At 34.2% G+C, this 72,089-nt stretch overlaps 1 long non-coding RNA gene and 1 pseudogene across 1 annotated transcript; both read left to right on the forward strand.

Moving 5' to 3' along the window:
* The first annotated feature begins 21,762 nt into the window (after nt 1-21,762).
* On the forward strand, nt 21,763-23,541 carry LOC120144738 (annotated as a pseudogene).
* An 87-nt stretch (nt 23,542-23,628) lies between these two features.
* On the forward strand, nt 23,629-24,709 carry LOC120149268. Its single transcript, XR_005518465.1, has 3 exons — nt 23,629-23,715; nt 23,809-24,093; nt 24,180-24,709. It is a non-coding gene; the product is annotated as an uncharacterized LOC120149268 (long non-coding RNA).
* The last annotated feature ends 47,380 nt before the right edge of the window (nt 24,710-72,089 follow it).

Raw genomic sequence — 72,089 nt, forward strand, 5'->3', positions numbered from 1 at the left:
ATTAGAGAAGCAGAAATTTTTTAATGAAGAAGGAAATAAAACAAAAGGAAGAAGTTTTTTTAAGTGGTATCAAATTGGTATTTTATTTAAATTTCAGGCTCAATTTTTTTTTTTGTTAACATATCATGTCATCAATCTAACGGGAGTTGATGGCTCAATGACCAATATAACAAATATATAATATAAAAGGCTGAAATGATACTTTAAAGTTTGGTGATCAAAGTAATAATTAACTAAAACAAAAGTGAACTCATTGTAGTTTACCCTTTTAAAATTTTTTAAGAATTTTTTATATTTTAAAAATTTTAATATTTTTTAAGACTTATATAAGCTCGTGAACTTTCGAAAAAAACAAAAATTTTCTATCATAGTATAAGCAATCGTTCGGACATGAATTATCATGCAGTACAACAATGATGAGAGATAAATATCGTTAGCCAAAAGACTTTGTATCATTTGGTCAAATTTGGATTATATTGATAATATCTTTTATCGTTTATTATATGTTAGAATCAAATCCATGAAGGCCCCAATTAATTTCCTTTTAACTTTCAAGAAAGTGAAAAGGAAAAATCTTTGAAAACCTAAAGAGGTTATCAGAAGAGAAAAATAGGAGCAGTTAATAGGACACAAAGTAAGAGATTAAAGAAAACAAAAGGCAGATTGAGTGGCAGCTCGCTAAGTGCATTGGTTTGGTACTTGTAAAAGAGTTAGCAGAGTAAAATCCAATTTCACTATTATTTCTTTTCCGTTTTGATTCCTTAGAGCTATTCTTTTTGACAAAAAGATAAAAATAAGAAAGTTACTTTTTAATTTGATGAAGACTATATTTGTTGAAAAGTCAAGCATGAAAAGTCAAGCAAATAGGCCAAAACTTTCAATAATTTTGGTGGGTGATTTCGGTGGAAATTTTTTGGTGCATGTGCAATCAAAAATTAGTTGTTTTTGTTGAAAAAAATGACAATGAGAAAATTGCAATTAGTCCCTAGACTTTAGGATATTTACAATATTAATCCTTAAGCTTCAACTATAAATACACTAACACATTTAGCTTCAAAATCATCCCAAATCATTTCTTTCTCCCAATACTAGAGAGCTTTCTTGTGAGTTGTGAGTGTTTTTATACACCTGTAAATTTTCTCTTTAGTAAAAGATCTGCAGCAGTCTGGAGACATAGGCAAAATTGGCTGAACTTCGTTTTCAATTTCGGGTATTATTTTTCCACTTTTATTTTCGCATTCTCACTAATCTGGTTATAGGAAAATTACTCGTTTATTTCCCAACAACTGGTATCAAGAGCTTTTGGTGTTGAATTTTTTCGATTTTTCTGCGATGTTACTATTCACATAAATAGTGAATTTTGTGAATAGTAAAATTTAGTCGGCGATACGAATTTATCGACGGAGGTGTTCTAATACACGGTGGTTCGCAGGAATTGTTAGAAACGATCCAAAGAAGCCAGATTCGAGTGGGAGCGTGGCTTTGAGAAACGAAGAGGATGAGCTCAAGAGGGAGTTGCTCATATGAAAGGGAGCAATGAGTGGGGTGCGCTCAAGACCTTCTTAGAAGGACTTAGACTAGGGGCGATGCTCGGGGGAGAGCATGGTGATGCCCAGAGACTTTCGGAGGCCATAGCTGTAGACGGGAAGCTAACTGAGCTTGCAAGTGACAAGCCAAGTAGCGATGTGTCGTCCAGGCCCATGCCCAGAAATAGTGGCAATAGTGGGGGAGACTGGGAAAAGATACAACGGAGAGATGGTAGAGAAAGAGCTTTTGGTGTTGAATTTTTTCAGTTTTTTTTTCTGTGAGGTTACTATTCATGTGAATAGTGAATTTAAATAGTAAAATTGGTCGGCAACGAATTTGTCGACGGAGGTGTTATAATACACGATGGTTCGCAAGAATTATCAGAACGGTCCAAAAGAAGCCAAATTCTAGTGGGAGCAATGGCTTTGAGAAACGAAGTGGATGAGCTCAAGAGGGAGCTGCCCATATGCAAGGTAGCAATGAGTGAATGAGGGCGCTCAAGACCTTCTTGGAGGGACTTAGACTAGGGGCGATGCTCGGGGGAGAGCAAGGTGATTCCCAGAGACTTTTGGAGGCCATAGCTGTATCCAGAAAGCTGACTGAGCTTGTAAGTGACATGCCAAGTAGCGTGTCGTCCAGGCCATGCCCAGAGATAGTAGCAATAGTAGGGGAGACCGGGAAAAGGTACACTGGAGAGATGGTAGAGAAAGAGCTTTTGGTGTTGTTTTTTTAGGTTACTATTCACATGAATAGTGAATTTTGTGAATAGTAAAATTTGGTCGGTGATACGAATTTGTCGACGGAGGTGTTCTAATATACGTGGTTCGCAGGAATTGTCAAAAACGATCCAAAAGAAGCCAAATTTGAGTGGGAGCAATGGCTTTGAGAAACGAAGTGGATGAGCTCAAGAGGGAGCTGCTCATATGCAAGGGAGCAATGAGTGAATGAGGTGCGCTCAAGACCTTCTTGGAATGACTTAGACCAGGGGCGATGCTCAGGGGAGAGCAAGGTGATGCCCAGACTTTTGGAGGCCATAATTGTAGCCGAAAGCTGTCTAAGCTTGCAAGTGACAAGCCAAGTAGCGATGTGTCATCCAGGCCCATGCCCAGAGATAGTGGTAATAGTGGGGGAGACCGGGAAAAGGTGCAGCGGAGAGATGTTAGAGAAAGGTCTTCTAGTGGCCAATGTGAGCCATCGACTGCTCATAGCCAAGGAATGCCATCGGGAAAGAATGACAAGGCTAAGTCCGGGGCGAAGAAGAAGTTGAGTAAGGAAAAATTGAAGTGCTACTTCTGTGATTGTCCTCATTTGATTAGAGGATGTCCGAGAAGCGTCGTCTTATAGCCATCATGAAGAGGGTGGAAGAAGGAGAAGTAGCAGGAATTGGCGTCGTCTTATGAGGCAATGCTGTTGATGTTGAAGTAGCCGGACCCGGAAGAAAGCTCGAGATTGCGAGTATCTAAGCAATCAAGACAGAGGAAAGACTTGGTGAGACTACATATTCCAAAGTAGCTGAATCTAGGAGCAAGAGTGGTGCGACTACAAGTTCTCAAGTAGTCAACCCAAGATCGAAACGTGACAACTGTGGGTGTAAAAGCAGTCGAGCACAAGGGGACTCGGTGCGATACAAGAGATAAAGTCGTCAAGCCGAGGGTGCAGAGTGAGCAAGTTCGCTCACAGTATGCCAGGATGGAGGCGTGGTCCAAGTTGAGGTGTCTCAGGCATAAAGGGACACTTAAAGAGTATGTGAGCCAATTCAAAAGACTTATGCTCAAAGTCCCAAGTTTAACTGAAGAAGATGAATTCTTCACCTTCATGTTGGGATTAAAGCCATGAGCGAAGAGAGTGTTGGAGCGAAGGGAAGTCAAGGAGTTGTCTAAAGCCTTGACAAACGCTGAGCCCATCAAAGAATTTAGAGTAAAGAATAACAAGACTTCCAAAACAAAGCCGAAAGCCGAGGGTAGCGACAAGAGATTCTGTGATAAAGGCAAGTCAAGGACGAATGTTATTCCTTGAGTGGCAGAGAAATTCCACTCAATGATGAACCAGATGGTGAGTCTGGGGAAGATGCGTGTAGTCTTGGCACAAGTTTGAGTTTCAAATATGCTAAGCCGAGGGTAAGAGTCGAGCAAACGAGGGGGCGCAAACTTAAGATGCCAAAACTATTACAAAATTTCCCGAGGGGAGCCGAGTCATCCAATGTGATGAGCCTAAGATTAAGTTGTCCAAAGAGAGGATGAACCCAGGATCGAAGAGCGTTGAGAGTGGCTCAATAAGGTTTCATTTCTGCCAAGGAGAGTAGAAGCCAAGTGCAAGAAGAGTTATCCGTGTCCAAGGAGTTGCTGAGCATGTTCATGTAGAGAATGGCTTCAGAGACCATCTTAAGAGAAAGTTCGAAGCAGGGGCTTGTCTAGGATGTTCAAGTGAGGAACAATCCTTCAAAGACTAGTGGAGCTCAAAATCCGGCAGACATGTTAACAAAGACGGTGACTACGAACAAACTAAAGTTGTGTTCAGCTTCAGTTGGCATGCTAGACTAACAAGACCAAAAATGCTGCTGCATTGATCGAGTTGTGAAGACAAATTAAAATCGATCTTCAAGTGAGAGATTGTTGAAAAGTCAAGCATGAATTGTCAAGCAAGTAGGCCAAAACTTTCAATAATTTTGGTGGGTGATTTCGGCGGAAATCTTTCAGTGCATGTGCAACCGAAAATTGGTTGTTTTTGTTGAAAAAATGGCAAGGGGAAAATTGTAATTAGTCTCTAGACTTAGGGTATTTATAATATAGTCCTTAAGCTTCAACTATAAATACCCTAACTCATTTAGCTTCAAAATCATCCCAAATCATTTCTTCTCCCAATACTAAAGAGCTTTCTTGTGAGTTGTGAGTGTTTTGTAAACACTGTAATTTCTCTCTTTAGTAAAAGATCTGCAGTAGTCCAGAGACATAGGTAAAATTGGTTGAACTCCGTTATCAATTTCGGGTATTATTTTTTCGCTTTATTTCGAATTCTCACTAATCTGGTTATAGGAAAATTACTCGTTTATTTCCCAATATTATCTCCACCATTACAGCACCCTACACTTTGTGTTCTTTTTATTACTTTGATCAATCCATAAATTCATAATTAATAGTATTTTTAAACATTTAGTTACTCCTTCAAATTGATTCAAAAATTATGGAATAAGACATGCACATGATAGAATTAAACGTGGTTCGATTTGCCTACCTCTATGTGTGAGATGAACAATAATCCACTATAAACATAGATAACAGAATAATATAAATACATGATATTGCATGTACCCTAAAACCCGATATCCCAAAACAATCTTCCACATCCCTACAAAATTATCTTTGTAACATAAACTCAAAAGTTGCAAAGATCCAAAAAATGATTATATTTCTCCAAAATAATTCTCTCTACATATTCTGAAAGCTAGATATTATCTATTATAGAGCCAAATACTTGGTCACCGAGACATTATCTTTATAAGATTCTTGCCTATAATAAATATTTACTTTATTAAATAAACTTAATTACCAAGAAATCTTCAACCACAAGAATTACAATAAAATTCAACTTAATTACTGATTATAATTTAGGTCAAAATATAACACATATGTTTTAAACTCATCAATTTTTCGTTAAAAAAATGATGGTTGTTTGAGCTAGAGTTAACTTGCTGACTGATATAGAATAAAATTATATTTTAATGATATATAGTGGCATCGTTGTTGCTTCAAGCACTGGCCCAACGGTTTGATGTTTCAGGCACTAGTTAGATGACATAATATAAATGGAGATTCGATCCATAAAATACAACTCAAATGGTTCTAGAATAAGGTTTTATCATATCACAATCACATGTTAACTTCCAACTCAGATGATCGGTAATTTTAACGAAAAAGGACTGGTTTGGAACATATGAATAGTTAGGTGACGTTTTTGTAACTTTTAATAGTCAAAGAAATCAAACAAAATATTACTTTATACTTGGACCATTTGTGTACTTTACCCTTAAATTATCATTAAAATATGTAAATATTACAAAATAATTTTAACATTATAATATTTTAAAATATTAATAAGTATTTTCTTTTATTATTCAAATTTGGCCTAATTCAAGTTCACTCATAAATAATTCCATTTTTATGCCGATGATAAAACTATTCAAATAATTGACATATTAGACATCATGGGGATCATCACCATTATCACCAGCAACAAGATGAATTCATTTCTAAAGATATAACCAAGTAAGAAACTAATTTAGGGGACTAGCATTTGAGTGGGAAACATTGAAATGCAAATACAATTTCTACATCTAATTATATGGAAAAGACAAAACCACTAGTGTCTGGTATTATTATGGATGCTTTTCTAAACTTAATGTTTTGATAGAGACATAAATATGCCCACTAAACCTGGCATGCAAATGACAGAGAAATTAATTTGTAAATAAAATTCTTTTTAGTGGGTCTATTTGCACTCCTTCAAAAGCTCTTGTAAAAGATTCGAATATTTGTATCTATAAAATATGATTTTCAAATATTAAAAAAAGATTCTAAATAGATATTATTCTTATAGTCACTTCGTATTATAAAAAAAAATTCTAAATAGATATTATTCTTATAGTCACTTCGTATTATAAAAAAAAGGAGTTACATTCAAATGTCTCAATAAGCTTTTTATAACTATTCTAATTTAAATTTGTAATTCAAGTTTGATCATATAATTTTTTTAATTTTATTTATAATGTTAAATTTCCAACATTAAATGTTATTTAAAGTATTTAACATCGACATCCCATCCGATTAAGCCAATTGGTTAGTAAAAAATCCTGATGTTCATCTTTAAACATTGATTATCTAATTTTTATATTTATGATGTGGGTAATGTGATTGAGTTCGAGTATATGAATTATTTTAATTTTAAATAATGATTTTAAATTTATTGGGATCCTAGATTGAGTACTATAATGTAGATGTATAAACATTTAATATCAAATTATTATGAGTTTCTTTAACATATATACAATCTTGTACTTACTATCTAGTAAAAAAATTATTACCAAATTATTTACAAATATTTTAAGATAATGACTTTTATCATATAATAATCCTATTTTATTCTTTTATAATTATTACTAATATTCTATTTTGTAGAAATATTATTTGCTACATCGGCCACTACCAAATATTGAAACTTAAGTATAAATAGTGTAGGACATGAATATCAAGCCAGTTCTTTGGTGTAGAATTTGAGTATACGAACGCACATAATTTATTATAAATTAAAGATTTTAAGTTCATGATTGAGTTGTGATGCCATACACTAAAATTTTATTATATTGCACAATACCAGAGCCAGCTATAGGAAGAGCCCTATCTTTTCAACTTTATAAAATTGTTTCCACTTTCTAACTTAATTATAAGGGTCTCTATGTTTTTACATTTTATAAAATTGTCCCTATCTTATACCTTAATTACTCCCTCCGTCCCATAAAAACCGTGGATTATTGACTTTTTTGATCAATTTTTTAAAATTTGACCTAATTATTATTTATAATTTATAAATTGATAAAAATATGTAAAAATATATTTTAAAAACTTTCATCAAGTAGTTTTCAATATATAGTTTATAAAATTTAATTATTTAAAATAACAAGATCATGTTTATATTTTTTGACTTTTTAAAAGTCAATAAGGGAGAGTATTTACGGGACGGAGGGAGTATTAAAGTTTATAATTTTTTCCAATCTTATAAAATAATTCTCGTTTTCTACCCTTTATAATTGAGACTCCCTATTTATTTAATTTTATAAAATGACCCTATTTTCTACTTCATAACTGAGGGCTCCTAACTTTTTCAATCTATAAAATTCTCAAATTTTCATCACCCTCTCTATCTCTCGTTAATTCATTCACTTTGAATTAAATCTAATAACCTTTTTATCTTTTTCAAATCGCATTCTTCAATTTATCACTATCATTAACTCTTAGTATTCTTCAATGTTAATCTACGGTAAAAATAATATATTATTCTTCATTTTTTTTTATTTATTGTTTAAAATCAAACTTTATATCATACTCACATTCATTTTTTGTTCATTTAATTGTATTTAAGATGTTTTCTTAACAAAACAATAAAAATAATGTATTGACAAAATTAATCATTTTCTATGATGTATAATATATTAAATTATTGTTTAAATTAATAAAATATATTTTATTTATAGTGCTTATTTTAAGTTTTTTTTGTTCTATATTTAGATTGTTATTATGAGCACGAATCAAATTATCTCAGTAGTTAAAAAATGAATGTTATTCTTAAAAGTTCCGAGTTCGAGCATCAGGGACTGTAACATGGTGATTGAGCGTATTGTTAATTTGAGAGAATTTATAATATATACTACTTTTTAATCATTTTATAAAAAAATTACTTACTATGACAACTTTACACTGCAGATATGTCTTAAAGATGTATCTTCTGTTGTATGAAGCACATTGATGATATGTTCGTAGTATATTTGGCATTGATGAACAGTTAATCTTCATCATCTATCGAATTTCCATATGAGACAATTCACCTATTTCTAAATTTTAGAAATTAACTTCCTAACATAAAATTCTACAGTCTCAAAGATTCTTTACGATATAACTTAGTTCATTATTTCGATTGGTGATTGCTTTGATTCGTTGTTGAGACCCATATCTAACTGAAGATATTTTCCGCTTTGATCTGTAAGCTTCAACCATGAGTTTTATATCTTCAGCATTGATGAACGTTAATCTTTCATCATCTATCGAAGTTTCCATATGAGACTAATTCACCTATTTCTAAATTTTAGAAAATTAACTTCCTAACATAAATTCTACAGTCTCAAAGATTCTTTACGATAACTTAGTTCATTATTTCGATTGGTGATTGCTTTGATTAGTTGTTGAGACCCATATCTAACTGAAGATATTTTCCGCTTTGATCTGTAGCTTCAACCATGAGTTTATATCTTCATATTTTTTATCACGAATCTTATTGAGTTTTTCAAATAAAATAAACCTGTATTTATCCTCTTGTAACTTTGTTAGTCATGACGGATTTAAAAATTTAAAAATGAGAGTCTAAAGTTTTAATTATTTTTAAAAAAAAATTAATAGATATACCAAATCATCTATTTTTTTTCTTTTTTCCTTAATACATTAATAAATTTAACATTTTTCCCAATATAAGGATCCACTAGTGCATCCGCCCCTGTTTGCTAGTGGCATGCTATAAATTCATTGAAAGAACGGACAGTGAAATGGAAGCATCTCTCCTAAAGAGTAATCAACTTTCTTTTTTCCTTAATACATTTAACTAAATTTAACAATTTTTCCCAAATAATAAGGATCCACCTAGTGCATCCGCCCCTGTTTGCTAGTGGCATGCTATAAATTCATTGAAAGAACTGGACAGTGAAATGGAAGCATCTCTCCTAAAGAGTAATCAACAAATTGTATTTATAGGTCTTCATATAGGATAAAAACAAGGTCTGTAGGGTACATCTTCATAGAATTCCCTACACATGGGGAAAAACTTTTCTCCAACTAGATCGTTTACTTTTTTTATCCGAAATTGAAACTTGATTCCAATCAATTTGAGTTCAAACCTGAATAAAATGTTTTGAATTCAAAATGAATCTAAAATAATAGAATCAACCATATATGGTTATTTATTATAGTACTTACTTGATATTTATGAACAAAAGTGGCCTGTAAAGTCGTGAGCATGTTCTAGAAAGTTTTTGATAAGAATAGGTGTAAAATTTTATGTTGTGAAAATTAAAATTTTAGGATGAAAAAATAATAATTTATGAATAAAAATATAAAAAATTAAATTAAATTATACGAGAATTTGAAACATTTTGGAAATTGATTATCCAAGAAGCGCCTCTCAAATGAAATTATTGAACTCTGATTAACAGTAATAACTCCAATGCAAATCATGATTTGTCAGACCAAGTATGAAGCATTCAACTCCTAAAAGCAGTGACACAGGTTTGGTCCTGGAAGTGCACCGAACGACTTCTGCAACTTGTAAGAAGTAGCAGCCATTTCTTCATGATCTGATCCTCAACAGTATTAAACCAAAAACAATGCAATTGGCCCCTTACATCATACTCTCACCTACCAGCCAACTGAATCACAATGCTTGGAATATGCAACTTGTTGGTCCATTCATTTTATTGTCTAACACATCATAGCTATGCACATTAGCACGCAACGTTGCGGTCGTTATTTTGTGATTTTTAAGCATTGAAAGGTCACTAAATAATATTGGAATGCAGCATGATTAAAGTGTAAGAAATTGTTATACAATAGCCTAAATCACAGTGTTGAGCACTAATACACTACAATGTGATGATAGAAAATTAGAAATAATAATATTTTCAATTGTCCCAATGCAAATTCCAAGAGCCAAAGATCATCCTTCACTTTCAGCTTTAATGAAAGTGTAATCCACCATCAGAACAAAACAAAGTGATGATCAAGTGAGAATTGTAGCAGCCAAAGATTACAATTTATTTGTTTGTTCTCTTTTTATTTTTTTAGCTTTCTTTAATTGCTTTTTTAACTTTTTTACGATGATAATAATGATAAAAATGGTAATAATAATATTTTTTGATTAATCTAGGGTAAGTACAAGCAATATATGTTAAAAATAATTTTCAACCATTTGACATTGAACACTCACACTCCTGACATTCTTGGTGCTCGAAATTGGGACCTGAAAGAATAAAAATAATTACTTTACAACCAAGGTCGCTTAATTCATGTAAAATATTAATATAACATCAACAAATGATGATGATAATAACAATATATTTTATTAATAATAAAGATATGGGTCATATAAAAAGATATTAAGGGAAAAGGGGTACCTAAAGCCCAAATCTTTGTTGAGCTTTGCGGGTCAGATGGGCGGCTCTTCTTTTAACTGAGCTGCTCTTCCCTTCTTTTTCAGTTGGAACGGGCCGCGTAGACGAGTCTAATCAGTAGAGGGGGCATCTGGTCAAATTGGATCAAACTCACCCACTGGTTTACTTTCCTTTTTTTTTCCCTCTCTTTTTTAATTTATAATAATAACAATAAGGTAAATTACACATTTAACACTCTACCTATTTCCTTTTTTTATTTTTTTATAATAGAGGAAATAAAATAGATATTTTAGATAGTATGATGTAATATAATTCAAAGGTAATTAGCACTCTGCCTATCCTTAGCTCATCTAATTATCTTAAATCAATGTAAAAAATAATTTTACGTCGTATAATTGAATCTTACTTTATATATATTGACAAGAGAATGGAAGAGTTGTATAAGGAGGAATTCAAATCTTAATATGAATTAAAACTGAAGTAATATCTTTTGTCAGTATGCAATACTATTTTTATTTCATATAAAATTAATACGATGTAATATAATTCAAATTGAAGATTAAAAATTTACAACTGTGGCGTAAAAGTCTCTCGAAACGGGCGATGAAAACATTTCCCCTTGCTGGAAGAATTACATTGGCCAAATCAATTTTGTAGGTCATCCTAAATAATGTCTTTCAAATTGCATTGGTCCTTAAAGGAGTTTGTGAAGAAATGTGGAGAAATTGATCCTAAATTTTGTATGGGTTCTTCGACGGAAAAGAAACGAATAAGCTTAGTAAATTGGCATTTGATGAAGAAAGAGTAGTCGGAAGGGGGTTGCTTCAAAGACTTAACAATGCAAAATAAGACATTTCTTATGAAGATAGGATTCAAAATTTTAACCGACACGAACAACTTATAGGTAAAAGTGCTGAAGGCGAAATATAAATGGAATGCTCGTGTACATGAAAATCTGCAGATGTGGAACTGTTCTCGCCTTTGGATAGGAGTCAACACCATTTGGAATGAAATTCAGTGGAACATTATACATAACATTCGAGATGGTTGTGACACTAGCTTTTGGCATGATTCTTGGCTTGACAATGAGGGCCCTTTTTGCACGAGAAGAAAGGAGACAGCCGTACCCGATCATTCCTTAGTGGCAAGCTAGTGCTTAAACACAAATGATTCAAATTGAACAGCTATAAATCAAGTCTCCCAATTGAAGTAACTCTAAAAATTGATGTAGTTTTTCCACCTCATACGACATTGGGTGAATATAGAATAGGATGGAGGTGGAAAAACAATAGAACTTTCTCAACCAAATCAGCCTACAGCCACATTGCATCACCAAATAATATTAATCTTACGGGTGACTGGAATATTATATGGCATATAAGTTCCTCTAAGAATTCGGGTCTTTCTTTGGCTGGCGTTCCATGAAAATTATTAACCATGCAATGGTTGCTAAGAAAACACTAAAATGAGTGAAGAATAGAAAGAAGGCTGTATTAATCAACGTGAGTTTACAAGAGACCTAACTCAGTTTATATACAAGCTTAAGTACAATAAACTGTTGCTAACAAATTCATAACGCAAGCAGTTCAGCATCCCTAATTTGTTAAGATTGAGTAACAGACTTGAGCTGAGCCAGCAGTCTAATATTTTAGAATTTATTTAACATTCTCCCTACTCCTTTCTCTTTCAACTTCTTCAAATGAAACAACGCTCAACTTTTGACAAAACATGCAAAAGTACTCTTTGGTCAACGCTTTGGTTAACCCATCTGCTGATTTATGTTCAGAGGGCACAAAATCAATCTTCAGCTTGTTTTCTGCCACCTTCTCGCGAATAAAATGTATATGAAGCTCAACGTGTGTGGTCTGTGAGTGGTAAATTAGATTTATACTCATGGCAATTGCACTAGAGTTGTCACTTCAGACAACCGGTACCCCATGCAGCTCAACCTTCATGTCCTTCAGTACAACTTCCAACCATGTTACATCAGACGCCTCATCAGCCAAACTTCTATATTCTGCTTTTGTGGTCGATCGAGATATCATTCTTTGTTTCTTCGAGCACCCCATGACCAGGTTGCCTCCTAGATAAACACAGGTGCCAGATATCGATCTCTAATCATCTACACTTCCTCCCTGGTCAGCGTTTGCAAACGCAACCAGTCTAAAGGGTTCTGTCGTAATTGAAAATCTCAGGCCATAATCTAACCTGCCATTTACGTATCGTTTACACGCTTCACAGCAGCTAAGTGTTGTTCACACGGAGCATGCATAAACTGACCTAATTTATTGACACCATATGTAATGTCAGGTCTCTTGGGACAAGTATTTATACAACAATAATCCAACGACACTCCACTACTCCTTTGGATCAGCCAGTGCACTGCTAGCGTCCTTAGTCAGTTTAAGCGATTAAACCATTGGTGTAGGAATAGAAGAAGCACCACTCATATTGGTTTTAGCCAGTAACTCCTTGATATACTTCTTCTGGCAAAGAAAATTAGAGTTACCCATTCTCTTGACCTCAATACCCAAGAAAAAATTAAGTTGACCAAGGTCATTAAGTGAAAACTTTTCTCCAAAAAGTCTCACAACATTTTCAACCATGGTTTTCAGAACCGGACCGGTTAGCGAACCGGCCATGCTACCGGTTCACTGGTTCAACCGGTCGAACCGGTTCGACCGGTCGGAAGAACCGGACGACGTCATAATTATTTAAAAAATTAAATAAAAATACCAAAAATATTTAATAAAAAATAATTTTTTATATCACAAGTCATATTCAAAGCAAGTCATAACATATATAAGTTAAAAACCATAAAATCATGTGAAACAAAATGATTCAAATTAACTACAACATAATATTTAAGGTAAAACATATTAAATAATAAATATAATTATATAACTATAATTAAAAAATAAATTTGGGGCTAAAAAAATCATAACAAAATGATATTGTTTGGTTTAATTTAAAAAAAAAAAAAACAATCCCACATGACTAAGAAACATAGAAGAGCATCCCAAAAGTCTAAAGAGTAAAAATATGAGAACAAAACAATCCCACATGGCTAAGAATGTAACATCCTCCATGTCGGGTTAGTGATTAATTTGTAAAGTTTCAGCATTTGGTGATTTAAAGTAGAATGATGGAAAAGTTCAATGACTTATTTGAGTTATTTTGTGTAGGATTGCATTATAAAGAAGGAAGATTAGAATGACAAAATGGTCTTTTTTATAGCAATATAATTATTTGGGGTTAGTATTATATTAACCACGCGGAAGTATAGGAAATTAAAAACAAGCTTCCAGAGTCCTCTTCTTCTTCTTTCTTCTTCTTCATACGTGAGACCCAAGCTAAGGTAAGATTCTCTTGTTAGTGAATTTCTTGATGAATTTATGGTTGATTCATGACCATTAGGCAATAGTTAAGCTTAAAGGAAGTTTAAATTGTCTTAAAACCTCAAGATGAGAAGTATATGAAGAATTAAAGAAATGAAGTAGAAAAGTGAAATCTTAGATTAGAGTTCATAATAAGAATTGGAAGTGAGATTTGACTTGTCATCAAGTTAATTAAGGGATAAGAAGTGTTAGAATAGGAATTTGAACATGTTGCAAAACTAGTATAATTTTTGCAATTACATAGGAATGACTAGATTTGGAGTTAAAGAAGTGATTATGGAGTAGAAATAAGTTTAAGTATGTGTATTAAAGTTAGGAATATTAAAGGGAGTGAAATAAGAAGGTTTGAGCTGAAATAAGGTGATTTTCGAGCTCAAAATGGGATTTCTGGGCTAGGGGAATCGATACCTATTCAAGGGGAATCGATCCCCCCTCAAACTAATATGAATTTCCAGAATGCTAGAGGTTAATTTCAAGACTTAGGCATCTGATAATCATCTTGAAAATTTTGCTTATGTAGATATTGAGCCTAATCGAGTTCCGGAACCATCGACAAGTAGGATCAATCGAGGGAAAGACAAAGAAATCTAGGTGAGTGCATATGCATAGCATGAATATGTATTTTATTCAGTTCTAGATTTGTGATAAGTCTAGATTCAATATTTTGATACATGATCGTAGTTCATATGATGATATATGACATGAATTCATACCATATGCATTATGGGACATGAATATGAAAGAAAAAGTTATATGAGTTATATGATAAATGTATGGAAATAATATGTCCACGTGATATAAATTAGATAAATTGTGAAAGCCCATGTTATGTAAATGAGAACTATAGGTATAGTTGGCATGCCAAGGGTAGAGGGTCTATGTGGTCCTTCGAGACATATATGTATTCTTTGGAACATGTGTGAGGTCTGGTGAGACACATACTTGATCCTTGGTATATGTATATGATTCTTAAGGAATGATATATGGTCATTCGAGACATATATGTATTCTTTGGAACATGTGTGAGGTCTGGTGAGACACATACTTGATCCTTGGCATATGTATATGATTATTAAGGAATGATATGTGGTCCTTATGGACATTATTATATGGCACTCCGGTGCAATTCTACGCGGCACTCCGGTGCAATTCTACGTGGCACTTAGGTACAATTATATGAGCTGTGGTGACAGCATAGTGCACAACCTCACAATACTCACATACCTTAGGTTCTCTGTATGGTACCATGGGCTAATGAACTTACTAAGGTGAACTTATGAATGTGAATTTGATAAGTATATTTGTAAGAAACATGGTTTTGGTTATTGCATTGTTTACATACATCTTATTATTGCAACCCATCTCATTTTGGCAATTACTTTATTTTTATTGATATTATTATTATATTGCCTCACTAAGTCGATGACTTAGCATGTGAGTGTTTCACACGTAGGATCCAGTAAAGTAGACGATCGAGGTTAAGCAGCTGGACAGCATTACTCCTGCAACTATCAGATCAGAAGCAACTTAATCAGTAGGTCATTTTGTTATGAAAATGGATGTTGGCATGTAATTAAAGAGTTAAGTTGTATGCTCTGAATATTTTGGTAAACTTATATTACCATATGTATATTATTGTATTTTTTAATATAAGTTCAAGTATTTTACTATTATTTGTAATGAGTTATGTTTTAAAAGTCAATGTAATATCTCTGACTCGTATCCGGGTTGGATACGGGTTGGGGGTGTTACAAAGAAACATATAAGAGCATCCCAACTAACTTCTATAAATAATAGAGGTAATTTAGCATTCAAAATCATGGAGCCTTTTGGTGAGCATTGAGTGAACTATTCTTTCACTTCAATCAAGCTTGAATTTTAGGCTTCAATCGAGCTTTTAATTTTTTTTTGAGTTCAAGCCTTTTCGAGTTCAAGTTTCAATATTATATTTTGAGTTCGAGTTGAACTTGATAATTTTTAGCTCGTGAGTTTGAGTCGAGTTGAGCTTACTTTTAAAGTTTTCAAGTTCGAGTCGAGCTCAGCAATACTCGAGTTTGACTTGGCTCGTTTAAAAAACGACGTCGTTTGGTTTAATTTTTTTAAAAAAAAAAACAAATTTGGCGGTTTTTTCCGATTATTAGCCGGTCCGGTTCAAACGGTTCAGCGGTTCCGGTCGGTTCACTAGTAGCGGTTCAACCGAGTAGTCTGCTTATGAGCTCACAAATCCAATTGCCAGCAAGTACTCCCTCAACTGGGTATACCAATTCCTCGGGGCTTGTCTCAGACCATACAAGGCTTTGTTCAACTTGCAGACAAGTGTTGAACCATCTAAAGCTTCTTCTCAAATCTTTGAGGTTGTTCCATGAGGACATCTTCTGTCAGACCACTGTTTAAGAATGCATTATCTATATCAACTTGCCTCAAATTCCACCTATTACGAGCTGCCACTGCTAGCACTACATTGATCATCGAGGATTTAACAACCGGACTCAATGTATCATGGAAGTCTTATCTAAGAACTTGAGAAAAACCTTTAACAATCAACCTGGCTTTATACCTCTGCAACATTCCATCCGCATTTATGTTAACTCTTTCTAACCATTTACACCCAACAATAGATCTCCCTTCAGATAAGGTAACCAGAGTCCAAGTATTATTCCTTACTAAGGTATAATACTCACCATAGACTGCTACCCTCCAATTATTAGACTATAAAGCCTCATATATTGAACTTGGCTCTCCTTAATGTACACTTGAGTATAGTTTAGGTTTAAAAATTCCCGTCTTATTGCGAGTTATCATATGGTGTGCCCAGTGGTAGACCCCTCAACTTCACGACCATCAAAACTCGAAGGCACAACTTCTTGCTGACCATTGCGTGGTACACTGTTATGATCCACCTTATCACCTCCAAATTGATGAACTAGAGCTTGCAACATGCCTTGATCATTTGCTATGATCCACGAGCTAGGGAAGGATTCACTAAATCTGTTGCCCATGCTTTACCATAACTTGTGACGTCGTGCTAGATACTCCCTCCTTAATGAGATCTATGGTATCATGCGACCTTTTTTTGAGGACCACAAATATTTTCGAGCATAATTGGCCGTTAGTGGCGTGGTCTACAATCTGTACACCAAAAAGTCAAGGGGACTTGGTTTTCGTGATATATAGTCCTTTAACTTGGCAATGCTTAGTAAACAAGTATGACGATTTATTCAATACCCATATTGCTTGTTAGAATAGGTATGGGAAGCAAAGTATTATCTAAATAGTGATGTATTTAGTGCTTATGTTGGTTGTCAACACACTTTTTCATCCGGGTACAACACTCTCAACAACTCCGATTTAGTGGGATTCAGAAAACAAACATTAGAGTTTTACTATGATTCAAACACCTAAAAATATGATAGAGTTTTATTATGATTCAAACTCCTAAAAATAGGATAGAGTTTTACTAGGATTCAAACTCCTAAAAATAGGATAGAGTTTTACTATGATTCAAACTCCTAAAAATAGGTTCCACAAGTATTATAAATAGCCATTGTAACTCACTATTGTAACACACGATTTACATACAAAATACAGAGGAAAGCACGAAAAAAATACAAAGACAAAGCTATTGTAAATGATTCGAAAAGAAAATAAAAGGTAACATCTTTTTTACCTTGATCCGTTCATTTCTCGCATGTGCATGTTATTTTTCTTGAGATTTGGTTCGAATAACCCAAAACATGGGTTGTGCCGATGACCAAAAAGGGGTGGGGTTTCGAAGTTTCGAATCTAGATATACTCCTGAGGCGAGTTCCTATTTTTAAATATTCAATTCTCCCCCCCTAAATCAATTTTTTTCTTCAAAATTTGCCCATCGATTTGTTTTTCCTTTTGATTCGGTCCCTTACATTTACATTTTAATTATTATTATTTTATTTATTTAACTTTATTTATACGCACATTTCCTTTATTACTCATTTATTTAATTGCTTTATTTTCTTTTCTTTTTTTTTCATGTAATATTTTTTTACATTTTATGCATTTTTTTATACTTTAGTATATATTTTTATTTTTTTAGATTACATATATATATATATGTTCTTTTTTATTATCTGTTTTATTAATTTTTATATATTTACTATTTTTTATATTTATTATATATATTATTTTTACTTTTTATTATTTATTGTTTTATTTATATGTATTTTTTTTTTTTTTCTTTATTTTTTTATATTTTTTATTTTACTTACTATTTTATCTTTGCTTTCTTTATCTTATCTTTTATCTAATTTGTTTTTTTCTTCATTTTAATTTAATTTATTTATTTCTTACCTTTTTATCTAACACGTTCTTGGCTCTCTTAAGGGTACACCTTTAAAACTATCTAAGGTAAGTAATGGGATCATTTTTACCTTTTAATTTTAAATTACAATTTCTTAATTTAAGACAACTGAAAATTGCGTAGTACGAAAGGCAGTTCAAGGGTGCTAACCCTTCCTTGACTGTAACCGACTCCCGAATCCGACACATCTTTGGAAAGTCGCATATCAGGTAAGAAATAGGGTATCCTATCAACCAATTTGTTTTAAAATAAATGATTGGTGGCGACTCCAATTCGTTTAATCCAAGTCGAAGCCCAGTTCCGGGCCCACCAGAAAGACGGTTCCTACAGCTTGGCGACTCTACTGGGGACACAGGTAAGTGAGTCAGGCTAAGATAATTTTCAGTTGTCTTTTTAACGAAAATGGTAAGTTTAAATTTTAAGGTAACATTTCGATTCTTATTGCTTACTTTTGATTATATTTTCGAGTAAATAGTTATACTAACCGTTTTCTAATGATTTCAGCCCAAACTTTTTTCATCTAAGGCTCTATATCTGAGCTCACCGTGCGGGCATAAGGGAATGTTTCCTCTCGAGTTTTCTAAGTCTACACAAGCTTGTCATGGCTTAGAACTAAGGGTCTGGCAAGCCCAAGGGGGCACCATCAAGGAGAACTCGAGTACCTTTTTTTTAGAACATAAATCGGGAGATTATGGAGAATTAGAGCCCACCCCAAAACCTCATTTCCAAACCCTAGGCTTGTTTGATATTATTTCCTGCTTTACTTTCTGTTTAAAGCATGTGAACTATATAAATATGCGGTTAGGATGTGTTTGAAATTAGCAGGCGGGATAGAGATCATGTCCGGGTAGGAATTAAAGCATGTGGGGTAGGACTTTTATTTTCATGATTTTTTTTATCTTTACCACACTAACTCTTTTTATTTTTCTTTTCATTTATTTCATTTCATCTTTTGCATCATTCATTCAAAAGAGGTGTTGATCCACCAAAAACGTGTTAGTTAACAAAATAATCTGAATTAATGAACAAATGTGTTTTAATACAAGAGATGAAAATGCAGAGGACAGTCTACAAGGCGACTGTGTGTGTGTCACATTCAATCCAGAAGACGTGGTGCCCACAATTGTAGATTATATCCTCTATTGCATTATAAAGGACTCAGAAGAATCAGTCTACATCAAGCACGGTGAAAGTCTATCTTGGAAGAACTGACTGATAGATGTTGTAGGGCAAGATGAAAGTTACTGATCTTGGGAGTCCCTTCAAAAAAAACAATGGCAAAACGATAGTTGAAATTGGAGACCATTGCTGACGAATTCAAGAAACAGAGAAATGAACTTCACATAGTTCCTATCAATTTACGGCTCCAATGACGTATTCGTTGGGAATAGGCTCAACAAAAGATAAATGCCAGAGATGCAGTCATTTGAGACTTCTTGGGCCAGTACAAAAAGCAACTTAACATTTACACGGTTCATCCAGAGAAGTCAGATCAATTCGACAGGTTATTCAACGGGTGACAGACGAAGGCAGAAGACTAGTCAGCATGTCAGAAGCTGTCAGGATATTTTTGTCTCTTAAAAGATAAAACATTTTTGTCCCCAATAAGGATTATTCATAATAACAGGCACATTTTTTGGATCAATGCCTCGAACATTTCATGCATTTTTGCATTTTGCATTTCATTTTTAAGCATTTTCATGAAATCAAGTCATGGAGAATTCGATGAAGTGGTCCTAATCACGTGACACCACATAGAAGCGATATTTTAACAATTAAAAAAACTAAAATCAATACAGTGGGAGCCTGATCAGCTGATTGTAGGACAAAGCCTGCCAGGATGATCTGAGACCAGAATCCCCATATCCTAAGGGCTACGATATTGAAGCTGTGTGCAGTTACCACATAAGAAGCTTCAGTCACTCCTCAAAGAACTATAAGGCACCAAAGATTGAACACGTCTTTGATCTTTCATGTTTGCTTAATCTTTTAATGATTGAATTTGTGCTACCTTCTAAGGTGGAATAATTGAAAAAAAATTAATCTTTAGTTCTTTGAATATTAAATGAATTAAGGATTCTTTTAATTCTTCAAGAATTATAGATTTTTGACATATGGCAAGATTAGACCTTTCTTATCCTATCTCAAATCCCCAAAAAATACCTTGATTCTTTACCCAAAATAATTGATGATCATTACCACAAGACCAGATTTTGACATTACCAACCTTTGAAACTTTTGAACCTTTCTTTTAGTCAATAAAGTTACACCACTGTCTTTTTAGGCTCAAAATTGACTTTTTTATACCACTAAGGCCTAAGACATTGAGTTGTTCATTTGGACATGAGACTTCTTCTAACTCGGGGCATTTCGCAGGAAGTCTGAACATTAAGACATGTCGGGACCAAGAAGCAGAAAGAAGAATTCATTCGAAATAATTCTATCATGCATTAATTACACTGTTTTCATGTAAATGAAATTAATCTCGAAAATCTATCCCCCTAGGGATACATCTTCTGTGAAAACTTCTATGTATGAAATGATGAACGGCTTTATTTCTTTATCCCTTCACAACAGGAGAAAATATATATCCCTTGTGTCCCCTTTTGAGCCTATAGTATTTTTCTTCTGATTCAACCCTAACCAAGGATCACCCTCCACACTGGGGGGCAAGGTGGAAGAAAGCTGCTCACATGAGTAAAGGCATCAATCCAAAGGAGATACCAAATGCCAAGTGCGAAGATTCAATCATAAGAAAAAAGAGAAAAAAACAAAGAAAAAGCAAATAAAAAAAATAAAAAAGAGAAACAAAAACAAAGGAAAAAAGTGAAGAAAAAGAAGACAAGATGCATATGTAAAGATTCACTCGATTAAAATGACGCGTCGAGATTCAAATTATGAGATTGATCAAGCACAATTATTCCAGAATCACTTCACTCGAAGATCATGCATTCAAAGAAAATCAAGAGAAACACATATGAGCAGAAACAAATTGGGCAAGACAAGATTGAAGGCATCAAAATGAATTGATCCATGGTTCGATACCCTGAAACACTTGTTTGGGCCTATTTATCCTTTTCTTTCAAAACCATTAACCATGACCTACATTACGTGCCTTAAAAGTCCTTTATAATCATACATGAAGTTCTGAACAGAAGAGACTATCTTTAGATTTCATCACGCCCATCAGGTTTAATCTTTATTTACAAAAAACAGTGTAAATTCATGATAGAGAAAAATAACAAAGAAGGGTTCAAGACGTAAATTTCGAATGCACTACAAGAAAATATACATTTAATGACAGACGAACGATGACACACACTAATTTATGACTTGCAAAAAATGTGTCATAAAAAAATGTCATTTTTTTAAAATTTGAACGATTTATGACTTACAATAATGTGTGTCATATTTAATAGTCATAATCTAAAAAATTTACAAAAACACAAAATACATTTTTTAATTGTGTGTCATCCATAAAAATCGTATTTTAATTTCCCTATTATTTTCATCATTTCCCGCTTCTTCCCCTTCTATAATTAGTTCACGCCTAATGTTTTCCACTCCTTTCATTCTCTCCTTTTCTCTCTTGATTTTTATCTCGATTCTCTTCTTCTTGTTAGGCCCGAGTTTGACTGTGATAAGCTAAAACAGTTCACATACAAAGCTTATCCCTGAAAATTCCTAAATTTCATATATCCTTTCAAAAAAATTTAAACAATGGTTGGAGAAGACAACATCTCGAATCCACTAATGGAGGATATGTGTGCGAACGACATCGGGGATGTAGACGATGCACCGTCATCCTCAACGGAGCAAAAGTTATGGCCCATCATTAGTGGCGAACACCTAGAAATTGAGGCCTATGCTGCATTTTACTCCGGCTGTACCAAGATCATGAGGCTCATATTCATCGTCGACCACTGCGACAATACCACAATACATTTGGAATCCCTAAGGATGGCTTATGATGAGCTCAAAAAGGGGGAGAACAATCAGCTATTCTGTGAAATAGTCCAGAAGATCGACGGTTGATTGGGTCTGAACTATTCGATGGATGCCGCCTATTGCGCTATGGTTGATCGAAAAGCCGAGCAAAGGAAAGAGAAGCTCGAGAGTGAACTCAATATCTACAGGGTAATTTTATCTTTCTTACTAAATTTATTTTCTAGAAACTATTTAGTTCTTTAGTTCTTTTAATTTGTTTGGTTTCTAACTTTCAGACTAATTTAATCAAAGAAAGTATAAGAATGGGTTACAATGATTTTGGATATTTTTAATATGCTCATGGTGCACTGGGGGATGCTTTTAAAAGCTACGTTCGAACTCGAGATTACTGTACTACGTCAAAGCATATTATTCAAATGTGTTTGAGCGCTATTCTTGTGAGCATTGAGATGGGTCAATTTTCTCATGTGAGAAGCTACATTAGTAAGGCTGAGCAAACACCCAAGGCACTTGACCCTCCCACAACTGCTAAGCTACGATGTGCCGCCGGATTGCTTCATTTGGAGTCTAAGAAGTACAAGCTTGCTGCTCGGAAGGTTTTTCATCTTATAAATTGTTTTTTGATCTTGCAAAATTCAAACGTTGCAATTTTTCAGCTTACAATGATTTAGGATCGTTACATGCACTATCTTTTATTCCTGATATGTTGAATTTGAGATATGGTTGAAGTGTGAGTAGTACTAATCAAGTCATTTTCTAGAATGTGAGTTCAGAAGCAATTTAAGCCACACAATTTGGTTTGAAATCTTGTCCTATAAGATCAAAATATATGCATCTTGATCTTGAGCTTAATAAGTTCAATGAACTTAGTGTAAACAATCTTCATTTTAAGCATGCCCGGAGCATTGCTTTCCTCAAAGGAAGCCTAGAATCCTTTATGGTATTGGATTTGGTGGAGGACATTATGGTAGAAAACTTAAAGAGAGTTAATTTGATGGACTCAAAAGAAAACTAGTATTGTAGTGTTCGTTCTGATGCTATTGCAGTGCAATGGTTGTGTACCTCAAGGATTTAGTTCTGCTTCCTTTATCTGGAGCAATCCTTAAAAGTTTGTTGGCCTGATCAATTCCTAGTTTGCGTACTATACTTTTTTTTGCAGAGGTATCCGTCTGTTAGTCATCTTGTATTGGTTATTAATATGAAATGTAACAGGCGGGATTTTGTGATTAGTTTTATTTGAGAATTACCATTTCATTGTTGGATTGATTGTCTTTTCTATGCGTGCAGTTCTTGGAAGTGGGTCCTGAATTGGGGAATTCAGACAGTGAAGTCATTGCTCCTCAAGATGTTGCTACTTTGGTGTTCTTTATGCACTTGCAAGCTTTGGTCGAACTGAACTGAAGGCATAAATCTCTCTAGTCTCCTTTTTTTATTTTCTGGTAATGTCTTACTGTTGTTTGATAGATTTGTAGTCATGCAATATATTTTACTTTGCAGAATAAAGTTATTGACAATATCAACTTCAGGGATTTCTTGGAGTTGGTACCTGAAGTAAGGGAGCTTATTAATGATTTTGATTCAAGGTATTATCTATCTTTAAGTAATATGTAGTGAATTTTATGTGGTTAATATTATAATATACAATTTTTTAACCCGTGGCTTCGTTTTTATTGCAGCCATTATGCTTCCTGCTTGGAGTGTCTTGGAAACCTCAAATCTAACCTGATGCTTGACATTCATATACATGACCATGTTGAGACTCTGTATAATCAAATCCAGAGCAAAGCCCTCATCAAGTATACCCACCCATTTGTGTATGTTGATATGCGAATGATGGCTCTGGGATACACTGTTCTGTATATACTCAAAATTTATCTCATGAGTTCATTTACAAGGTTAAAGATGCAGTGGGATACCTAGTGAAGTGGCCTAGACATCTAGTCATTCGATGCTCTTATTTGGTAATATTTTCATTTATTTAAAGTATTATATAGGTCTAATTTAAATGATTTCTTTATATTTTCATTTATTTAAAGAAATTATATAGGTCTGCAATCTCGCCATTAGGACATAAGGAAAAATTCAAAAATAGCGATGAGGCAAGTCGAAGCGTTGCAGATCGATTGTCTCTAAGAAAAGACAATGGCATCGGCCTAGTGCCATATAATCCAGGGTTTGTTTTTCATTTGATTATAAAAAAAATTTAGTAACTTAATTTGGTTTTTGGTTTTTATAAAAGACATTGGGTGTTGGAGGGGATAGATATGAAGCAACAAGTTATTATCATGATTCATTGGGGCCCACCAATGTCCATCAGCAGTTGAAGTAGATTATTAATGCGTAAGTAACATAAATTATCGAAACATTATAGTATATTCTTTGATATATTTCATCAATTTTTATAGGGCAATGATATTATACACTGCTCAAAGTGGATCTAACAAAAGGGTTAGCCTCAATTGGATCAATGTTTTGGTGAGGACTTCGATCATTCGTTGTTTAAATTGCAGCTTTCATTTTGACTAATCGTTTATTGTAAACTGTTTGTAGTGTCTCCGTCAGTCGGGAGGTACCGAGTGTGGATATTATGTTTGTAAGTTCATGAAAGAGATAGTCGAGAACGGACTTGAAGTGCTGGTCAATAAGAATGTAAGCAAACTTTTGTGATACACATCTGTCATATCATACATACACATTAGTCATACAACTATCATATGGACTAGTATATTTTCTTGTAGAATAAAGAATACAACTATCATACATAAACATTTCTCGTATCATATACACATCTTTCATATCATACATACACATAATCCCGTCTCAACAATATATGCAAATGCTAGCTGTAGGAATGCCAATTAAGTTCGTCACAATAAAATGTGTTTTTTGTTACATTGTCCCCATTTCCAGAACTTAGTGGTCTCCTTATGACCTGAAACTAAAGATCCATTGTATTTTTTTTGTGCTTTGTATTTTACCTACAGAGGCGAAATATAAATTTGAGAGCATAGATATTATTTTTCTATGCAAGCTTCATTTCCATTGTTTTGCCTAGTTTTGTAATGCATTTTCCTCTCCCTCAATCTTGTCATGCATGTTGTAGCTCCTGTCAAAATGACATTTAAAATGTAAGTGCTATTCTTTATCTAAAATAGTTGTTATTATTCTCAATTATTGCTTAGCTACAGTATCGATGTTCTCTTTCCTAAACAAATGTTCTCGGTGTTGTAGATATGCATCATGTGTAATACCTATAAATTCCTTCTTCGCATCAAGTCTTTGGTAAGTATTTAACTATGGTATGACTAGAATTTGTGTTTGGTGTGTGGTGTAGTGTTTTCCTTATTATGGTGTGGTTTGTGTTGTGTAATGAGTTACTTCTGTCAGCAAAAAATACATACTGCTTGAAAACCCTGCCGAGACTGAAAGCAGAGTATTACTTGTGAACTTGTTGCTTTTTTCAGACTCTTTTTTGTTTTAAGTATAGTATTGTTCCTCAATGATCTGTCTGTTTTCCTATCCTAATGGTCGTTAAAGAGTTACTGCACCCAAGTTGGTAGAGGTTGACTTGAGTTTGTAAAAATTCTCAACTAAATAAACCTGGATGATTATTGTTAAGCTCAAATCAAGTATAGATGTAGTAGCAATACCTGCTACATGTATTGTTTTATCCTTTATTTTGTTTCTTAAACTTGAACTAAGGTTAAGGGGGTTTCGCGGAGTGGTCAAGTTGCATTCTCTGCATAATAAAGTTTCTTAATTAAGCAGGATCTTAATTTGTTGAATTACTACCATTTGTCTTGCTTCGTGTTTTCATATTTTAATGCCTTGCTTTGAAACTGGTTCTAACAACACTAATTTATTTTTCTTATACTTTTAATAAAAATTAAATTTTAAATGCATTTAAGCCGTTGAGTTGCCAAAAGGTTTATGCTATAGGTTACAAATTGCTTATATGATATAGAGCTTATTATGTACTGGTTGTGTAAAATTTTGAAATCTTTGTTTTATTTAGCTTACCTTTTGTGATATTGTTTTTGCATATTCTAAGCATCCTCATTTTTTTTGTCAATACAGGTTTGGCAACATTGCTATTTGCACATATTTGTGGCTTTTATCTAGATGCTCAAAGCTCTAAGTATGTGGAAACAAAGTGCATTATTGTATATATATATAATGATTATATGTTCTTTCTCAATATCGTATTTTCTTTGTTTTTTTGACTAATCGTTTATTGTAAACTATTTATAGTGTGAATATATTGTATACAAATGGGTTACTTATATATAATATGATATATATATTTAGTATTATGAGGTATTAAATGTGATTTAGTTTGATTATTTGTCAATATACAATATATATATATATATATATATATATATATATATATATATATATATACGAAATACAATCACGTCACACGAATGTGTGTCATTTATTTATGACGGGGGCTTCAATGACATGCAATGTAAGTCATATATGCGTGTCATAAATTTATGACACACAAATGTGTGTCATCTTCATTTATGACGGGGGCTTCAATGACGCTCAATGCGTGTCATAAATGCGCATCATAGATGTGTGTAATAAATGCACGTCATAGATTTATGACACCCAATTGCGCGTCATCAAAAATTCATGTCGGTGGCTTCAACGACAGGTATTTGTGTGTCATCCGTACCCATAGATGACGTGCAATGCGCGTAATTAAAGGGTTTTTTCTAGTAGTGATGACGTCTTGAAACCAAAGAGGATTCGAGTTGAAAACCTAAAAAGGCAGCTTGAATATACAAATTCCTTGATGAGTGTGACCATGAAAGCTGGAGTCGGAGAACACTTCCAGTAAAGGAGCATGCAAGCTACCCCATGAAACCATTGAGAATCAAATAACAAAAATGCCAAACCGTTGACCAAATACAATAACCTGAGACTTTTTTTTCCTTGTTTAACCATTTCCCAAAGATAGCTTTGATCTTGGCACTTGTCAATAGCTATAATTTATTGAATGATTAACAATGTAATTATTTCATTGATATCCAATGAACTATAGTTTTATGATTCGTCTCAGTTGTAAAACCGTGAAAGGGCAATATTTTTAAAACTTTTGATTAAACATTTTTCGAAACTCTTTTAATTGATATTTTCATAACTTTGAAAATAAAAGAGAAAGAAAAACATTTTTTCAAACAAGACAATTTCTTAGAGTGGATCTTGGTAAATGACATGTGGCTCTCAGACACAAACTCATGCTTAGAATCAATGCTGAAGCAAAAAATGAGGAACAATGAGGGCATCTTTGAAGATTCAATATCAAATATTGGGGCGTCTTTGGGGATTCAACATCCTGATGCGAATTATCAGATCTTCTGAAGGCTTTTCCTCCATATACAGGAACAAGCAGACAAAGAATGAGGCTCCATCCAGGAGATAAAAAAGAATTAATTCATGTTGCATGCATCTTAGACATCACATTTATCATTTTTAGCATACATAATTTTTTGTAGCTTTTTGAGTCAAGTGTCAACTTCAAGACGAAAGATACTCAATTCAAAAGCACATTCAAAAGTTGAGGGTGGTTGCTCGACCTCACGACAAAGGGCACTATCTAACGACAAAATAACTTTTTGAGTCTCGTTCAGAGTCAATTTCAACTTCACAGTGAAGGATATTGAACTCGAAAGAGATGTAATTTACAAGTGTGGATTTTAACTTCACAACGAAGAACGTCCAATTAAAAGCTCAATTTCACAGAGAATCAACCATCCATGATTTCAACTTCACGAAGAAGGATATCGTGCCCGATGAAGTGATTTAACGTCAGAGCAAATATGCCATCCACACATTTGACTTCCTTAAGTCAACGATTAGAGCTCCTGAAATGATTTCTTTAACATGCAGGAATAAGCAGAGATCGCCTTTGAGATTGTTTCTCTCGAAACAAGGGTTCGTCTCGCTTGAGACTAATTTACTCAAAACAAAGTGTTGTCTCTCTTGAGACAGTTTCTCTTGAAACAAATTGTGTCTCTTTTGAGACAGTTTCCCTTAAAACAAATTTTGTCTCTCTTGAGACATTTTCTCTTAAAACAAATTTTGCCTCTCTTGAGATAGTTTCCATTGAAACAAAATCTTTGAATCTATTTTCCTTTAAACAAATTGTGTCTCTCTCGAGACAGTTTCTTTTGGAACTAAGTTTTGTTTCTCTTGAAACAAATTTTGTCTCTCTTGAGACAGTTTTCCTTGAAACAAAGTTTTGTCTCTCTTGAGATAGTTTTCTCCTGAAACACCAACCTTTGAATATGTTTCTCTTGAAACAAATTTTTGCCTCCCTGGAGATAGTTTCTCTTGAAACACAAAAAACCTTTGAAATCGTTTCTCTTGAAACACGAAAAACCTTTGAAATCGTTCTCTTGAAACACGAAAAACCTTTGAAATCGTTTCTCTTGAAACACACACAAAAAACCTTTGAAAATATTTCTCTTGGAACACAAAGACCTTCGAGTTCAACTACACTCAGCTTCAAAGGCACATCATTTACAACATAGCTCAAGGCAAGAAGGGCCATTTGCCAACAAAAGACCTTCGAGTTCGAGTACACTCAGCTCCAAGGCACATCATTTGCAGCATAACTCAAGGCTAGAAGGTTATATTTTATCAAAGACCTTCGAGTTTGATTACATTCAACTCAGAGGCAAATCAAATCTACAACATAACTCAAGGAAGAAGGGCTATCTGCCAACAAAATTGTCGAGTTCGATTCCATTCAGCTCGATGATACATCAATCGCATTACTTCTCGGTTGCAGTTGAGGTTTTCAAGTCGAGAAGAGGACCTAGGTTAGCCGTGCCTTAGTGACAAGCAACCATTTTTAAGCAGCATAGCTTAAAGTTAAGAAAAGCTATCTGTCAACGAAGATTTCTGAGTTCGATTCCGATCTAAGGTCTTTAAACCGAGAAGAAGACCGAAAGGCAACGAGAAGCTACGTGCTGATTCAAATTCTGAACTATGGCTTCAATTCCATATCATTTCAAGATGAACTCGACTTCACGACGGAGGAGTCATTCGCAACTCAATTCGACAGTGAGTTATTGAAACATCAGTCATTTTTCAACTCCACCGAACGAAAAGTGTTTCTTTTAATCTTTGTCTTATCCCCGTTACGACTATGGGCAAACAGGGACAGTTGTCAACACACCTTTTCGTCTTGGTACAACACTCTCAACAACCCCAATTTAGTAGGATTCAAAAAACAAACGTTAAAGTTTTAGTAGGATTTAAACTCCTAAAAATAGGATAGAGTTTTACTAGGATTCAACTCCTAAAAATAGGATAGAGTTTTACTATGATTCAAGCTCCTAAAAATAGGTTCCACAAGCATTATAAATAGCCATTGTAACTCACTATTGTAACACACGATTTACATACAAAATACAAAGGAAAACACAAAAAAAATACAAAGGCAAAGCTATTGTAAACGATTCGAAAAGGAAATAAAAGGTAGCATCTTTTTTACCTATATGGTTCATTTCTCGCATGTGCATGTTATTTTTCTTGAGATTTGGTTCGAATAACCCAAAATGTGGGTTGCGCCGATGACCAAAAAGGGGTGGGGTTTCGAAGTTTCGAACCTATATCTACCCCGAGGCGTGTTCCTATTTTTAAATATTCAATTTTCCCCCTAAATCAATTTTTTCTTCAAAATTTGCCCATCGATTTGTTTTTCCTTTTGATTCGGTCCCTTACATTTACGTTTTAATTATTATTATTTTATTATTTAACTTTATTTATACGCACATTCCCTTATTTCTCATTTTATTTAATTACTTTGTTATTTTTCTTTTCTTTTTTTTCATGTAATATTTTTTTACATTTTATGCATTTTCTTTTTTTACTTTAGTATATATTTTTATTTTTTTATATTACATATATATTTTATTTTTATTATTTGTTTTATTAATTTTATATATATACTATTTTTTATATTTTTATTTATTATATATATATATATATTATTTTTACTTTTTTATTATTTTATTTATTTGTTTTATTTATATATTTTTTCTTCTTTTTATTTATTTTTTTATATTTTTTTATTTTACTTACTATATTATCTTTGTTTTCTTTATCTTATCTTTTATCTAATTTGTTTTTTCTTCATTTTAATTTAATTTATTTATTTCTTACCTTTTTATCTAACACGTTTCTTGGCTCTCTTAAGGGTACACCTTTAAAACTATCTAAGTTAAGTAATTGGGATCATATTTTTACCTTTTAATTTTAAATTACTGTAGACACTAATTTTTCACTTTGTTTTAAAATTATTTTAAATTATTATTATTATTATCAATATTAATATATTATTATTATTATTATTATTAAAATTATTATTATTATTAATATTATACATTATATCTTATTATTATTATTAAATAATTACATTACAAGACCCAACTCAGGCCCGATTTACAAGCCCAAACATGGAGGCCCGATCAGCCAACTAGCTCAGCTAAACCCTAAACCTAATTTAAGGTTTGTATCATCTCTAACCGCCTCAGCATCACAGTCGTTGGATCTGAGAGATCCAACGGTCCACAGGAGGTCCAATATGATGCAACTAGGGTTTCTAAACCCTAGCTTCTACGTTGCCACGTCCCAGCCGTCGCTCCAAAGTTCCAACCGCCCCACGCCTCCAGCTGCTTCTAGAAGCCCAAGCCAGATGTCTCGTCCAACCGTTGTCGACACTTCAGTACTGCCACGACGCCTCTGACGAACACTCCAGAAGCTTTGCTGCCATGACATCGACCGTCCACGTCGCCTCTATGGTGAGTCACCAGCATAGCTTTGGTGACTCACCGAGCCTTTCATCCTTTAGACCGGTCCGACGAGAGCCACATCGAGGCTATAAAGCCTCAGTTCCCCTGCAAACAAAAAAAAAGGAGGGAGATGAGACACCACGAGAGCAAGAACTACACCAACGATCCCAGACAACTACGTATCTAAAGAAAAGAGAAGAAGACGAGAAAACTTACCATCGAGGAAGCTACGCCGTCGTCAGAGCCTCCACACACCGCAAAAGAAATCGAAATACCGTGGGTATTTATGTAGATCTAGGTAATTTCGGGGCTGTTTAAGGGAAAAAGAGGTCATATTCGGCCAGGAGAGGTTCAAAGCTTCATTTTGAGTGTATTTTTAATTTTACGGTCACCATGGGTGGTGGTCGGCATCGGTGATTGGCGCCGGAGCGCGGAGGCAGACAGCTGTCGGAATTCCCTCCGGCGAGGGAAAACAAGAGAAAGCGAGAGAGTTTCTAAACTCTCTCAGTTAGAAGAGAAGATAAAAAAAAGAAAATGAGAGAATGGCCCGAAGGGACAGCCGTTTGGGTTCAAATACCCTCCACCAAACGACGTCGTTTTGGTGGAGGGGTATTTGTGTAAATACTCACTTGGTCAAACCATGCCCGCATCCATTAAGTTTGTATACTTCCATTTTGGTCACTAAAATCAAGTGTTATATGTTTTAATTATATCGTTTAATTTTGTTTTATTATAATTTAGTCACTGCAATAAATTTATATATACTTTAATTTAGTATTCTAATTTTATTTTATTTACAATTTAGTCACAGTAATTATATATATTTAGGGTAAATACCGAACTTAGTCCCTTATAGTTTAGTAATTGTTATTTTAATCCCAATTAATTAATTAAGGACAAATTACACTTTTAGCACTTAGATTTATGATATTTCAAATTAGACCATTTAATTTTAACAAGTTATATTTTAATCCCTAATTTTAATTTATTTAATTTATTATTTTTTACCCTAGTTTTAATTTTATTTATTTCAGTCATTGTTTATTTATATTTTAATTTTATATGTTTATTTTATATTTAATTATTATTATTATTATTATTATTATTTAGTCATATAAATATATACAATAAATATTTGTTTATTTTATTTGTTTTCTATTAAAATCCTATTTATAAAAATAAATTTATATAAATAATCATATTTTAATATTTATTTGTTTATTAATATCGAAGAAAAGAGCTGTCTTAAAGCACCTAGAAGCCATTTTATGATATTCTTAAATAAATAAATGTTCTATTTACAAAACTCTATATATATATTTAATATTCTTCCTTAAAAATATCCGATTAAAATACGAAATAACAGAATCATGAATTAAATTTATTTTTGAACTTTTAAATTTCCAATAATAGAGACAATTTATAATTAATGAGTACCAATTTTGGGCGTTGTGGGGGTGTTAATCCTTCCCCAAATGTAACCGACCATGAATCCTTTTTTATTTCTAAAAAGAATGAATTTTTGGTTAAACGCATATCAGTTTATCTTTTAACTGATGTTTTCTTAAAAACTCTTTTAAAAGATAATTTTTAGGTATTCGACCTTCCTAACCCAAAAGGCCGATGGCGACTCCCAAAACATTTTTTTCAAAATCATTTTTCATCCACATTATTTTTCCCGCCAAGTAAAAAATTCGTGCCCGGATGAAAACCAGTTACGACAGCTTGGCGACTCCGCTGGGGAATAACGGTCAAACTTTAAAATCAATTATAAATTGTCTCTATCAATTAGAAATTAAAATTCATATTTATTTAATTTTTAATTCTTTTCTTTCAAATTTTTATATACTTATTATTTTCATAATATTATATGTATATTTATGTTTTATTTTTAGGTATTAAATTTTATTATTTATTTGTTTGTCAGAGGTTTGAACATTTCTCCTCACACACAACACTTGCATTGCATCACATAAGCTTTATAATCAAGCTTGTCCCTTTTAAGTGGGAGTGAAAGCGACGTCTTCGTGAGAATTTATTCTCTGTGTCAGACCTAGCAAGTAATTTTCAGGGTTCATATGCTCTATGTATTCGTGAGAATTTATTCTCCGTGTCAGGCATAGGGAAATGTGTCCCTCGAATTGAACTCGATCCGCTTAAGTCTGTAGTGGACTAGGATTGAGGGTTTGGCAGCCCAAGGGGCACCAACAAGGACAGTTCGAGTACCTTTACTCATAGAACTGAAACCCTGCATATAATGAACCCTAGAAATTCATCCGATCTAAGACAGTATGAACCTCTGTCCATAGGTGTACACAAAGGAGAAATAAGGTCTAACTTTTTGTCTTTTTAATTTATTTTCTTTTCTTTGTCCTAAATAAATGCATGCAAACTAGAAATCATGTGGTTAGGTTAACTTTTCCAAACAAAGCATGGAACTAGAAAGCATGAGGTTAGGATTTATACCTTGATAGATAGATTTTTTTTCCATTAGTTGGTACTAACTATTCTATTTTTTCTTATTTTTCCATTCATGTTACATTGCTATAATTTGTTTACATTGGTTTCTTTTGTTTGCATTGCATAATCATGGCATAATCAAAAGGTATTTACTGGAAAGACTGTTCATCAAATTGGAAAGAAATCGTAAATGGACAAAAAGTTTTGTGATCAAACAAAATATGATGTGGCCAAGGAAAGACATCTTGAGGAAACTCTGAGGATAGAAGCAAGCTATGCACCCAAAGATCGTATGCCCATTGAAGAGCAAAAGGAGATACGAGAAATAAGAGAGCAAATGACCAAGATGATGGATAGAATATCTGTTTTGGACAAAGGAAAAGAGATTCATGCACAGAAAGAGAGAGCTCAATGAACCTAATCCTGCAATCTCAGATACGCAAGGAACTTCGGATCTTAACCAATTTGAGAAATTACAAACAGTCATCATTCGTATTCACAAATTGTCTGGAGATACCAAAGAAATGGTGACCAGTGTACAAGCTCCCAGAGATGAGAAGAAGTCATATAATATGAAATCGTCGAAGTTTAGTCTGCTCCCGACGTCTGAAACTCAGGTTCAATCCAAGAAAAAAGGCGGTTCTCATTTTGATACTATCCCCATATCATATAAAGAGTTATATGAGAAGTTACTTGAAGTGCGAGAAGTGGCTCCGTACTACATAAAACCGTTCCAACCTCCATATCCTAATTGGTATGACATTAACGTTTATTGTGAATATCATGCCGGCACTCAAGGACATACCATTGAGAATTGTCTTGCCTTCAAACGTCGAGTCCAAGGTATTTTGGATCAGGGAATCTTACAGTTTATGATAAATGATCGACCTAGTTTGGTAACTGAAGGACCTGTTAGATTGATACCAAAAGTATTCCACGGTAAGAGTATTAGTAGAGGCATCCAGAAGGAAGAAGATTTGCTAAGGTTCGAAGCTCAAATACGTCATTTGAAGGATCAAAATAAGAAGTTGAGCACAGAAATAGAAACCATGCATGAAGATTTCCAAAAAATCAGTCAAGCCTTTCGAAATGCTGGCATAGGAAACACCCCAGAAGAGTGGATCACAGAGGTCACCAAGCTGAAAAAGAACTTCAACATATACGAAGATCTTGTCCAAGAACTTCTTAAACGCAAAGGTTCTCTTACAAGGGAAAATGAGCAACTCTGAGAATTGACACAAAAGATGAAGGAAAAAGATAAAGTCATGGAAGAAGTTGCAGTCCAGACAAGCAATATGGTTCTTAAGTGACAAACTTAGCTGACTTTACAAGGAGTTGAAGCTGACTGAAGACTCAACTTTTGAGCATAAATGAAAACTAACTTGGCTTTAGAGAAGTTAGGAGGGAAAGTTATCCCTTATATGTAAAGTTTTTAGGAGTAAAGCTATTCCCTACATGTAAAAGTTTGTTTGATGCACGAAAACTTTTGTGTTCAATGAAATATGTTCTAAGATGATCACTCTTGAGTAACACCTTTTCATACATGCATTTACATTTCACATCTTTCCATTTTTATTTTGTATTCATACTTTTATGTTTGTTTTGCATTGAACATTTGTATTCTTATTTCTACATTTATGCATTTTCGCATTTTTATTACAGTTTTATTGTTATATACATTAATTATAAAAACATGTAAATAATTCATGAAAGGTTCTGTAACAGTAAAACCAAGACCATTCATTCATATTACTTTACCATCATCATGAAAATAAGGGAGCAATCTTATAAGGGACTACAAGATCAGTGGCCAGAACAATTGACAGGGTTACCTCAGGATATAAGGAAAGAAACATCAGATTCAGTACCAGATGGATCAAATCAAATTATTCAGAGGATGACATCTGACAAAGAAGAGATAACTGATAAAGAGCAACCATGCTATCAGATTGAAGAGTCGAGAAAGATAACATACATTGGGGCACCCTACTTGAACCCAAATAATAGCCTCGTTCATTATTCACAATATGAGGAAAGATTCAAGAGGATGGATGAAGCAATCAAAAATATGAAATGTGTTGATACTTCCCACAAAGAACAGAAGCAAGAGAGCTCAGCTTGGTTCCAGATTTATTATTCCCCATGAATTCATGATGCCTGATTTTGAGAAATATGACGACACCAGTTGTCCTCTAATCCACCTGAGAATGTTTTGCCAAAAATGGAAGGATATTTAAGTTCTGATGATCTGTTAATTCACTCCTTCCATGATAACCTCATTGGTCCAACAATAGTCTGGTACAATCAGTTGACCCAAGAACAGATCAAGAAATGGGGTTGATTTAGCGGATGCATTTTTGGGACAATATCGGTATGTTAAAGGCTTAGTTCCAATACGTATGGATCTTCGAAGAATAAAGAAGAAAGCCAATGAAAGATTTCAAGAATATGCCTTAAGATGGAGAGGAGTGGTAGCACAAGTTCAACCTCCCATGTTAGAAGAAGAGATATCACATATGTTTAGGGATTCCATTCCCGCTTCTTTCTTCGAGTTAATGCAGGCAAATCCGACGAAGAAATTCAGAATCTTGTGATAAGTGGAGAATTAATTGAGAATGTAATCAGCGAAGAAAACTCAAAAGTCACATCCAAGAGCCCGACGGATGAAAAGGAGAAAGCTGATGATGTGAATGAGTGTCACATCCAGAGTCCTCACAATTGAAAAAGAAATAGAGCAAGTAGTTGTTCGGATCGACCAAAGAAAGTCATGCGATCAAGAACAAAATTGGAAGTGTTCCAAACTTCCATTTTAGACTTGTACCTTCATTTGGTTAAAGGTAAGTACATCACACCAAGACCAATGAAAATGCCACCAAACCCTTCTGCTCATAGCTATGATCAAAGCAATGTTTGTGATTTCCACTTAGGTGTATTTGGGCATTCCACGGGCAATTGTAGGCAACTGTTAAAAGAAATAGAGATACTTGTTGACAAAAGAGTTTTGACACAAGAAATAATCAAGAAATGGGGGGTAAATGAAGACAATGACCCTGATCCTATTACACACTCGACATTAGATGAGGCATGATAAATAAACAAGTGGAAGTGTTATCTACCACTGTAGTACCTTTCATTTTTAGCATCTTGTTTGAACTTGTTTTTGTTTCTTTCTCTGCCTTTTTGTTCAATAAATAAATGTGTGTTGCTTTTATGGTTATGAGGAAGGAATCAAATTTTAATCTTGAGATTATTGAGTATCAAGTAAATTAAATATTCTTTTAATTTTTCAAGAGTTATAGGTCTTTGGCAAGTGGTAAAATTATATCTTACATATCCCATCCAACGCCAATTACTCGACCCTTACCAAAACCAAATCCTGACACTATATTTATCTAAGACTCTAAAGAAATATCTCTACCTGTTTTTAAGACACTCACTCTAGATATTTACCTTCTCGGGTAGAATTGATTTATGATACTACCTTCTACCATATACATGACTTCAAAAGTCACACATTTGTCCTTCCAAATACAAAACCATCATAAACAAAAAAAAACTCAAAAGAACCAAACTTTCAATTATCCGTGAATCTTACTGCAAGAAGAGAAGAGATGAGGCATCATTGACCAACTCATTGAAGATAATTTCGAGTGATTAGGGAATACTCAAAGAAGAAAGAAAAAGTGATTGATTGAAATAAATATATCATGCATTAATTATATTTTTTTCATGTAAATAAAGTTAATCTTGAATATTCATCCCCCTGGAGATACCTCTTTTTACAACGGCTTCTATGTATGAGATGACTAAACTTCGCGCACAGATCAAGTATGCAAATTCATTGACATATCGCCCAAAGATGAATGAGGCAGTTGAAGGAGCAAATAAGAACATTAAGATGATCATTACAAAGATCACTGAAACTTACAAGGATTAGCACGAGAAGCTACCTTTTGCTTTATATGCATATTGAAATGATGTTCGAACATCACTGGGCAACACCTTATTGTTCAGTCTTACCAATTTGAGATACCATCACTTTGTATCTTAAAGGAGGTAAAATTAGAGGAGGCTGAAGGGATCCAAGCTCAGTAGATGCATCAGACACAGATGATGAAAGATCACATCCGAGAGAGTTCCAAGAGGGTGATCTAGTGTTTAAAAAGATCTTGCCTATACATAAAGATTCCGTGAGAAATGGATGTATAATTGGGACGGTTCAAATATTGTAAAAAATATGCCTTTTCCGGAGAAGCATTGATTTTGGTAGAAATGAATGGGAAAGTTATGAGAAACCAAAATAAACTCAGATTCTGTCAAGAAATATTATACTTGAAAAAAAATGAAAAAATGAAAAAAAAAATTGAACCAAGATGGGTGACTCATGGAGCCTCAAGTTACAAGATTGATCAAGTACAATTAATTCAAAGATTCATATTCAACAAGAAGCGCAAGAAATACTGGAAATGAATGAATCTTATGGAAAATCCCCAGCAAAGCAGATCCAAGTCAAGCAAAGCAAGATTGAAGGCATCTAATTAGAAGAGAATATCTTCAGAATTCATTCCGCCTCTCAAGATTGATTTTTATTTGCAAAAATTGGTTTTTAAATATTTAATGCATGATATGAAAAATGATAAAAGGGGGGTTCAAGATATAAATTTTTAAATAAACATCTTAGAACCAAAGGAGGATTCGAGTTGAAAACCTAAAAAGGCGGCTCGAATATTAGATGGTGCAACAACGACATAAGAGACGATCTTAAGCTCTTAATGAAGCACCACACATCCCAAAGATGTTCATGAGAGTCTGGAAACAAGAAGTATCTCCATCAGATGAACATAACAACCCTTCCTTCAAGATAGTGGAAGCTCAAAGAAGACATATATGCTTGACCAACCTGAGAGACCTTACTTTACCAGAATCAACCTACACCTTAAATCAGTCAATAATTGTGATGCTTGCCATAGGACTATGATTTTTGAATGGTTTAAAAAAGTAGTTGATTTATTTGATATTTATTAATTTCATTTCTTATGATTTAATTCTATTGTGAACCTGAAAAGGGAAATACTTTACAAAATTCTGTCATTCTTCGATAAAGAAAGAAGAAAAAACATTTTCAAATAGGATAGTCTCAAATGAGGAAGGTTATTGAAGTAAATTGTTGCCTATTCTACTTCTATTATAGAAAAAGAAAGTGATGCCAAAAAGATGAAGCATTTCACATTCTTAAAAGCAAGTGATCCAAGAAGACAAAAAGCCTAGAGAATTGAACTTGTAGCGCTTTCTTGTGACATTATCAGCAACTCATCAAGAATGATTACCTTGTCCAACTAATTCGGGAAGAGTGGGATATATTGGAGTAGCAGAAGAAACAGTCGTTGTAGCAATCATTGCAAAAAAATGCACCAAAAAAATCTTCTGGTTCATCCCGATGCTGTTTATTTCTTCCAGTAAGGTTGTTACACGGGATGCCACCGACAACAAGGTCGAATTCTCCAAATCTACTCATCAATTGCTCCAACTGATCACTATTCAGTTCTTGCACATCTGCCTTCAAAGGTATGCCAAGACAGTAGAAGGCAACCTTTGCATTACTGATCCCAGAGAAAAGAGTCAGGACATTGATACCACCGGGGTACATGTCTCTAGCAGATTCTACTCCTCGTGTATGGTTTTTAGGGAAACCTAGAAGCATTTCCACCTCATCAGGTTCAAGTGGAACAACTTTATTCCTTCCAACCCATACCACATTCCATTTTGGGCACTCATCAAGAATATACTTTTGGGACACTTGAAGGTGACTCATCGTCATAAGCTTCAAGAGCCTTACCGATCATTTCTGTTAATTTGGCACTTCCTGTACATGTTTGTAAACAATTCAACTTTGTGGCGCATAGAGAAAGCAGTATAAAAGGAAGTCTGTTTTCAATGGGCATATTATGAATATAGCCTCTTTTCAGTGCAGCAGCATGAAAATACTTCGAATCTACAAATTTTGGCTTTACATCATATAAGTACCATGACATTTCGGTCCAACCACCAACTGGAGCAAGTGCCACTTTCTCGTAGTAGAAATAAGGAGGCCCAATAGTATCTTCTGGAAGTGTTCTTTGAGTTATCTTATCTGTTTCGGTAGGAATCCCAAAACCAATCATTGGATTTGGAAGATGAACCACATGATCGTCTTCATTAAGAAGCTTATTTTCAAGCTTTCTCTGCTTCTTCTTTTCTAAAAATCATAGCCCGAGTTTCGCCTTTTCTTGTAATTGGGGGCTTTGCATAATGGATTCCTATCTTCTACCGGAAGAAGTGTGTCAGCAGCCTTAGCCATTTGAGCATCACATATGAAATCTGTCAACTCTGCAATTGATGAATCCGGACCACATATCTCCATGGTTATTGAAGTCTCAGCCTCTGAGTACCCCATTTTTATCAAGTATAACAGTTTTTCTCCTCATCAAAATCAGAATTCAGGATTTCCTTGGTATCAGAAAAGCTATCAATATCTGTGAAATCATCCTGAAAGGTCACTTCATAATCAAATGAGTAGTTATCATAATCAATATGTTGCATGGGTGCAGACTTTTCAATAACCTGTACCACTGTAAATGGTTACTTCACTCAGAAGATGCACATATCTCGGACGTTTCTGTTAGAATGATTGATTACTTCTTAATTCTGTGACAACAAGAAGAGAATTCCTCCAGTTACTTGACAACACTGCTATTCAGTGACACTAGAATGAGAATATTCAAGATCAACAGATTTGGGGCACGAATAAAGCTACAAGTACCTACAATAGTGCATTGTCCAAATTGGACCTCGTGGGGATCATAACACTTCAGTCAAATAAACATTGAGAGTGAATCATCAGTATGAATATTTGGGCATTCTTGGAGGCTCATCTCAGCAAAAAAATAATGTTGAGCACACTGTTAACATCTGTATCAGCAAATGTTGGGGCATTTTAAAGGTTCATTCAGACAGATCTATGTGGGTTATTTTGAAGGCTCAGATTAACAAGAAGAAGATGTTGGGGCAGACTGAAAGCCCATTTCAATCAGAATCAGGAATGTTGATGTATTCTGAACGTTTATATTAGCAAAATATTGGGGCATGCTGAAAGCCTTTTTTATCAGAATCAGGAATGTTGACGCATTTTGCACGCTTGTATTAGCCAATGTTGGGTCATGCTGAAGGCCCATATCATCATGTGTCAAGATCATTGACTTGAACAAATATTTCCAATGAGACAGAAAGATATGAAGAATAAAAACAGTGAAACACTGACAGTCGAGCTGACTATACATAATTGCTTCGTTCATCATGCAGTTACATTATGATCATGTTGTTGAACAAATATCTACTCAGCAAGTATGGTTTCCAATACCCAATCTTCTTAAACCATGTGTCACATGACAGCGTGTTCTTTGTTAAGCTACATCACAGTTGTATGAATAAAGATGGTCCCTAGGCAGACTACTCGATCCAGGGTTCAGTTCCTCAAGATCTCAGCTTTGAATATTGTATTCTGTGTGTCAGTGACAATTGAAAATATTTCTTTGAGATTCTGGCAGTTAGTTTCAACCATACTGTTGGGGTTACAAAGCTGTTTTTCACATCAATTTTGTTTACTTGATGACATTGAATAAAAAGGCTCAGCTTATGTATATTGCTCTTTCCCGATGTTACTGGGGTTATCATTGCATGCTAGACTGAATTGAGTTTTCATCTATTTTGGTTTTATCATGTGCTTTTCATCCCCAACGGCAATAATTCTACGGATATCGTTTTGTACATGGATCCTATATCTGAAGTGTTCTTACTTTCTACAAGGCTCATTACGAAAGAAAACTTGATCAGTATCACACTTGCCCTTACCCGAGATGATATCAAGATCAGTTGGTGTCTCTTATTCAATTCGACACCAGCATATTTTGTGAATTTGACCAAGTTTTGGTCATGAAGCACACCAACATCTCACTTGTATTCCATTGAGTTTTGTTCTCAAGTGGTCTTGTGACGTCATACAAAAAATTTGAACACTATGCAAAGAGCTTCATTGACCAGAAATCTGGGCAAAAGCCACAGGAAAGGATGAATGTGTTATCAAATGTTTTATGAACCAGTGATTATGGTGTTGAACCAATGTTGCGATCATATGGTTTCCATTTATTGGTCCAAGATGAAGTATGTCTTCTTCAACCCCAAGATTAGAAGTGAGATATGATGAAGATTTCTTTCCACTAAGGGAAGCGGAAATTTTAACAACAAAAACAGTGGAGCCAATTATGGTTGAACGACAGGTTATTGTTAATCATCTCAATATAATATGGTTCAAGTTGCCTTATTCGAGATTTGATTAGATATGGAGACATGAAAGAATTAGGATAAATCCTCCTTATGATGTGTTTCAAGAGTCAAATTAGAACAGACATTGCTCTACTAATTAATCTCTGCTAAGTCAGGCATATCTACATTTACCTTTTTCAAAGATGAGATACACTATTCAAAGATGATAGATTCTCTCTTCAAAGATGATAGATTCTCTTTTTAAAGATGATAGATTCTCTTTTCAAAGATTAAAGCTATAACATCCCAAACTATGGGTTAGTGACCAAATTGTAAAGTTTCAAAATTTGGTGACTAAAGTAGAAGAATAGATTAGTTCAGTGATTTATTTGGAATTATTTCTAAAAGTTGTTAGTAATTATTAAAGGAACTAAAGGGTAAAATGGTCATTTGATCATTTAAGGAATTAAAAATGTGATAGTGGGATATATATTTTACACGTGGGAGTGTAGGAAACCAAAAACAATGTTTCCAGAATTCTCTTCTCCTCCGTTCTTCTTTGTGCGTGAAGCTCCAGCTCAAAGGTGAGTTTCTTAATTAGTTGGTTATTTGTTGAATTAAAAGTTGGGTTATGATTCTTAGGTGATACTTAAGCTTAAGAAAGTTAAGTTATCTTAAGATCAAAAGATAAATGAGTTAGGGAAGATTAAAGATTTGGAGTTCTTGAGTGAATTTCCAGAATGGAGTTGATAAGTTGAACTTGAAACTAAATTTGACTTGTCGTCAGCTTAATTAAGAAGTATTAAGTGTTAGAATTAGATTTGAAACATGTGGAAAATAGGGTATGATTCTTGAAATTCCTAAAGAGAGGATATTAAGGAGGATATTAAGGTTAAAGATGAGATAAATGAATATTAATGAGTTTAAGTATGTATATGTAAGTTAGGAATATGAAAGGGGTTAAAATATGAAGGATTTAATCCAAAAAGAATGAATTTTCGGGTTCAAAAAGAGGATTCTGGGCAGAGTGCATCGATGCATATTCATAGTACACCGATGCATCAAGGTTAAAACCCAGAAATTGTTTGACGGTGTATCGATGCACAGGTAGTGCATCGATGCACTCTTTTAATCTAAAAACACCGAATGCAATTGGTGCATCGATGCATAAGGCATGCATCGATGCATCCCAGTAATAAACAAACATCGAATGTATTTTATGCACCGATGCACAGGTAGTGCATCGATGCACCGACAGGGAATGCATCGATACACTGTGCAGTGCATCGATGCATACCTTCATTAAAAGATGAAATGGCTTTTCTTTTAGCCTAAGAAGTGAAATTTAGAAGATATCAATTAGTATACTGATATGTATCAATGTATTATTATGATGTAGATATAGAATAAAGCTTGTTCCGGAACAATCTAAGGATTAAGATTGATTCAAAGCAAACAAGGCTAAGGTGAGTGCACATTCTCTAGTATATGAGGTTCAAGGGAAAATAAGACTTGTGATAAGTCTATTTCCAATAGTGAAAAACATGAATTCATAGAAGTGTGTATTTGTTATGATTTATATATGTGCATGAGTATATGTGTTATTGATATGAATATGGTAAGTAAAAGTGATTAATGGTGATGATAAGAATAATAATAAGGATAATGAAATGATAGGTATATGTGAATATAGGTATTGATGTGCTTTGTATGTATTGTAAGATGATATGTTTATGTGATAACATGATAAGATGACAATGATTTACATGTCATATGAACACATGAGAAATGTTATGAGCCATATGAAAGAGAAAGTATATGTGATACATGAGGGTGAATCCTATGTTTTATGAATATAAACTCATATGAGAATTGACATGAACTATGTGATTACATGTATATGTGAATGAAACCATGAGATTATATGAATATATGATATGGTTACATGAATATGAAAAAGGATATAAAAGATAATGCCCATGTTATGTGTCATGAGAGCTAGGGGTATAGTTGCCATGCCAAGAATCGAGGGTCTATGTGGTCCTTCGGGACATATATGTATTCTTTGGAACATGTGTGAAGTCTGGTGAGACACATACTTGATCCTTGGCATATGTATATGATTCTTAAGGAATGATATGTGGTCCTTCGGGACATATATGTATTCTTTGGAACAGGTGTGAAGTCTGGTGAGACACATACTTGATCCTTGGCATATGTAAATGATTCTTAAGGAATGATATATGGTCCTTCGAGACATATATGTATTCTTTAGAACATGTGTGAAGTCTGGTGAGACACATACTTGATCCCTAGTATATGTATATGATTCTTAAGGAATGATATGTGGTCCTTATGGACATTATTATATGGCACTACGGTGCAATTCTACGCGGCACTCCGGTGCAATTATATGTGGCATTTCGGTGCAATTATATCAGCTGTGGTGACAACATTAGTGCACAACCTCTATGTACTCGCATATCTTTAGTTCTCACATGTGTATCATGGGCTATTAAATAGATAATATTAATAAAGTGATATGATAATATGTTTGTTTCCTTGTGGAATTTTATGTGTGATATTGATTGTACAAATGGTAACTTATAAGACCATATGATGAAAGGAATCAGTGATAGTATATATATATAGTTTACATGACATGATATGTATATGTGCAATTGGTTATGGTATATGTTATATGATATGGACAAAAGAGATCATAGGAACATGAGATAAGAGATATGAATGATAATGACATATATGTATGCATATATTTGTTACATGTAAAAGTATGAGTGGTATGAAATGATAGTAGTAATTGTTTAGGTATGATTATTAGTTACCGTTTACCTTATATGTTTATATGTCTCACTAAGTCTTTGACTTAGCGTGTAAGTGATTTACACGTAGGTTTCGAGAAGAGTAAAGAGCAATGTGGAGCAAGACAGGTCAGTTCTCCTTACTAAAGGTCAGATCATAAAAGATGTTAATAATATGTATTTTAGTATATAAAGTTCTAGTTGGCATGTTTTCAAAAGAATATATTGTTTAAGCTATTAACAGTTTTATAAATTTTTGAATAGTTATATGTAAATAAATAAGTGAAATATACACGCTCTGATTGGTTTTGTAGTAATGAAAATGTCTTTTATGTAAATTAGTCATTTATATGTTATAAAAGTTTTAAATTACTCACTATTTTATACAAGTACATGTTTTAAAAGGTCAATGTGACACCTCGGATTCGTATCCGGGTCGGATACAGGTTGGGGTGTTACATTTAATGGTATCAGAGCTACGGTTTAGCCGATTCTAGGCATCAATCGAAGTAAAAAGTGTTTTAAAAAGTATACATGCCAACATAAAGTGAATAATTTCTGATCTGATAGTGTAAGGAGTGTATTGTCTTGCTAATAGAATTAAAATGTTATGTTATATTAGATGTATGATCATGAGAGCTTCCAAAGTGAAGCACAAGGTAATAGACTGAAGGTAATAGCATTCACCTGCCGTGGCCAGGCAGGGAGAAGAGCGAAAAACCTCAGGAAGTGCCTGTATAAACTTAGGGAATGTCTTCACCATGTTGAAGAATATTCTGATGAATTTTCAATTTATATTTTTTTAACTCATAGAATGAATGTATCGAATTAGTTGAAAAGTTAAGAGCACCCGAGTTCAAGGATGGATTTGAGGAAGGTTCTGTTGTTACAGACCTATGGTTAGATGATATGATAGAAGGTTTTTATTTCTACAAAGAGGAGAAATTAAATTGAGTAGTTTCGTTACTACTTTGACAAGTTAGAGTATGGCGGATAAATGAAGCTCGAATATATGAGCTTGAAGCAAGGGAATTACCCATGCATGTGTATGAAAGTAAGTTTGATAAGTTAAGCAGATTTATTGTTGAATTGATTCTGATTAAGAAGGATAAAAAGGATACATGTGATTGATTGTTTAAGACTTGTGCCTTAAATTAAAAGAGTTTTACTGGTTTTGAAATTGTTCTTATTTTAAGAAATGGTTGATCGTGTTAAAGCTCTAGAGAGAGCTAAGAAAAAAAGGATTGGAAAAAAAATCTCAAATGATTAAGAGAATTAGTGCTTCATAGAATTTAGCACCATCAAAGAAAGGTAGAGATTCTGGTTCAACTTTAAACCAGACATGAATTAGTTGTATTCTCCGTCAAAGAATCAAATCAGATGAGAGTTCGACAGACTCCAACAGTAGGTTTGATCTTGAAAGATTAAACAAAGAGTTAATTGAGGATAAGTCAGGGTTAAAGACAACCCTTGTGAATTGGGTTAAAAGCTCTTTTAGAATTTATGTAAATCGAAGAATAAAAAATATTTTAAATGGATTAGATGAGCATTGAAATCTGGTGATTTTTTTTTGAAACAAGTGGAGAAAACATTAGTATAAGAATGGTAAAGAATAAGGTTTTGTGCAAGTAAAGTTGACTATCAAAGTAATGAAAATGTGATAAGGAGTGATAGTTAAGGATAAATATATGTGATATAAAAGAGCATGGGAGTATGAAGAACATGACATGGTTTAGTTATGTATAAGACAATGCGGATTATAAAAGGATAAATGGATAAAGACCAAGGAATGGATTAAGTGTTTTGCTAGAAATTAAATAATGTGAAGGATAATAAGTATTTTAAATGTATCAAGTGAGGTAGATACTGTTTTTGTATTTAAGATGGAAAGAGTTAGCGTGGGCTAACAAGATTATGGGACGGAATGTATTGAAATTACAAGATTTCAAGATATGGTAGGTTATGATAACCAAATATGAAGTGAAACTGGATACAGTTGTATACTGTGATTATAGTAAAGTGATAGAGTGAAGGAAGTGAGGATTCAAATGTTTGGGTAAAACTAAGGATTGATAAGAAGAGTTTAAGTATGGGTACATCAATGATCAGTTTATAAATAAAGGAAGTTAGAATGTTAAGCTTGAATAATGAAAGTGACATGGTGTATGAGATTGAATGTTTATTTGATTAGTTGAGTAAACTATTGTTGAAATAATTCCGACTGCAAAGAATGTATATGAATGGTTCGATGAAGGTTTATGTTTTAGATTGGAAGAATCGATGTTGACTAACAGAGTTATAAGATAGTAGTGTATTAAAGTTAAAGGATTAGAAGATGATTTCAGGGTAAGCTAATTATGTATGGTGTGGATTGAGATATGGTTATGTATTTTAATCATTGAAATGAAAGGTAATAAAGGGCACAAGGCATAATATTGTATATGAATGAGAGTATGGGTTCAATAAGTGAATTACACTGGGTTGATTTTAACTGAAATGATGTTTATGATTAATATGATCAGGGCTTACGCCCTAGATTGAAAAGTTGTTATTAATTAGCTGTAATGGCATGGATGTTAGAATTATCAGATTTGAAGGAAACATAAAGTAAGTTAATCAAATGAGATACGAATCTGGATGTGGTTGTGTATTTTGATCATATAGATATAATATAGGCAAGGAGATAAATATTTATGTGTTGTAAAGAAAATTTTGAAGGAAGAAAATACAAGCAAGATACGATAAGAATGAGGTTCTGTATAAGTGAAGTTGATTAGTAAAGTTATAAAGATATAATAAAGATTGATAATCAAAGATAAGTTTAAGTGATAGGAATAGAGTATGTGAACATGAAAGAAAGATATGATTGGTGTATAAGAAGATTTTGATTTATGAAGAAAATGAAAGGATGAAGTTTAAAGAATTAAATGTGATAAAGATTATGTTGAGATATAGGTTATAAGTTTAACCAGAAGTAAGAAAGGTATGTCAGGTAATATGAGAAATTGTTTAGTTATGCAAAGTGTATGTTTAATCAGTTATGATGAAGATTCAAGGTTATGTTTCTTGGTCAAGTGGATGTAGTCAGAGAAATGAAGAAAGATTTATATGTATTAAGGAAGTTTTAGAGTCGGTCAAGTAAGGATGAAATAAAAGTTTTGTGATTCTTGAAAGACAATTGAAGATTGACAAGGAATTTGATTGATTTATGAGTTTGAGTAATAAGAATTAATTTGTCTATCTGATAAGTGACATGATAGGAGATATAAAGTAAAAAGGTAGTCAAATAATTGAAAAGATAAGAACCAAGTTATTAAAGATGATACAAAAGATTAAGTTCAGAAAGAAGTATGAGAACGTTAGAAGATATGTTCTTCTCAGGATGTGCAGTGAAAATTCGAGGATGAATTTTTAAAAGGAGGGGAGATTTGTAACATCCCAAACTATGGGTTAGTGACCAAATTGTAAAGTTTCAAAATTTGGTGACTAAAGTAGAAGAATGGATTAGTTCAGTGATTTATTTAGAAGTATTTCCTAAAGTTGTTAGTAATTATTAAAGGAACTAAAGGGTAAAATGGTCATTTAATCATTTAAGGAATTAAAAATGTGATAGTGGGGATATATATTTTACACGTGGGAGTATAGGAAACCAAAAAAAATGTTTCCATAATTCTCTTCTCCTCATTTATTCTTTGTGCGTGAAGCTCCAGCTCAAAGGTGAGTTTCTTAATTAGTTGGTTATTTGTTGAATTAAAAAATGGGTTATGATTCTTAGGTAATACTTAAGCTTAAGGAAAGCTTAAGTTATCTTAAGATCAAAAGATAAATGAGTTAGGGAAGATTAAAGATTTGGAGTTCTTGAGTGAATTTCCAGAATGGAGTTGATAAGTTGAACTTGAAACTAAATTTGACTTGTCATCAGCTTAATTAAGAAATATTAAGTGTTAGAATTAGATTTGAAACATGTGGAAAATAGGGTATGATTCTTGAAATTCCTAAAGAGGAGAGGATATTAAGGTTAAAGATGAGATAAATGAATATTAATGAGTTTAAGTATGTATATGTAAGTTAGGAATATGAAAGGGGTTGAAATATGAAGGATTTAATCCAAAAATAATGAATTTTCGAGTTCAAAAAGAGGATTCTGGGCAGAGTGCATCGATGCATATTAATAGTGCACCGATGCATCAAGGTTAAAACCCAAAAATTGTTTGAAGGTGTATCAATGCACAGGTAGTGCATCGATGCACTCTTTTAATCTAAAAACATCGAATGCAATTGGTGCATCGATGCATAAGGCATGCATCGATGCATCCCAGTAATAAACAAACATAGAATGTATTTTATGCACCGATGCACAGGTAATGCATTGATGAACCGATAGGGAATGCATCGATACACTGTGCAGTGCATCGATGCATACCTTCATTAAAAGATGAAATGAGCTTTCCTTTTAGCCTAAGAAGTGACAATTTAGAAGATATCAATTAGTATACTGATATGTATCAATGTATTATTATGATGTAGATATAGAATAAAGCTTGTTCCGGAACAATCTAAGGATTAAGATTGATTCAAAGCAAACAAGGCTAAGGTGAGTGCACATTCTCTAGTATATGAGGTTCAAGGGAAAATAAGACTTGTGATAAGTCTATTTCCAATAGTGAAAAACATGAATTCATAGAAGTATATTTGTTATGATTTATATGTGTGCATGAGTATATGTGTTATTGATATGAATATGGTAAGTAAAAGGGATTAATGGTGATGATAAGAATAATAATAAGGATAATGAAATGATAGGTATATGTGAATATAGGTATTGATGTGTTTTGTATGTATTGTAAGATGATATGTTTATGTGATAAATGATAAGATGACAATGATTTACATGTCATATGAACACATGAGAAATGTTATGAGCCATATGAAAGAGAAAGTATATGTGATACATGAGGGTAATCCTATTTTATATGAATATAACTCATATGAGAATTGACATGAACTACGTGATTACATGTATATGTGAATGAAACCATGAGCTTATATGAATATATGATATGGTTACATGAATATGAAAAAGGATATAAAGATAATGCCCATGTTATGTGTCATGAGAGCTAGGGTATAGTTGGCATGCCAAGAGTCGAGGGTCTATGTGGTCCTTCGGGACATATATGTATTCTTTGGAACATGTGTGAAGTCTGGTGAGACACATACTTGATCCTTGGCATATTATATGATTCTTAAGGAATGATATGTGGTCCTTCGGGACATATATGTATTCTTTGGAACATGTGTGAAGTCTGGTAGACACATACTTGATCCTTGGCATATGTATATGATTCTTAAGGAATGATATGTGGTCCTTCGGGACATATATGTATTCTTTGGAACATGTGTGAAGTCTGGTGAGACACATACTTGATCCCTAGTATATGTATATGATTCTTAAGGAATGATATGTGGTCCTTATGGACATTATTATATGGCACTACGGTGCAATTCTACGTAGCACTCCAGTGTAATTATATGTGGCACTTTGGTTCAATTATATGAGCTGTGGTGACAGCATTAGTGCACAACCTCTATGTACTCGTATATCTTTAGTTCTCACATGTGTATCATGGGCTATTAGATAGATAATATTAATAAAGTGATATGATAATATGTTTGTTTCCTTGTGGAATTTCATGTGTGATATTGATTGTACAAATGGTAACTTATAAGACCATGTGATGAAAGGAATCAATGATAGTATATATATAGTTACATGACATGATATGTATATGTGCAATTGGTTATGGTATATGTTATATGATAAGGACATAAGAGATCATAGGAACATGAGATAAGAGATATGAATGATAATGACATATATGTATGCATATATTTGTTACATGTAAAAGTATGAGTGGTATGAAATGTTAGTAGTAATTTTTAGGTATGATTATTAGTTACGTTTACCTTATATGTTTATATGCCTTACTAAGTCTTTGACATAGCGTGTAAGTGATTTACACCTAGGTTTCGAGAAGAGTAAAGAGCAATGTGGAGCAAGACATGTCAGTTCTCCTTACTAAAGGTCAGATCAGAAAAGATGTGAATAATATGTATTTTAGTATATAAAGTTCTAGTTGGCATGCTTTCAAAAGAATATATTGTTTAAGCTATGAACAGTTTTATAAATGTTTCGAATAGTTATATGTAAATAAATAAGTGAAATATACACGCTCTGATTGATTTTGTAATAATGAAAATGTCTTTTAGGTAAATTAGTCATTTATATGTTATAAAAGTTTTAAATTACTCACTATTTTATACAAGTACATGTTTTAAAAGGTAAATGTGACACCTCGGATTCGTATCCGGCTCGGATACGGGTTGGGATGTTACAAAAGCTTTATCGGATTTCTACACAAGTCTAAGCAAAGAAAGCTGGTGTTATTCAAGACAAAATGGGGCATCAAAGTTCTGACTACGGCAAGAGTTCCATAAATGAAATATTTCTTCTGAAACTTTCATGAAGCAAAGAAGACACAAAGATACAAGTTGATCAGATGGTTCTTCAGAAATGCAAGCTTGATAGCATAAATTGCTACACTCCAGAGGTAACCCTGGAAATAAATGATGAAGTAAAGGAAGGCCAAGTTCACCACTTTGAAGACAAATGAAGATTGCATCAACATTCATGCATTCATAAGAACATCATTTACACAATAGACAATTCATTAGATTGATACATTTGATTGCATTCAAACATAAGGTTTTTTCAGATTTTCATAAGAACAAGAAGATTCATTATGAAAAGTACCTTACAAGAAGAAGGTGGAATTCAAAACCGCAAATGCAGGAATCACGCAAACATCTGAAGAATAGATGGACGTAATCCACAAGAATGAGCATTATCTTGAGATTGAGGCATGTTACCCAATCAACATGTTATTTTGAAAAATAATAAGAAAACGATTTCCATAGTTTCCCATTCAATCTTTTCTAAAAATGAAATTGTTGAACAGTAAAGAAAACGATTTTCATAGTTTCTTACTTATTAAACTATTTCCCACATCCATAAGACCTGCAGTGCTGGATGTTCTCGAAACAAAAATTTATCTCACTTGAGATTATTTTTCTTAAAACAAAGATTTGTCTCTCTTGAGACAGTTATTTCGAGTTATTTTGAAATGGGGCATGTTACCCAATCAACAAGTTATTTTGAAGAATGAGAAAACGATTTTCAAAATTTTCTCATTCAATCTTTTCTGAAAATGAAATTGTTGAATAGTAAGAAAACAATTTCCATAGTTTCTTACTTAGTAAACTATTTCCAACATCCGTAAGCCCTGCAGTGCAGGATGTTTTAAAAAGCCTTCGGGAGCTTTTTGATCTTAAAGCCTCAGGGTCATTTATAAGACCTACAGTGCATGATGTTTTCAAAAAGCCTTCGGGAGCTTTTTGATCTTAAAGCCTCAGGGTCATCTGTAAGACCTACAGTGCATGATGTTTTCAAAAAGCCTTCGGGAGTTTTTTGATCTTAAAGCCTCAGGGTCATCTGTAAGACCTACAATGTATGATGTTTTCAAAAAGCCTTCGGGAGCTTTTTGATCTTAAACCCTTAGGGTCATCTGTAAGACCTACAGTGCATGATGTTTTCAAAAAGCCTTCAGGAGCTTTTTGATCTTAAAGCCTCAGGGTCATCTGTAAGACCTACAGTGCATGATGTTTTCAAAAAGCCTTCGGGAGTTTTTTGATCTTAAAGCCTCAGGGTCATCTGTAAGACCTACAGTGCATGATTTTTCAAAAAGCCTTCGGGAGCTTTTTGATCTTAAACCCTAAGGGTTATCTGTAAGACCTACAGTGCATGATGTTTTCAAAAACTTGTTCGCGTGTTGTGAGTACTATAAATTATACGCAAATAATGTACAAGTATACACAATCGCTCAAGTAATATAATGATGAGTGAGTATCGTCTCCACAGGGATTGAGTGAAATTACAAAAGTCTAACAAAAGCAATGCACTATTCTATCTAAGTATAGTTAGTCTTGATATATACAAATGTCACGGTAATGTAAATGTGTATGCTGATGGATATGTAGTGATGGTCTGATGGTGTAGCAAATGGAAATACAATGGCAATGATGGATGTTTAATGTTGAGTATGGTGAAATGTCAAGGCAATGAAAAATGGTAAAAACAGTAAATAAAAATAAAATGAAAAGAAAATAATCCTCATGTGACAAGCTTCCAAGAGAATGAATGGTAGGGATTGATCTACGGATGCTAAACTTATTTCTCAAGTATATTTAAGTTAACTGGTCTTTACTTACTCGAAAGGGCTTTCCTAAAGTGTTCTAAAGAACCTAACAGAATAGGATGCCAAGGCATCTAACTCAACGATGTTGGCCAGCCTACCCTATTGATAAAGACACCCTTTTTAGTCGTTGAAATCCTATCCTAGCCTCTTCTGAGATCTAAGGGATTAAGTTATAATATTCCTAGGCCGGTTCAAAGCCCCTTGAAAATACTATAACCCATTGCTTATGAGGATCTTATCTTGCGTTTCTTTCAAATACTTACAAGTATTTTTAGTCTAGGATTCTTCCGAATACCTAACCTTCATCTAAGAAATTGACATTTTCATGCCTCTTACAAGCCAAGATGGTGAAGCATTCATAAGCAAAGCAAATAAAGAACCAAAATAAACTTAAATATACCATTAAAAATAAAGTTCAAACAACCATTAAATCAACCACCGCCAAATAAGTTAGTTCATGGTGGGGTTCAAAATATACAAACACAAAGTCATGAAAATATTTGTTCTAACAACCCACAAATAAATATAAAATAACAGTAAAAAGGGAAGTTGAGAAGAAGCCTTCGACGCGCCACCGGAGGTCTCCTCTCGGCCACCATGAACCACCTAGCTCGCTAGCTCCTTTTGGCTCCTAGCTCGCCACTCCTTGGAGCTTTATCAATGGATGAATATCCCAAGGAAGAAGATAGGAAAAGAGAAAATAAAAAATGTGATTTTTGCTACCGTATGTGTCCTCCTCCTCTCCTCTCCCATGAAGTGTCATATATAATAAAAAATATCTAGGGTAATGATGAGTTTGTTGGGTGCAAAATACCCCTCATACCCCTAGAATCACATGTTGGGTGTGAACCTTATCCTCCAAGTGGCAGTGGTCTTTTGGCAGCTCTGGCAGGTGGTTACAGTAGTCCTTCACGTACAGAGACAGCTTTCCAGTGCCAGCTGTCCTTATGCAGAAATATATTTTTTTGTCTTTTTATACGCCGGAAATGCCAAGGCATTTCAATCTGCTTTAGCAACTTGTGATGCCGCGACATTACTTCTCGAAGAATCCTTTTTTCTTGCTATTCCCTGCACACCACAAACAAACTACACCTTTCCCTCAAACAACACCATTAAGAAATAAAATAACACAACCACCACAAATGCACTATATGCAACTACATGATCCTAAAATGCCTAAAATGAGCTTTTAAACAAACAATAACTTAAGTGAAAAGGCCTTAAAAGTAGCTTTTTAGGAAGTTAACACACCCCCAAACTTAAGCTATTGCTTGTCCTCAAGCAATGGATAACAGTTACATAAGCAGAATGTCATGGCAATTTTCTACAGTAGGGGCGTAGGACAAAATTGAATTTCAACCCTCAGAAAAAAATAAGCTTCAGCATGCTAGACTTATCAAGAATTCAAGTACTTTTCCCTAGGTCAAGATCCCTTGTGGTAGTGTGTGTGCGTGATTGTATCCAATATATACTTAGCAAACTTAGACTATTTCTAATCAAGCCCCCTAGTTTTTGCCAAGGCATTTACTTATTCATCAAGCACATTTTTACTCCCTTTTCTTTGATTTTTTTTAATGCTGTTACGAAGGGAGTTAGCTCATCACACCTACTCTCCCACACTCTAGATGAAAGGGAGCATACCTTCCACCCCCGAGCTAGTTAAGTAGAGTCATCTCGTGACTACTTTCATTCACTCATATGCACAAGGCTGCCATTTATTAAAGAAAGTTCCAGGCAATGCCATGGCAAAGAGGAGTGTTCCTCTACAGCTATGCCTAAGCATTTATTCACAGTTTCATTTTTAAGGGAGTTTGTTTTTTATTTTTCTTTTAAGCACAAAACTATATTTCAATGCCAAAACTAACTAGTGTTCTTTCATAAAAAAATTCTAAATTTTCTAAGTATAGATAACATACAAATCCTGTAAAAGTTTTTCACAAAGAATCAAGCCCTAGAGTGAGTTCTATCATTCTCAACAGTCATTTACATTCAGATTCTAGCCTAATATTATCATCATCGGGTATCCTCAAAACATTTCATCTAACTGTCCTAGCATTTTCTGATGCCATGGCATAAACTTATGCTAATGCTATCATGCATATGACCTACCAAGAACCATACCTCCCCCAAACTTAAGGGAAGCATTGTCCTCAATGCTGAAAGAGAACTATACTAAATATAAACTATATGCCATGCAATCAAATGCAACCAAATGAGAATGGATGTAAGAGAGGTACCTCAATGAGTGCGTGGTGTTGCCTTGGAGGTGCTAGCAGCTCCTCGTCGGGTGTGCTTGCGTATAGGTGCTGGGCTGGACTCGGACAAAGTGGAGTAATAATGCGCAATATTGGAGCGTCCAGCCATGGTTTTGATGCATTTGCCACGACGTGGTGCAGGAGAAGGTCTGGGTGCTAGGACAGGGTTGGGTGTTTCTTCGACAGGGACAGTGACCGGATACTCAAGAGTTTCGGAACAGTGTAGAGTAGGACTCAGATCATCAGCGGAAGGATCGGTTGCATCTTGTTCGGGCTCTAGAGATGCCTCGGCATTAAATGCCGGCAGGATTTCGTCTGGGAAGCCAGGTAAATGATAAAGAAATGATAAAGGAAGAAACTTTTGAAAGCTTTGAAAACTTGGATGTATTTTGGCTATGGAGAGAATAACAAAAGAAGAAGATGAATGAAGGAAAGAGAAAAAGTAAAAGTTAAAATGAAAAAGAAAAATTAATAAAGAAATAGAAAAGAAAAAGTTAAATGAGGGAAAATAAATGGTAAAGGAGTAAAGAAGAAAAAAATTAAAAAATGACTCAAGTCTCCAATTAATGCATTGTCCTTTCCTCCCTTTGGTAACCGCTCCTTGCACGGTTTGCAGCACTGTGGTCCCTACAAAACATATCAAAAATTAAATAGAAAATGAAATAAAAATAAAAATAAAGAAAAACTTAAATTTTAAATTTTTATTTATGCACAGACACAAATTCCATGTTGTGGCATCGAATTTTGGTTCTCCTCTAGGCACGCTTCAGTATCGTGCAGACATAACACGTCCTTGTTGTGTGGTGGTGGAACTCCATTGTAGGCTTTCAGACGCTGGCCATTGACCTTGAAGATCACCCCATTGTCTATTCTCTTAATGTCAATAGCTCCATGGGGATAGACATAATGCACCTCAAATGGTCCTGACCATCGAGATTTGAGTTTCTAGGAAAGTTTGAGTCTGGAGTTGTAAAGCAAGACTTGTTGCCCCTCATAAAATGATGTGGCATCAGTTTCTGGTCATGCCACTTCTTAGTTTCTCCTTGTATATTCGAGCATTCTCATATGATTGTGCTCTAAACTCTTCCATTTCGTTAAGTTCAAGTAATCTCTGCTCCCCAGCTAGTTGAGCATTGAAATTCAATCGCTTGATGGCCCAATAAGCTTTGTGTTCAAGCTCAACCAGGAGATGACAAGCTTTACCATATACCAACTTAAAGGGTGACATCCCTAAAGGAGTCTTGAATGCAGTTCTGTACGCCCAAAGTGCTTCATCCAACTTTGGCGACCAATCCTTACGCCTTGGGTTCATCACTTGCTTCATAATAAGGTTGAGTCTTCTTTGTGGTTCTATTGAATTACCGTGGCAATCTTCAAGCAAAATCTTGTGCATGCAGATCGTGGGACTTATGCCTTTCAAATCGGCCATAGTCCAACCAATTGCTTTTTTATGCTGCATCAACAAACTTAACAAACTTTGCTCTTGGTTAGCAGTAAGGTTAGCGGAAATAATCACCGGTAAAGTCTCATTGCTACCTAAGTATACATATTTAAGATGCCCTGGCAAAGTCTTAAGTTCTAGAGTGGGTGCATGCATTAATGAAGGCTTAGGAGGAATAAATTTATCAAAATTTAGAGTTTCAAAATTCATACCTGATCTAGCTTGTAGTAAGCTAGATTGTTCCTCTTTCTTCATCCACCCAATATTCATTTTCTGCTAGCTGAATAAAATTGTTCTGGCAAAGATATTCAGTCTTTTCTTCAATCACTGAGTTCAATTCAGAAATACCTTGGCATTCTTCAGTGTCATCAACATATTTGAGCGTTCGAAAAACATTGACAGTCACACACTGATCAGCCACTCTCATGGTGAGTTCACCTTTTTCACAGTCTATCAAGATACGTCCAGTGGCTAGAAAAGGTCTTCCCAGAATGATTGGTGCCTTGGCATCAACTTCGCAGTCCAGAATTAAGAAGTCGACTGGAAACACAAACTTATCCACCCTTACTATGACATCCTCGACTCTCCCTTCAAGTTTCACATGGGATATATCGGCAAGTTGTAAAATAACTGAGGTGGGTCTTGCATCTCCTATGCCAAGCTTCAAGAATATCAATTTTGGCATTAAGTTGACACTTGAACCAAGATCACACAGAGCCTTTCCAACGAAATTAGCTCCAATTGAACAAGGAATAATGAAGCTGCCCGGATCATTTCTCTTTAGCGGCAACTTACTCAATGAAGAACAAAATTTTGTTGCCGTGGCAATAGTCTCTACTTTCCTCTTCTTGGTACAGATTTCCTTCAGAAATTTGGCATACATCGTCATCTGTTCAACAGCTTCTAAGAGAGGTATGTTGATATGGATCTGATCAAGAATGTCCATGAACTTCTTGAACTGAACTTCATCATTATGCTTCTTCAATCTTTGCGGAAGGGTGGGGAGGTCTAGCTTCCTTAGTTGCAGGAATAGAATTTGCTTTGCATTGGCATCAGAATCTGGTATCTTAGCAGAATCCTCCTCCTTGTCCTTCTCAGTAACTCTATCATCATGTAATTCAACTTCAGTAGTGGGATTAGAATCATCATGTTGTGGCCCACTATCCTTGACTTGTCGATTGATTTGTGTTCCACTCCTAAGAGTTAACACATTGCATTGCTCTTTTCCAAGTGCTCTAGTGACTTCAGTATCACTTGGCAAACGTCCTTGCTGACGCTCTTGCAATGCCGTAGCAATCTGACCAACTTAACCTTCCAAAGCTCTCAGAGACAAGCTATGGCTTTGAAGTAAGGCGCCTTGACTATAAAGTAAAGCTCATTGATTCTTAATTGAAGTAGAATAGTCTTGCAACATTGTCTTCGTAGTGGATATGAACTCTTGAATTGTAGCTTCCAATGAACTCATGCTTGCTGAAGATGAAGCTCCTTTGTTGGAATTATGCCATGGCATAGCATTTTGGTAACCTTGAGGCTCATTGTGATTCTGCTGCCGAGTAGGTTGATTAACATTGTGGGCTCCTTGATTTTCCCATGAAAAATTGGGATGCTGATGCCATCCAGCATTATAAGTGTTAGAATAAAGATTGTTGTTGCCTCGATTGTAATTACCTACAAAGTTGATGGACTCATGGTTGGTTGGGCATTCGCTCTCGTGATGATTGCCTTGGCATAACAGACATGACAGACTAGTTGCTTTCACTTCCTTCACATCAGTGGAACGTTGTAAGTTCTTCAACATATTAATGATGGCTGAGAGTTGAGCGGACACCGAATCCTTGGTATCTAACTCAAATGCTCCAGGTGTTCTCCTTCCACTGCCAAGCCTTGAGGAAGGAAACTGATAATCATTATTAGCAATTCTGTCCAATATAACAAACGCCTCAGTAGGTGATTTATCCAGCAATGTCCCATTTGCCGAGGCATCCAGTAACATCCTCGTGGGTGCATTGACTCCATTATAGAACATGACTACTTGAGTCCAATCATGAAAACCATGATTTGAACACTTCCGAAGCAAACTCTTGTAACGATCCCAACACTCATACATGGATTCGTCGTCACCCTGGCGAAAAGAAGATATTTCATTCCTTAGCTGCGTATTCATGTTTGGTGGGTTGTACCTTAATAAGAAACTCTTGCAAAGATCGGCCCATGATTCCATAGAACCGGCTGGTACACCACTCAACCAAGCCCTTTCTCGGTCACGCAATGAATACGGAAAAAGCTTTAATTTCAGAAAATCCTCATGCACTCCTTCTTGGCGAAAAGAATCACAAACTTCCAGAAAATTGCGAATGTGTTGTCTGGCATCTTCAGTTGGCATACCCCCAAACTGCCCAATAGAATTCAACATGTTGAACATGACTGGTTTTAGATCGAAATGTGCAGCTTGAATTTTAGGTGCCACAATCCCAGGATTCAGATCATCCAGCATCGGATTTAAGTGATCGCGAATAACGCGCGGCCTAATAGCAGGATCAGCATTGTCTAATGCCACGGCATTATGATTTCCATCATCCTGACCAATGCCTTGGTTTCCAATCTGATACATATTTCTTTGAGCACGTCTTCTTCTTCTAAAGAGTCTTTCAATCTCAGGTTCTATTGGTTCCAAAGGCTCTTCAGAATTTCTTCTAGTAATACACTAGATAAACTTGAAAATAAAACAAAAATATCAAGTAAACTACACACAAATAAAAATGCAAAACAAAATAAAATGCTCTGGCAAAACTAAATAACTTCAGGCTGCCAATCCCCGGTAACGGCGACCAAAACTTGTTCACGTGTTGTGAGTACTATAAATTATACACAAATAATGTGCAAGTATACACAATCGCTTAAGTAATATATGATGATAAGTATCGTCTCCACAGGGATTGGATTAAATTACAAAGTCTAACCAAAGCAATGCACTATTCTATCTAAGTATAGTTAGTCTTGATATATACAAATGTCACAACAATGTAAATGTGTATGCTGGTGGATATGTAGTGATGGTCTGATGGTGTAGCAAATGGAAATGCAATGGCAATGATGGATGTTTAATGTTGAGTATGGTGAAATGTCAAGGCAATGAAAAATGGTAAAAACAGTAAATAAAAATAAAATGAAAAGAAAATAATCCTCACGTGACAAGCTTCCAAGAGAATGAACGGTAGGGATTGATCTACGGATGCTAAACTTATTTCTCAAGTATATTTAAGCTAACTGGTCTTTACTTACTCGAAAGGGCTTTCCTAAAGTGTTCTAAAGAGCCTAACAGAATAGGATGCCAAGGCATCTGCTCTCACTCAACGATGTTGGCCAGCCTACCCTATTGATAAAGACACCCTTTTTAGTCGTTGAAATCCTATCCTAGCCTCTTCCGAGATCTAAGGGATTATGTTATAATATTCCTAGGCCGATTCAAAGCCCCTTGAAAATACTATAACCATTGTTATGAGGATCTTATCTTGCGTTTCTTCAATACTTACAAGTATTTTAGTCTAGGATTCTTCCGAATACCTAACCTTCATCTAAGAAATGGACATTTCCATGCCTCTTACAAGCCTAGATGGTGAAGCATTCATAAGCAAAGAAAAAAAGAACCAAAATAAACTTAAATATACCATTAAAAATAAAGTTCAAACAACCATTAAATCAACCACCACCAAATAAGTTAGTTCAAGGTAGGGTTCAAAATATCCAAACACAAAGTCATAAAATATTTGTTCCAACAACCCATAATAAATATAAAAGCAGCAAAAAGGGAAGTTGAGAAGAAGCCTTCGACGCGCCACCGGAGGTCTCCTCTCGGCCACCGTGAACCACCTAGCTCGCTAGCTCCTTTCGGCTCCTAGCTCGCCACTCCTTGGAGCTTTATCAATGGAAGAATATCCCAAGGAAGAAGAAAGGAAAAGAGAAAATAAAAAAAATGTGATTTTTGCTACCGTATGTGTCCTCCTCCTCTCCTCTCCCATGAGGTGTCATATATAATAAAATATATCTAGGGGTAATGATGAGGTTGTTGGGTGCAAAATACCCCTTATACCCCTAGAATCACATGTTGGGTGTGAACCTTATCCTCCAAGTGGCAGTGGTCCTTTGGCAGCTCTGGCAGGCGGTTACAACAGTCCTTCACGTGTAGAGACAGCTGTCCAGTGCCAGTTCCTTATGCAGAATATATTTTTTTTGTCTTTTTCTGCGCCGGAAATACCAAGGCATTTCAATCTTCTTTAGCAACGTGTGATGTCGCGGCATTACTTCTCGAAGAATCCTTTTTTCTTGCTATTCCCTGCACACCACAAACAAACTATACCTTTCCCTCAAACAACACCATTAAGAAATAAAATAGCACAACCACCACAAATGCACTATATGCAACTACATGATCCTAAAATGAGCTTTTAAACAAACAATAACTTAAGTGAAAAATGCCTTAAAAGTAGCATTTTTAGGAAGTTAACAGTCATCCATAAGACCTATGGGCAGAATGTTTTCAACATTTCCATCCTACTTAAAATAAGCTGAATGAAAAATTATTGTCTTTTTTGTCTTTTCTCTATTCTTGTTAACACAAGAATGAGCAAAGAGGGGCAGTTGTAGACACTAATTTTTCACTTTCTTTTAAAATTATTTTTAATTATTATTATTATCAATATTAATATAGTATTATTATTATTATTATTATTATTAAATTATTATTATTATTAATATACATTATATCTTATTATTATATTAAATAATTACATTACAAGACCCAACTCAGGCCCGGTTTACAAGCCCAAACATGGAGGCCCGATCAGCCAACTGGCCTAGTTAAACCCTAAACCTAATTTAGGGTTTGTATCATCTCTAGCCGCCTCAACATCACAGTCGTTGGATTTGAGAGATCCAACGGTCCACAGGAGGTCCAACATGATACATCTAGGGTTTCTAAACCCTAGCTTCTACGTTGCCACATCCCAGCCGTCGCTCCAAAGTTCCAGCTGCCCCACGCCTCCAGCTGCTTCCAGAAGCCCAAGTCAGATGTCTTGTCCAGCCGTTGTCGACGCTTCAGTACTGCCACGACGCCTCTGACGAACACTCCAGAAGCTTTGCTGCCATGACACCGACCGTCCACATCGCCTCTATGGTAAGTCACCAGCATAGCTTTGGTGACTCACCGAGCCTTTCATCCTTTGGACTGGTCCAACGAGAGCCACACCGAGGCTATAAAGCCTCAGTTCCCCTGCAAACAAAAAAAAGGAGGGAGATGAGACACTAGGAGAGCAAGAACTACACCAACGATCACAGAAAACTACGTATCTAAAGAAAATAGAAGAAGACGAGAAAACTTACCACCGAGGAAGCTACGCCGTCGTCAGAGCCTTCACACACCGCCAAAGAAACCGAAATATCGTGGTTATTTCTATAGATCTAGGTAATTTTGGGGCTGTTTAAGGGAAAAAGAGGTCAGATTCGGCCAGGAGAGGTTCAGAGCTTCATTTTGAGTGTATTTTTAATTTTACGGTCACCATGGGTGGTGGTCGGCGGTGGTGATTGGCGCCGGAGCGCGGAGGCAGACATTTGCCGGAATTCCCTCCGGCGAGGGAAAATAAGAGAGAAGCGAGAGAGAGAATGGCCCGAAGGGCCGGCCGTTTGGGTTCAAATACCCTCCACCAAACGACGTCATTTTGGTGGAGGGGTATTTGTGTAAATACTCACTTGGTCAAACCATGCCCGCAGTCCATTAAGTTTGTATACTTCCATTTTGGTCACTAAAATCAAGTGTTATATGTTTTAATTATATCGTTTAATTTTGTTTTATTATAATTTAGTCACTGCAATAAATGTATATATACTTTAATTTAGTATTCTAATTTTATTTTATTTACAATTTAGTCACAGTAATTATATATATTTAGGGTAAATACCGAACTTAGTCCCTAACAGTTTAGTAATTATTATTTTAATCCCAATTAATTAATTAAGGAAAATTACACTTTTAGCACTTAGATTTATGATATTTCAAATTAGACCATTTAATTTTAATAAGTTATATTTTAATCCCTAATTTAATTTATTTATTTTATTATTTTTTACCCTAGTTTTAATTTTATTTAATTCAGTCATTGTTTATTTATATTTTAATTTATATGTTTATTTTATATTTATTATTATTATTATTATATTATTATTATTTTATTAGTATAAATATATATAATAAATATTGTTTATTTTATTTGTTTTCTATTAAAATCCTATTTATAAAAATAAATTTATATAATAATCATATTTTAATATTTATTTGTTTATTAATATCGAAGAAAAGAGCTGTCTTAAAGCACCTAGAAGTCATTTTCTGATATTCTTAAATAAATAAATGTTCTATTTACAAAACTCTATATATATATATATATATATTTAATATTCTTCCTTAAAAATATCCGATTAAAATACGAAATAACAGAATCATGAATTAAATTTATTTTGAACTTTTAAATTTCCAATAATAGAGACAATTTATAATTAATGAATACTAATTTTGGGCGTTGTGGGGTGCTAATCCTTCCCAAACGTAACCGACCACGAATCCTTTTTTATCTAAAAAGAATGAATTTTTGGTTAAACGCAAATCAGTTTATCTTTTAACTGATGTTTTCTTAAAAACTCTTTTAAAAGATAATTTTTAGGTATTCGACCTACCTAACCCAAAAGGCCGATGGCGACTCCCAAAATATTTTTTTCAAAATCATTTTTTATCCACGTTAATTTTCTCGCCAAGTAAAAAATTCGTGCCCGGACGAAAACCGGTTACGACAATTACAATTTTCTTAATTTAACAACTGAAAATTGCGTAGTACCAAAAGGGCAGTTCAAGGGTGCTAACCCTTCATTGACTGTAACCGACTCCCGAATCTGACACATCTTTGGAAAGACGCAGATCATGTAAGAAATAGGGTAACGATCAACCTATTTGTTTTAAAATAAATGATGGGTGCGACTCCAATTCGTTAATCCAGTCGAACCTAATTTCGGGCCCACCCGAAAGACGGTTATAACATTAGTAACAAAACATCCTATGCATTGAAAAGTATCGACAAAACCATTCAGATTTTTCCAGGTGCACTGTATTGGAGAGTTGGACGAGATAACTACGTCTATATGACTAAAGAAATGGGGTTCGAACTTAGTTTCCCTTACCAGATATTACTCATATATTCTCACGCTGTATTTACATGCATGGCATTTCATGCACAGTGGAATGTCTAGCTAAAACGAGTCAAGTGACTGACTTGATTTTGTCGACTTCACTACCCCAATCCAAGGGTGATCAATAGGATAATCATGATTCCGATATATACTATGTTCGTTCGGGTTAATGGTGGCTTCAACGTCCCAATCATTCTCTGACATCTGCTTCCAGAGTTCGGGAAATAGTTGATAAACTATAGATCCTCCTAAGATTAAGATCTTTGCTTGACCCCAATCCAAAGGGATGTGATCATATAGGATAATCATGATTCCGATATATACTATGTTCGTTCGGGTTAATGGTGGCTTCAACGTCCCAATCATTCTCTGACATCTGCTTCCAGAGTTCGGGAAATAGTTGATAAACTATAGATCCTACCTAAGATTAAGATCTTTGCTTGAAGAGTGGTGCATGGTGGGTTACCCGTTGACAAGTGGTTATGTGAAGCCGGCACAAGTGACGACCTTGAACCAATGTGTAGCTTGGAATAAGAGGCGATGGTTCATATTTTATGGTATTACTCTTATGCCCAAGAAACTTTTATTTGTGCATGTATGCAAGGTACGTTCTTATATAGTCAGTTTATTTTTCCATTGGATTGGTTAGATTTGGTGATTACTAATTTTGATCTAGATGACCTTGCTTGCTTTCTTGTATTGCTTTGGAACCTCTGGAACGGGAGAAATTTCAAGGTGTATGATAACAAGATTCAGCCCCCATGGATACTGGCCACAGATGCTACCTTACTTCAGCACGACTACCTCTTGGCTAGGATGTAGGCGTCGGGGAGAGCGAGGATGTTGCAGTCTTCTCCAAGAGTAACTTCGTGTATTGATCCTTCGAAGTGGTAACCTCTCCCTCCAGGTTATGTGAAGATCAATCTTGATGGTGTTTTTGAGCCTATTGAGCGTATAGCGGCTATAGGGGTTATTACTTGAGGTTTCATTCTCTAGGTACTTGGCGACATGATTGCATCATCACCATGTTGTGTCGAAGCTGGGCTTTCGTAGATTCAAGCTCTGAGCACAAAATTTACTTTAGTGAATGAGTATCGATGGACCCATGTAATCTTTGAATTAAACTCAACTATTGTAATCAACAAGTTGTCTAGACTAGAGAAGAACTTGTACACGTTGGGTTATCATCTTCAAGAAGCTCGTAGGATTTTAGATGATAATTTAAAATATAAAGTGTGTTTTGTTCCTAGAGTTTGTAATCTAGATGACATGGTATTTTAACTCAGTTTGTCCCAAGATTAACACGTCTACTGTGTCGAATGATTCTTCTTCAGATAATGCAAGGTCCTAGAGCACTCTTTTCCCCTTATAGGTCTTAGAAAGGTTTTTTAATAAGGCCAATTTTTTCAAAAAAATAAAAATAATTTTAACAAAACATGTAAAAGTTTTTCTTTTTCATAACTTTATAATTAATATTTTTAATTATAAAATGTTCCTTTTTTAATTAAATAAACAATTTTGGATTGAATTGTTATCTTCTTTTTTATTAAATAGTATTACCTACCTAAAAGAATGTAAGGATTCAAATTCAAATAAGGTAAGATAACACGAACATCTTTGAATACTCAACCAATCAATAAATATTTTTCTTGTCATAAAAGTAATTGATTTTAATTATTTTTAAAATTAAAAAAATTATATTTTTTTATAAATCTGGTATGAATACAATGTAATATTTGTTCAAAAGCTTTCAACCATTTGACAATAAACGCTCATACCCCTATATATATACATATCATCAATGCAAAATTTATTCAAAACAAGGTCATTGAAGATTAAGACCTTATTTAAGAAAATTATGGGTAACCTATGTGAATAATTCCCTTTATTTTTAGTATGATTGACTTTGGTCACCAATTTAAAAATAAGGATACATGGTCCCTAACATCATTGATCTATTCAATTTTAATCCCTCAACTGTTAGCTCATGTTAACTTTTTAACGAAAATATTACATGAAAATTAAAAAATTTTAAAAATATCTACTCTTTTTTTCTTCTTCTTCCAATGTATTCCAAACCAAATAGAAAATAAAATTAATGCATAAAAAGGTGAACCCTATCCATAATTCCAACTCCTCCTAAGCCTCCCAAAATATCATAAATTTAAGAACTTTTCTACCTTCATTTCAGCAAGCAAAACCTTCTTAGAATGACATTCTCATACCCATAAACCATAATCTCTGCTCTTTGAGCTTGGAATTAAACCCAACTCTTCAATCACATTAGAGACCATTTGCACTTAATTTTTAAATTAATGACCAAAGTCAATTAGACCCTAAACAGAGGGGACTATTCTCATAGTTTACCCAAAAATTATTTCGGTAAGAAGTTTGCACGCCATGCAGAATTGCATATTAGCAAACGATCAAACCCATGTTGAAGTTTATCGTTTTAAGTAATTTTTTCTGTTTTAAAGTTTCAATTTCAGCCCAGTTTTTAACCTTTCTCCATTAGCCAGCCAATAGTCTTTAGTTAGACCCATAAATTTAAATTTTAAAGATGATATTTTTAATAGACGACAAAAATCTAAATTAAATAAAAAAATTTCCCTCTACTGTTTTGCTTTGGCATGCAAAGAGCAATGGATCTTGTAGGACACTTACGAACTTTTTTTCTTAATCATTTTGATAATGCATATACCTTGCAAACACATTTGTTATTAAATTATAAAACAAGAATAAGAGGAAAACAATTGGAATTAGCAAAAGGTTTACCAACCATTTTGTTTTGTTGGAAAATATATTTCAAAAATCTAAACATCATCATTCCTTGCGAAGATCAACTCTGGCATTGTTGGCGACAGCATCAAGTCCATTCTTCTCTATGGTCGACAAACGCAGTTTCACATAGCGTTTACCTGCTTCCCACCAAACCTTTTTGTATTGCAGATTCACGAACTGCAATCTCTTCGTCTTGTGGTTCGCTTTGTTCGCCTTCTTTCCGGTGAAAGGGCATATTCTCCCTGTAAAATCATATCAATCACTGCAACTATTCACCTTATTCCAAACAAATTAAACGGCTCTAATTTAAATGAACAAATGTTTGAGGATGACAGCATGCTCTTTCAAGGCAATATCCTTATGACCATCTTTACTCGAGCTCAAAGATGAGTGTCATATACAAATATGTATTCCACATGACAGTATTTACTAGTTACACGAATGTATTGGACACTGGTGTTTTATAGAAAATGAAGAATTCGGATAACATAACACATCATTATAGCAACTGAAATAAAAATACCTCTAATTTCACTTTCATAAATTCTAGTTTTATCTAATTCAAGCCTAGAATTAGATAAATGCAAAGATCCCACCTTGGGATTTATTTCTTGTATATATATTAATCCAAGGTGCAAGTTAAACTAATAAGTTCACATTTCCACTTAAAACTCTAAATTCAAGTAACTAACCCCAGATATTATTAGAAATTTTGACTAAAACTCTTCTAATAACACCCACATGATAAAAAAAACTTTGCTTTTCAATACCGCATGAAATGCTACAATTGAAACAGAAGCATAAAGAAAGGAGCAAAATAGAAAACAACCCAGAAATTAAAATAGAAAAAGAGAGGGAGGACTGACGAGCAACAGGCTGGAGAGCAGGAGAGAAAGGTGAGGACACGGGCTTTACAGGAGCCGCCACGTTAGTGAACCAAGAGGCTGTAAAGATGAACTTGCCTTTAGAGGCTCCGCTTTGTTTAACCTAAGAACTGAACTACTTCCCAAACTGGCCAACGTCGCCATTGTTGCTTTCTCTGGTTTATCTGTTTTGTGATGGAAAAATCAAAGAAGAGGAAGGATTTGTGGATAGGAGAAGATAGGGTAATAATTTTATCCTTTTTTTTCATTTGGAGTTTGAGTTATTTGTTATACTATTTTTTTCCGGTAATACAGCATGAAAAAACTTGACTATGGTGCTTTCTCCATATCAACTAGCATAAGCACCTCCCTCGGTGAAATACGATAGGCAGTTGTTCCCGGCAAGCTTATCCGCCACGTTATTAGCATTACGTTCGATTTGACGAATCTTTGCTTCCCAGTTCCTGTTCAGTATCTCATGAATAAGGACACCTATGGTATTACCATCTCTTCCACCATGGCGGTTGATCACTCTCATTGCTTCCGCACAGTTAGTTTCAACTTTGATTTTCCTAACTCCAAGGTTCCAAGCGTACATAATGCATCATGGATGGCTCATAACTCCGTATTTAGAACTGAACATATGCCAAGGCTTCAATAAAAACCGAAACCCAATCACCATTAGCATCACGCAAAGCTCCCCCGCAGCCGTCATGTTCCTAAGTCCCCCAACGGCTCCATCTGTATTGAACTTCGCCCAATTTAACTCTGATTTTTGTCATTTATCCTGATGACGCCTCTCCATGTTGTGCCACAGTTGAGCACCAGTATGTCCTCACGATCAACATAATGCGACTGAAATACAAAATTGCACCTTCTTTTCCATATCTTCCAGCAAAGGATAGGAAAAAGGATACCCCAATTTTGATGGTTCATCGGAAACTCATTCTCCCCATTAACATTCGCAAGCAGCCAAGATCATTAGGCATATTCAAAGTCATCCATTTTATCAGCAGCAATTATACGATTCCAAATAGCACGAGTACCTGGGCATTTTCGAAGAACATGAAGCATGCTTTCATCCTCACCATTACATAATCGGCAGGTAGAAGACGAGGCTAAATGCCTACGAAAGTGTTCCTCATTGGTTAACAATTTCCCATGAAGTGCAAGCTAGAAAAAGATTTTAACCCGTTGAGGCACTAGTGGACTCTAAACTGATCTCCACTTACTGCTATCCTCTTGGTTTAGGACCTCTGAAAGATTACTGTAAGCTGATTTTACATTAAAATCGTGAGTTGAAGTCCACCTCTAGTGTGGTCTATCGCTGCCCAAAGCCGAATGGAGAGGGCAAACTGCAGCTATGCGAAGACAAACATGCTCAGGTACCAAGGAATACAAGATACTCTAGTTTCACTAACCTGATCCCGTAACCAAAGAGCGCAGTCAGCAAGGTAGGATCCATGTTGGACAAACTGTGATCTTGTAATACCCATAGCCCGTATATATTTCAATAAACGAAACAATGTCACATCAACTTGACAAATATTCATTGAGCATAAAGGTTTAAAATCTCGTTTCTTTTTTTTTCTTTAAACTTTCACTATTTCAACTTAAAACTTTTACTTTAGTCATATAAATCGTAAAATAATTATTAATCATAGAAATGAATCCGATTTCAGTTAGTAATTAGGTAGTTCAGTGCTGATCATAACTATAACACTGCCTAAATATTGTTTAATTTAAAAAAAAATTAAAAACATAATAATATTCATTCATAAATGTCATTATGACTAAAATTATCAAAAACTAAAAAAAATCCTAGTTTACTATTTTAGACTTTTTTAAAATAGATTTAATAAAGCATATCATCATATGTAATGTACATGCTATTAATAAGTCAATGATAGGATGTCTTACTGATTATGTAGGTAGGTTTGACTTCCAAAAGATGCTCAGAAAACTCATCACTTCGCGTCCTTTTCTATATTTGAATCTACGCGTGAAAATCATCACGTGTTAAGTAAAACTTAGTGAAGCAATAATATACTTAAAGTGATATAAAACATAAATTTCGTAAAGTATACAACATAAAACTATAATTTAAATAAAAACATTAAAACTTTCAAACAAAGCTAGCCTTGTTTTTCTCTTGAAAACTTGAAAATCATCTCATGATTTTATCAAAAATCATGTAAATCAACATCAAATATCATAAACCACTCATGTTCTTTTCATTCAAACATATTTCAGAACTTTCATTTCATTTCAATTCCATATTCCTTCTTTCATATTCTTGTCATAACTTTCACATTTAGTTTTATAGCCCAATATATATGTAAGAGAATACAAGGCAAGTGAGTTAGACAAGTGTACGCAATAAATACTTCAATTCTATAATCAAAATCAGAACATATAAGCACGCACAGTGCTATCACATCAAAATCATAATATGCACATTAAGTTCAATCACATCGAAGATATGCTAGTGTACCCACCGGTAACACAATAGTATATCATAATCATAATCACTCCACATCATGGCATGTCAATTGTACCTATGACTCTCAATGCAACATACAATGGGCTTTAAGATCATGTCATATTCACTTATAGATCAACATTTCAATTCAGAACCATTCTCAAATCATCATTACTAAAATCATCGCTTGGGTAGTTCATATCCAACAATTATCGGTTTATAAAATACTTTAGGCAATTCATACCCAAAAATCACTCTGAATTTCATTCGAATAACTTCAGAAAATATCATATATAAATCTTGGGTAATTCACACCCAAAAAATCATTCATAAAAATTTGAAAGCATTATGGAAATATTCCAAAATCAGAATTAACCATACTTTTTAAAATTAAACATACGAGTTGGCCTATCACAAGTCTTTCTCAATCAAAATAATTAAATAAATAAACGCACTCAAATTAACACTTTATATACAAGTCAAACATAAGCCTCACTAAGCTTTAAGCTTCATTCTTTGTTTTCGATTCGCTTCTTCACGAATTTATCACAATTTTATATTCCGACAGTTTGTACTATCTTCAAAGAAATTTATTATGTACTATATACAAACTTAAAAATTATTTTTATACCACTGGAAACTAGACTCGAATACAATCTAATCACAAAGGCACTTCTTTTAGTTCAACTTGTACAATTAATAGCGAATTTTAAAGTTGACTGACAGAAGTTGTTTTGAGCAGAATCTGTTGTTCTATTTCTCGCCTGTCATCGATTAAAAATTCATATATTTTTGTATGGACTCGAAATCAATAGCCGTTTGTTTTAGAAAAAACTAGACTTATATAGAATTCAGCGGTATAAAATTCATCCTCTAATCATTTCTATATTATTATGGTGAATTTCTAAACTTACTTTCGAATCATAATTTCTAGACAACTTTCCCTAATTAGCTCCTTAACTCAATCCCATAATTCTATAAGTTCAATAAATGAACATATAAGCTAGAATCATCATTCACATAACATTAGGAGTCTCTTCTTACCATAGTAACTGTCACTGGCTTATTGCAAGCCAATATTTGTGTGATACATAAATACAAATTAAATACACTCACCTTGGTCGCACAACCGAACTTTATACGATACTTCTTATTCACGGGCTTCCTCCTTTCCTTTTGGGTCTTTAGGAACGCTAGATTAATAGTTGTTTGACAGCGTAACATAATAATATAGAAAATTCAAACTATATGTTAGTAACAAACTAACATAATCTAAACTTAAATATAAAATTCAATAGAAAAAATAAATACTTTAATCGATATACAACTAAATCGACTTCTGTCGTAATCTCAAACTAAATCGTACTTCCGTCATAATCTCAAACTACATGTTCATCGAATTCCATAAATATTTATCTCCACTATCAACCCTTCAACTTGTACCAATTATAAATATCAAGCCACTAATTATGAATTCTTTCTAAAATTCATCTGAACTTTTCCGTTGAATTCATAATGATCATTCACCATTATGATCATTGCACTTTAATTTCTAAAATTTCCAGCACCTTAATAAAATTCTCAAATCAATACTTTAACATTCAAAAACTTTCAATTCCATCTCAAAACTTCTTGGACTTTTCAAATTTAACCATCCACAAACTTATAATTTGATCTCTCAAAAATTAGCATACCAATAAAATTTCCAGCCTTGCAACATTTTACCCAAATGATACCTCCACATTTAATAAACTTACAATCACATCCTAAAACTTATAGGACCTTTCGAATTCCACCTTTAATTTCTCCCAAATTTGGAATTCAATCTCAAATCAGCTTCCTAACTTAAAATTCAGCATTTCAATATTAAAATTCCACAATGAACACCCAAAATCATATTCATGCTATAATGTCCCACAATTCACAATACTTATAATTAGCCTTTTTTTCTATTTCAAGCTTCCAAATTGATCTCCAAATCACATAGAACACTTCCAATATCAATTCTAGATCATATGAAAATTTTCAATATTTTCCCCTAATCTTTCTTATGTCGAATACCCTTAGTAGACTAGGACTTGATTTCCATTAAATTTCAAGCATGATTTCAACATCCTTTCATTAAATTCATGCTATTTCAATCATTACAACATCAAATTTATTCACAACTCAATCAATTTCTATAAACCCTAAC

Source organism: Hibiscus syriacus, unplaced genomic scaffold (assembly GCF_006381635.1).
Source record: "Hibiscus syriacus cultivar Baekdansim isolate YM2019G1 unplaced genomic scaffold, ASM638163v2 tig00000218_pilon, whole genome shotgun sequence".
Classification (NCBI taxonomy): Eukaryota; Viridiplantae; Streptophyta; class Magnoliopsida; order Malvales; family Malvaceae; genus Hibiscus; species Hibiscus syriacus.